Genomic DNA, 62,574 nt, shown 5'->3' with positions numbered 1-62,574 from the left:
TAGAATATCTGTTCACTTCGTCTCCTAATCGTGTGCACTGAAGGCCTTTCTCCTCATCCCCCAACCCCGCCCACATACTCACATAGTCACACACAAAAAGAATTGTGGGGACAACAAGTGAAATTATATGTGTCTATGTGGTTTTCTAGTTTTCATCTAACTAATCTCATTTCATCAGTCCTGAATAACTTACCATGGACTATTATACTAATAATAGTAGAAATGAGACCTAATACTTTTTTGTCAATTCTCACCAATTTAAGGTGTTTTGGAAACAAAAATTAAAGGGTGTTCTTTTTCACTTAACTAAAAAAATGCCATCTTCTGAGTCCTCATTGGCTACATTTTAAATGTCTGCTGGTACTATTTGTCAGTGAGTTAGAGTATGTAGGGGTCCCAGCTCTCAGCTCTAACATAAAGCATATCAGTGTCACGTGTTAATTCCAAATCCCAGCCCAGAGTTATGAGCTGAAATCAAGTGTTGCTGGGTTCGTGTACAATAAACTATACCAGAGGAATTTTTTTAATAGAAAGACAAAACATCTGGTATGGGATTTGTTCATTTTGAAGAAAACAGAGGGAAACAAACACAAAAACCTCAAAGCAGTGTACAAATAACATTTTGTTCAACTACCTCTTAATGTGGAATTAGCTGCTTTAATAGTTTCCTCACAGTAATGTTAAATAGTAACTGCCAAATTTGTTAGTTTCCCAATCCTCTTAAAAAGGCTTTATGATTATTTTATAGTTTTGAGAACTTTAAAGCCACTTTTTTTTAAACCTTGCATTTGCATAAAAATGTTTAGCTTTTAAGTAGAGAGCAAATTATGATCATATATTTTGATATTCATGACCTATTTGACTATAGCACTTTTTTTTTTTAATGCACTTTGGCTATAAAAGCGTGGATGACTTGATCCGTAAGATTTAAATGTGCCATCACGTTAGCACTCCGAGACATGAGCTTGGTGAATGGTGTTCTGTAATTATCCTGTGCCACACATTACTGTGTCTTAATTGCCCTTTGCCTGAATTTTAACGATCAATTTGTTATTGTTACAGCTGTGAATATTGTGCATAAACTTACTACATTTATGTAAAATTATATAAAATAGAGTTGGAAGTAGCTAAGTTCTTTCTGTGTCGGAGTAATAAATTTATTGTACCACGAGGCAGTTATGTATATGACATTCTATACTTCTTTGAACTGGATCATATATTCATATCTTCTGTAGATATTTTTGCATGAATATTTTCTCATTTAGTTTTTGGATTCGTTATTTGTATTGTGTTTACTACTTGTGATCATGTAGTTGTGCCTTATTTTGTGAGAGAGTTTAGCTCAGTAAATACTGTAATTTCTAAACTCAGTGATTGGAAGGTTATTGATTATAAATGTAACTGATAAACTACATGACAGCATTTAAATCTGTATAAAGAACAATGGAAGGATCCTTATTGAATTGTTGCTTTTTTAATATGTTAAAGATGATATTAAAAACCATTTCTTTCTAATAGACGTATTCTGTGACTATAAATTATTTTGTCTATTTAAAAAAGAGCAAGGTATTAACCATCTTGCATTAATTTATTACAGCATGTTAGACGTTGCACTTGGATATAGACAGTGAGTATGCTTTAATATTCAGCTTAGAATAATAATTAAGTTCATAATTTCAAGAGAAATTACTAATGCCATTTTGCTTGAGACATTCCCTTTTCATTCCGTTCATTATTGTGGAGAATTAACACCAGTAAAAAGAAATATTAAACAATATTAAATTAATCCCTTCTTTTTTTGTATATCTAAGTTTAATACCCAGGTGACCATTTAAAGATACATTTGTGAAGACTCAATGTACCATTGTTTTTACCCCTGCCAGCCCCCACCCTGGAACCAAAGTTTCAGAAGTGCTATTTAATTTTATTCTAATGTGCTTCCTTCTGAAGAGTTTATTGTGCATATTCTCAAGCACTTAATATATTCCATATTAGACATGTTCTTTTGTGAGTTTTATAGAATTCCAGTTTATATACATAGCATATTCTTTTTTAAAATTTTATTTTGCTGTGGTGAGAACACCCACCATGAGATGAGATGTACCCTTGTGACATCCCTTTAAGTGTACAGGACAGCACTTCTCTAGAGCTTACTCTCGCCTAACTGAAACTTTATGCCCATTGATTACAGTAACTCCTCATTTCCCTCTCTCCTCAGTCTTTGGCAACCACCATTTCGCACTTTCATTCTATGAATTTGATGTTATTAGGTATGTCATATAAGTGGAATAACATAGTATTTGTCTTTCTGTGACTGGCTTATTTCCTTTAGCATAACGTCCTCAAGGTTCATCCATGTTGCATATTGCAGAATTTCTTTCTTTTAAGGCTGAGTAGTATTCGATTCTATACGTGTATATACCATATTTTCTTTACCCATTCATCTGCCGATGGACATGAAGGTTTTTCCCACGTCTTGTCTATTGTAAATAGTGCTGCAATGAACAGAGGAGTGCTAATATTTCTTTGTATATAGCATATTCTGAAGCTATTTTACATTCTGGATGTTAATTTAGTCAGTCTTTCTCTCCCTTTAATGACATTTTAGAACACACACGTACCAAAAAAATATATACAAGTGGACACTTTGGTCAACGTTGCTCAAACAGTAGTTCGCCATAATCAGAAATGGACGCTGATGGTAACCACTTAGAGCACCTCTTGTGATTGCAGAAGTCAAACATGACTTGTATTTATCTTTTGTTATCGGTATATATTGAGTATTACAATTTTAATACAGTTTTCTGTTCTTAAAATATGTATAAACTTTTTGGTGTGTGTGTGTGTGTGTGTGTGTGTGTGTGTGTGTGTGTTGTGTGTGTGTGTGTGTGTGTGTGTGTGTGTTATTTTTTGACCAGAATTTTTTCCCTGAATCTTGCTTTGCATAAGTTTATTTGTCTTCTCCTGGACATAAATTGCTTTCAATCTCATCCAAGTTCCATCTCTAAGAACTCACTTGAAGTCTATTCTCCCTTTCTTTGTCTTTTTTCCCAATTATTTTTAGATATTAAAAGTAGTTACTGCTTTCCAGATTTCCCTTTTATTTTCACTTACTCCTATAAGTGTCTGACATTATTACACAGAGACTCGGCCTTTGCATAAGAGCCTTTGTGCTGCACTCATCTGTACTGCCCATTTGCATAGTGAAATTTGTGTTTTCCTCAAAGAATTAACTGTACACATGACTTGCCCAAGCTTCCTCTTCACTATCCCCTTCTTCAACTGAAAGAGATCAGTTCAGGTATTTGTCTTTGCAGCCCAAGTTGATATATTTACTCCAAGGTACCATGGCTGAAATTGAAATATGTGAATTTCCATTTGATATAATCTGACCATAAAAACTAGTGCCTTAAATGTAGTTAATAGTGCATTCCATCATGATAATATAATACTTCAAGCTGCCTTTCTTAATAAAAATTCTAATGAAGTTTCAAGTCCTGCCAAATTAAGTGGCTGCACTATGTTAAAACATACACACACAAACACACACTGGAAACCAGAAGGTAGTTTTATGCCAAACTCCATCATTCTTCAAAAAGTGAGGTATAGAGAAAGATATCTTACTATTCCTAATAAAATATCCCATGTATAAGTATTAACTTGTGAAACTGGAACAGATATTTGCTTTTTCTTTCTTAAAATAATGGAATTTAGTCGTTGGGATTTTCTACTTCCGCGTTAGAGTATTATGAAGTATACCTGAGGTTAGTAAACTGTTGGAGAATAGGAATTTCCAAACTGCTATTAAATGTAGACCTTATTTATTGCTTAATGTATTAAAATAGCAATCAAACTTTGTATCAAAAGAATTATCATTGTGTGTGACGTAGGACTGCAAAGCAGTCAGACCGATTTACAGCCATGTAGGAAAGTCGAGTTCATTATAGATATACACAGAGTAAGATGCCGTAATTTATATGGGACACACTCAGCGTTTCCCTCCTCTACTCCCATTCATCTGGCCACTCACCCTTTACAAATGATAGTAGCACCACCCTTCATTCCTCTGGGAAGCCTGATCGAAACATTTTAATGCAGTCTGGATATCAGTACATACTTGTCAAGAAATTCCTCCAAGTTCAAATTTCTTCCTCTAGACGATTTTCCTAGCTCAAATTCTCAAATTCTGGAACTTCTTTATAATGCACATTTCCTTCTAACTCATCACTAACTGTTACAGAAGTTTGAATGAAAGACTACCTTAATCTCTCGTGTCTAAAAAGATTGTTTTAGGTCCCTAAATTTCAGAGGATTCTACAGGCGATGTGAATAAAGACATGTTCTTGATTTCCTGATTCTTGGTGAAGCAAGAGATTGCTGCTGTTATTTGTGTAATCCATGTTTTCTGTAAAATAAATAAATAGATAGATAAATACACACACACACACACACACACACACAGCGGGAGGGGAGAATGTTAACCTGGCAATTTCTCCCATATTTGGATTAATATTTTCTTTTGTATTTATTGACTTGCCCTTTAAAAGAGATGACTAATGAAACATTTGCATGTTTGTCGTTTTCTTTCTTACATCTAATATAAATATCTTTAATCATATATGAAAATGCAAATGGATTAAATGAGTATGATATGTAAGAGGGATAAACAGTCATGAGTAATCAAAGAACCATAATAATCAGTGATGACTAATTAGAAAAATGAGCACTGAGAATATAAGTAGTTTGAATGTTGAATTTCTGTTTTGTGTGGAAGTATAAATTCTTAACCGATGGTATAATTTGAAAAACAGATTGAGGGAGGTAACCCAGGAAACTTGAGTCCTCAACACGAATGCAATATTGCATGTATTGCCTGGCCACCTCGTTGCTATGATGAAAGCCTACCAGAGGAAAGATTAAAGTGGAAACTTCTAAGAAAAATGAGTCAGAAAGGCAGCCGCTCCTCAATTCTTTCGCTGTAAAAACAGTGGCAGCATTTTCAAAGGTTGAAGAGCAGATTTGATGTGGTTCATTATTGCAGCAGCCCTTCACTTAAGTGGACATCACATTATTTGCATACTGGCCTTTGGAAATGGATTGCAGCATCTTAAAAGTCAATCATGCAACCCAAAGCAGTCCTTCCCCCATTTCCTACAGAAACTGTAGAACTCAGAAGCCGCTCTTGAGTTTCTGCCGCAGGAGAGAACAAGGGAGGCTGTGTCAACTCTGCCAGCGTCACCTTGGAAATTGTCACCTTGAGGTTTCTGAGCATATGGACTAGATGTCCATATCCCTCTCCTCCACCCAACGTCTGCCCTTCCCAAAGCTGGCAAGGGAAATAAGCAAAACCTTCCACTCACTTTTACTTAAGTTTGGGGTGAGATTTTTCCTTAGGTCAAGTCTAAAGAATGAAAACCTACAAAATTGAGATACATACTTTGATGTTTTCCGTTTGGGCCTGTAGTAAGAACGCTGCTATGCACTGTCGATATCTGTTTTCATGTTGAATAAGGAAAGCATGTCTCAGGCCAACGACTAGAAAGAGATTCCAAAGACAAAAAGCCAAATCATTTCATATGAAATCCAAACAGTTGCTCAGTTCTTCTCAAAGAACCTGGAGTTTTTGTTTCTTTTTAATGAAGGTAGGAGCTTTATGTAGATTACAAAAAAAGGTCTGATTCCAAGACCAAGATGTTTCTACTATGTCCAAATAGAGCCCACTTAAACATGAAAACCCTTTCTCCCCAAAATAACAACTTCCGGCCTTGATGAAATGCAGTTATGGCTTAAGTGATGAAAAATAGGCCCCTGCTCAAGGAAGAAGCTGAGTTATGTGAGGCGGATTTGGTATGTATAAAATATAGGTAATAAAAATATAGAAAATAGTGGAAGTGCTGTTTTTTTTACCCCGCCTCTCCTTTTTAAAATGTTTTAATTTTTGTATTTAAAGGGAAGTCACATCAAAACAAGGATTATAAGCAAATTAAGATGTGGCAAAAATGCAAAACCACCTGAATGCTTCACAACAGGCCAAGAAAAGCCAAAAATTTGACTCAAATGAAATCCAGCTTCCACCAAAATATGTGAAATGTAAAACAAAACAGAAAGAAACATTGGCCTGGTTTCTGTGTCTGCAAAAGAAACATTCTGTCCTGTTATTTCCTAGATGGTCTCTTAAAGAAATGACAGGAGACACTGGGAGAGCAGACTCCTTCCTTCTTCATATACCAGGAGCTCTTAAAATGAAAGCTTTTTCCTTGAATTATTAATTCAACACAGGGAATAAAATTCTGCAGCCTATACATTCTTTCTATAGTTGATTTATGTTGAGGAACAAACCAAGAAACCAAACCAGGCTTGTCTCCTGGTCATGTCAACTACTTCACAGAGGATAAAGGTGATCTTTTTTCCTGGCTTCTCATTAAGCTGATGCTTGTCCACTGTCATTATTTCTGTTTGTTAGAGTTTGTGGGTTTAACTCAGACTCATTGAGGCAGGTTGGGCCTCATTTCAAAATCGAATTTCATCTAAGACTTTTATTTTCTTAAACTGCAAGGACTATTCCAGTATCACCAATTATACTTATAACGGTCTAAACCTCATAATTCCTAAATCCTACCACAACAAAGTCGGTTGTTAAGGTCATGAAATTATGTCCAGCTTCTTTGAGGTGAATCCTCTCATTTTAAACCTATTAAAATGACTCTCTGGAAAAAAAGATCTTGTTGTGTTTATTTTACTCCCTGATTTTCCTTCTTATAAATTCCCTGTAGCAAGTGAGGCTTTAAAGATCAAGTTGTTCTTGGCTGGATTTTGGAATCCGTTTTCCTCAAAAATTGTAACCATGGTTCTCAGTTATTCAAGATGTCCATCATTTGTTTGGTTTGTAATATGGGTACAAGAGGCTTTACAAGCAAAAGGACCAGGCGGGCCTAGGCTTGTATAACAAAATAAGGAGATAATATGTGACCAGGAATTGCTCTTTTCCCCCCTGACATTCTAATATAATAATTGACACCATTTATTAAGCACTTACTATGTGTTGGGCTCTGCACTATGTTTTTGTTTGTTTGTTTTGTGTCATTTTAACCACACAACAACAGTGTAAGATAGGTCAGCTAATTCCCGATTACAAATGAAACAAACTTAGATTAATTTTTCTAAGATCACACAGTACATAATAAACCAAGTCTCTGTCACTCTGAGCTCAACTTCTTTTTCTGCCTTTTATTCTTTCTTACTCTACAGCTACTCTGCCTTGTGCACTGTATCTTAACAGTCAAAATAACAGAGCAGAGGAATAGGAAAAATGTTAAAAAAAAAAAAGAAGAGATGGTAGTGAAAAACAACAAAAATGTGGAAGTATAGTTTTAAAAGGCATTGTTCTTATTTTTTTAAAAAAAGGAATAAAGGAAAAAAATATATATATACATTTTCCAAGGTAATCCAGTGATGTCAGATTTCCCTCAAAAGTCCATTTCTTAAAGCTGGCAGGACTGTGGGTAAACTGAGCCCAAGCTCCTGCCAGTCTGCCACATGGGGTCCTGACAGCTTCCTCCCTTCAAGTTCAATTATCATGCCAGAATCTTCTAACTATGGCCACTATAGTAAGAGAATAAATTCCTCTGCTATGACATTTTCCCCCGTGAAAAAGTAAACTAAACCAACAAAAGGAAGTGATTTCTGGGCCTCACATACTGAGTCTCTGCCCTCTGCACTGCTCTGCCCTTCACTGAGTCCGTGGGGGTGGAGGGTGCCCTCCCAGGCAAAGGCTTCGCTCCCCTGAGATGCCACTTTTAGGGTTTGCTACTTAAATGCAAACTACTTTAATATTTTTATTAAAATAAGAAGTGATCACCATGATACATCCAGCAACCACCTGGCTGATGCAGACTTTGATCTATATAAACCATGATTGGTTCCAGCCAAATCAGGCCTTAGGGCTTGCCCAGGTCACTTTTCCGTGAATCCTAGTGGAAGTAGAAAGAATGGACCAAAAAGACAGAAGGCCCTGGTTCTGGATGCAGGATTCCCCTTAGTAGGCTCCTTCTGCTCTTGGGGAGGGAGTTTGTATGCATTCATACATCAACATATGTAAAACATTTAAATATGTAACTTAGTTATGTAGCATAACAACGTAAATGTCTTCTATTAATATTATTATTATTATTGTTTGTGTATTCATTTATTCATTCATTCACTGTGTAATGTTGCTCTGTTATGCATAGGTCAGTCCTATGCAAAACTGGCAGTCACTGGTGCTCTGGGCTGCTGGGGTGGAGCTGAGGGGAGCACGTAGTGCTCCCTCTTTTCCTGCTCCCCCTTTGGGACAAAAAGGCGCTCCCTTCCTGCTGGCTTCAGCAGGTCTCCAAGGAGCAGAATGACCCTCTGCTTCCTTCTGAACACTGCCACCACCCACCCAGCACTGAGGAGACCAAAATGTCCTTTAAGTCCCTTGAGTGCCAGGGCTTTCATGACAGCATTTACTCATTTTTAAAAAAATTTTTATTAAAATATAGCTCACATATAACATTATATTAGTGTCAGGTAGAAACCATAGTTATTTGATAATTATATATCTGAAGAAGTGATCACCATGATACATCCAGAAACCGTACCACATTATCACAATATTATTGACTATATTCCCCATGTTGTACATTACATCTTCATGATTTATTTGTTTTATAGCTGGAAATTTGGATCTCTTATTCCCCTTCGCCTTTTTCCCTCCTTTAAAAATTTTTCAATTACAATTGACATTCAATATTATTTTATATTAATTTCATGTGTACAACATAGTGGTTAGACATTTGTATAATTTAATAAATGTTCCCCCTGACTAGTACCCACCTGGCACTATATACACGTATTACCATATTATTAACCATATTCCCTGTGGTTTACTTTACATCCCCATAACTATTTTGTAACTATCAGTTTTTACTTCTTACTCCCTTCACCTTTTACACCCAGCCCCCATCCCCCTCCCATCTATCACTCCAACAGATCTAGTACCCATCTGACACCATACATAGTTATTACAATATTATTGACTATATTACTTATGAGATACCCTGCATCCCCATGACTACTGTGTAACAACCAATTTGTACTTCTTAATCCTTTCCCCTTTTTCACTCACCCTCAACCCCCCTCCCATCTGGCAACCATCAGTATGTCCTCTGTATCTATGAGTTTGTTTCTGTTTTGTTTGCTTATTTTGTTCTTTAGATTCCACATATAAGCGAAATCACATTACATCTGTCTTTCTCTGTCTCACATACTCCACTCAACACAACACCCTCCAGGTCCATCCACACCGCCGCAGATGTCAAGAACCCATTCCCTTCCCTGGCTGAGCACTACTCCATTGTACATATGTACCACCTCCTCTTTATCCATTCATCCATTGGTGGACACCCAGGCCGCCTCCACTTCTTGGCCATTGTAAACAATGCTGCAATGGACATATGGATGCACTCGGCCCTAGAAGTAGCATTTGGGTTTCTTCAGATAAATACCCTGAAGTGAGATTACTGTGTCCTTCATTGTCTCTTGTTATAGCCTTTGTTTTAAAGTCTATTTTGTCTGGTATAAGTATTCCTTGTTTGTTTTTTTCATTTCCATTTTCATGAAATATCTTTTTTCCATCCCTTTACACACCATCTGCATATGTTTTACCATCTGAAGTGAGTTTCTTGTGGGCAGCATATGTAAGGGTTTTGTTTTCTTATACATTTAGCTCTCCTATGTCTTTTGATTGGAGTATTGAATCCATTTACGTTGAAACTAATTGTTGATAGATGTGTAGCTATTGCCATTCTATTCATAATTTTGATTTTTTTTTTCTATCTTAAATAAATCCCTCTAACATTCCTTGTAATACTGGTTTGGTGATGATGAACCCCTTTAGCTTTTTCTTGTCTGGGAAGCTCTTTATCTGTCCTTCAATTCTAAATAATAGCTTTGCTGGGTAGAGTAATCCTTACTTTTCATCATGTTGAATATTTTATGCCAATCCCTCTGGCCTGCAAAGTTCCTGTTGAGAAATCAGCCGATAATCTTATGGAAGCTCCCTTATAAATTACTAGTTGCCTTTCTCTTGCTGCTTTTAAGATTCTCTCTTTGTCTTTAACCTTTGCCATTCTAATTTTAGTGTGTCTTGGTGTGGGCCTGTTTGGGTTCATCTTATTTGGGACTCTCTGCATTTCCTGGACTTGTATGTCTATTTCCTTCACCAGGTTAGGAAAGTTTCCAGTTATTATTTCTTCAAATAGGTTCTCAATCCCTTGCTCTCTCTTCTCCCTTGGTACCCCTATGATGCGAATGTTGCTATGCTTGATGTTGTCCCAGAGGTCTCTTGAACTATCCTCATTTTTTTTTTTTTTGGATTCTTTTTTCGTTTTCAGTTTTATTTGAGTGTTTTCTGCTACCTTGTCTTCCAAATCACTAATTTTATCCTCTGCTTCATCTAGTCTGCTGGTGATGATCCTTCTAGTGCATTCTTCATTTCAGTTATTGTAGTCTTCATTTCTGACTGGTTCTCTTTTTAAAGTTCCTTCTTTTATGCTTGCTATCTCTTTGTTGAAGTTCTCACTAAGTTCCTTGAGCATCCTTATAACCAGTGTTTTGAACTTGGTATCTAACAGGTTGCCTGCCTTTATTTCATTTAGTTCTTTTTCTGGAGGTTCCTCCTGTTCTTTCATTTGGGATGCATTTCTTTGTTTCCTCATTTTGCTGCCTCTCTGTCTGTTTCTATGTATTAGGTTGATCTGCTATGTCCCACAGTCTTGGCCAGGTGGCTTTTTGTAGTAAGTACCCTGTTGGGCCCAGTGGCACAGTCTCCCTGGTCACCTGCACTGGGTGCTTCAGGAGTTTCTCTTGTGTGGGTTGTATGTACCCTCCTATCATAGTCGAGCCTTGGTTGCTATTAGCACATCAGTGAGTGGAACTGAACCTCAGGCTGACTGGATGTGGAATTTGGCCACATCCACACCTTACAGGCTGCTGTGCAGGGGGCTTACCCCACTGAGTAGCATTTGTTGCAGGAGGCTGTGGTGCCTATTAAGACCGTCCTGTGAGTGTGCAGCTTGTGGGGCTAATTGGGCAGTGCTCTGCTGTGGTCTGAAGCCAATTTCCAGGTATGTTTGTCCCTCTTGGGAGGGACTCTGGTGCAGGCCCATATTACCCACTGCTTGTGACCAGCTGGGGACTACCTGGTAAGAGCTACAAAGTGATCCATGGTTTTTTGTTGCCTGTGCTAACCCTGGAGGCATGTGGGACAGTGCATGCTGAGAACTGAGAACATCTGCCACCAGTACTGGGCCTGGGGTAGCTCTGAAAAATTCCAGGACACCCCAAGGCCGGCTGCAACCTGCCAGCTCCCTTAAGGTTCAGCCACTGATAAAGCCTCATGTGTTATACACTTTAGGTGAAGTACGGTCTTAGGGAGTCACTAGAGTGGGAAGAGTTGTGGTCACGAGGTTTATGAAGACTCTGGTACAAGTGCTGAGACTGAAACGATTCAATGAAAGTCTCAGAGTACATCAAGGACAGTTGCCACCTGCCTGGGGTCTGTCGGACTCTGATAGTTTTCTAAGAAAGAGTGCAGTTTGGGTGGGGGTGGCTGCTCTTGGAGAAAGTGCCTCCAGCATTGGGGGAGTTCATTGGGGCGGGGTCCCAGTGAGTCAGCAGGGTGGAGCAGCAGAGCTCAGCAGGCCAATCAGATTCAGATTCGGCTGTAAGCATAAAGGGCGGGCTCAACATGTTAAAGATGGCCGCTGCCGCCTGACAGCTGCATGGGAGGAGCACCTCCTCACAAGGAAATGGCAACTGTCCTGCAGCCCTCAGCCTGAGGCCACACACCTCAGTCTGCCGCCCATATGTTTCTGACATCCCGCTAGTTACTGTCCCTCCGCTGGAGCCCAAGGTGAGTGCCTACGAGTGAGAGAGTCTGTGCACAGGCCCTTTAAGAGGATGTATGGGTTTCCCGAAGCCTTCCATCTAACCCAGATGGTCAGAATCCCACTGTTTTTCACAGCCAGATGTTGTGGGGACTTCTCTTCCTGGCACCAGTATTCTGGGCTGGGGAGGCTGGTGTGGGGCTGGGGCCCCTTGCTCCTTTGGGGGAAACCTCCATGGCTGAGATACCCCTCCCAGTTCTCAACAGCCACATGGAGGTTTGGGGTTAGTCACTTCCGCATCTCCTCCTTTCCTACCACCAGTCTTGACTTTTTCTTTATATCCTTAGTTATAAAGCTTCTGTTCAGCCAGATTGGAGATGGTTATTCAGGTTGACTGTATATAATTTAGTTGTAATTTTAATTTGTTCATCAAAGGAAGCAGGCTCAGTGTTTATCTACTCTGCAATCTTGGATCTCCCATAGCATTTACTGATCTTCCATTGTTCTGAGAGTTCCTCCAAAACAAGGGCTATTTCATAGGCATCTTTGCAATTCTGGGGCATCCACAGAGTGCCTGGTTCTAATTAGACATTCAGGAAATGCTTAAAAAATGAATAAAAATGATGTATATTTCTGACCTGTACATATGATGTGTATGTAAATATATATACATCGTATATTTATAGATATTTTTGGCATTTTTGTTTCTATAGAACTATCATAATAAAATATCTTAGGCTTGCATAGCACATTGTGGTGTACTAGTGATTTATCAACAGCAATAGTATTAATAACTATAATATAATATAATATAATATAAATACTAAAAATAGCTATATTTTATTGAGTGCTTTACATGCATTATTTCATTTAATTCTCATGATAATTCACTGATGGAGATATTATTATCTATATTTTTCCAAGAGGAATCTGTGGTGTAGAAAATTTAAGTGCCTTACCTTTGGTCACATAGCTAGCAAGTGGCAGATCTGGGTCATCCAAGCACTGGAAACCAAGTCCAACACTTTTTTCATAGCTAATTCGTGGAGTGAGTGATATATAGCCACACAGGAACTCGGTATTGTCTTTCATGAAAACTTAAATTGGATTCATGTGCTGTTACCAAAAAAGGCCAATATAAAACTCTGTGATGGCAAACAGATAAACTGAATGATGAAAATTGCCACATACCTGACACATGGAGTGGATCGATACTTTTGACTACCAATCTATCGAGTGGAATGGGCTGATCGAGAACCGTACATGAACCACCCTCTTTTATTACTGTTTGCAGCTCAGCAGTAAGTGAAGGACACATATAAGTGGTGTCTGAACCTCCACCTTTCTGAAATTAAGCAGGAAAACAATGCAATAAATAGGAAATCAGTATTGTTGCACATACCTAAAGTGCATCCTTAAGCAAATTGATTTTTAGAAACAATTGCTTGAAATCCAGCTTACTACTCTTTCTGGATCTTGAAAGGTATTTTCCCAAAGTACATAGTGATTTAAAGCACAGGGTTTCTGATATCCAAGTTTAATTACCTGAATAAATAACGTGTGACATCTATAACTGGGAAACATTTTAATCACCATCATATCAATTGGAAGCTGTTCATTTCCAGTATCTCTTTATAGTACTGATGTGAGATGAATGAGAAAGGGGAGTCTTGTTTTGGCCAACTCTGTCCATGGGATTGAATACTAAACTCTAAATATTCCATGCTGTATAATTTATAAGTAATTGAAATTGTTTTGAATATATAAAATGTTGAATTTTTAAAAACAGGTGTTGAAGATTGTGATTTGCATGACATATATTGTGCATTAAATTGCAAAGAGGGATTTTTTCCCCCCAAAAATAAGTGAAACCTAATGTTTTCTCTCAGTGGTTATTTTTGAGCTTATGAAGTCAATAAAACTCTCGAGATTTATTAGACAGAGGAAATTAAAGAGTACTTTAAAACATAACATTCCTTATTTTGGGATCAAGTTGTGAAGCAAGAAACTAGAATATTACCTTATAATACAGTGAATGGAAACCAGAATATTACCTTTTAATACAGTGGATATGGGCTGCCATTAATTCATGTACTCAGATTTGAGCCATGTTTGAAATGAAGTTGGCTGTGCTTAGCATCAGGATTTTTAAAGGGGATATTTTTTAGAGCTTGACTTGTTCAGATATGTTAGTCTTGGTAGCTTAAGAGGAGGTCATCCAAGTTTCAAAACCATGATTCTTAATATTCTCCAATATCCACTCCCTCCCCAATGAGCATTTGACTATTCATGGATTGATTAATGGTGTCTATTTTATTGCTTAAAAGTCCTTAAATTATTTTCCTCAATTAACCAACATGCCATCTAGAAGCCTAGGTTATTAAAAGATTTGAGATATTTACTATCATGATCTTGCTTCTGTGTATGGCTAATCAGCTGGCTTGGTAAGTAACAACAACAATAATAGTAACCACTGATACTTAAGTAATGGAAAAAGTTCCTGTTTTCCTAAGATTTTTTTGGCTTTAAGCCCTAGTTGGCTCATTTTGTCTGTGATGCTAGCTATACTTTGTTTGGCTTCTGTTGTTCTATACAGGTGGACCCTGAGAGATCAGGGCCCCCTCTTACCTGTACCCCCAGCTCATTATTTTCCAGGAATGATGTGAGCTTTCAAATCAGAATGAAGGATGGATATCACCTCCGCACATAGTAGCAGACAGTTTAGAGAGGGCCCCATCCCCCACCCCGGCAGGATTCATTGTGGTGGACAATTTGGATGATGAAAGGGCCAATATGGACAAAAGCATTTTGGTTTCATTTGTTAGGCAGGTCAGGAATAAAATCCTGTGGCTTTTGGGACTTACCTCCAAAGTATACAGACTGTTATTCTAAAAAATGCACACATCCTTTGACATCCTTAAGAAATGTAACTTGCTTTTGTTGTTTTTTTAGTTCAGAACCATATGACTGAAAAAGCCAACATTTTATGATGTGTCCATTTTTCAGAGGGTAAATCCCAATTTGACATATAAGAATCTTTCATATTTTTAACACAACTTATTTAGAAATACGTATTTAGAAATAGCAGCATTTTACCTTTTTGTTGCGCTTAGTTTTCGTAACTAAGAGGAAATCATCAAAGAGGAACAGATAAACATCCAGGAATCTTGTACTTTCTGAGGAAAGAAAGAAGGTGAAATTGGGGCTGGAAATAATAAGCAGAAGGTTTTTTGTTTTTTAGACCAAAGAATCCCAAAACAGGCCAGGCACCCTGGCACCCCATTGGAGCTCAGGACGCTCCGATCACGTGGGTCAGAACGCTGCATTACTGTTGGGTGATTTCTTCCTAAAGCAGAGACTTGAGGTGAGCCTGAGCTCACGACTTTAAAGACATTGTATTTGTGATGCATTTCATGTGGATCTAAGAAACTTGGATCATATTTATAAAGGTTTCAACTAAGCCTAAGACATTGAACACATAGCATTTTTGCCTCTTGACTCATTAGAAATACAGGGCACGCTGTGGACTAAATCATGCCCCACCTCCCGCTCCCCAACACACACACAACGCATGTGTTGAAGTCCTAACCTCCCAGTGTAGCTGTATTTGGAATAAGGAAGTAAATAAGAATAAATGAAGACATAAGGGTGGATCCCTGATACACTAGAATTAATGTCATCATAAGAGGAGACATCAGAGAGACAACCCTGTGTGCACACTGAGAAGGAGACCACCTGCAAGCCAGAAAGAGAGCTCTCACCAGAAATCAAACTGGCGAGAAACTTGATCTTGGACTCTCGGCCTCCAGAACTGCGAGATATAAATTTTGTTGTTTAAGCCACCAAGTCTGTGGCATTTTGTTACGGTGGCCGTAGCTGACGATGACAGTGATTAAAACTACTGGTTTCTCAAGTTTTACAGTGTGTTCATAATGTTTAAATATTCTTAATGTAGCTTTACATTTACACTGTTGATACTACTTTTGATAGTCACTTAATGCAAATAGGCTTTTCTGCTTTTCTCTACAAAGGGTTTAGTAGTAGAAGAGAAATCAAATATTAGAATAAGGTATCGCCCTCTCTAACTTTATCCCTTAGAAGCTAGAAGTGCTTAAATTTAAGTGATTTCAGAGGAAAAGGCAGTCTGTTCAGAGGAGAATGTGACATGTGATTAAAATAAATATAAGAAAACTCAGTAAATATATATTTTTTATTATTCTATATATTTTATTTATTTATATTATTCTAGAAGTTCTTTCTTGTATACTTTGACCTTTGAAAAGTAGGTGGCTAAAGTGAACTTAATAGATAAAATATTTAGGGTTCACGTCTATTTCCTCCCTTTCTTTAAGTTTAGAGGAAAGATTCTTTCTGTATTTGCATAGAAGAGAAATTAGGTATACTATTCCATCTTGAATTGTCCTTGAATTTTTTTTTTAATAAAAACTATATTCCATCAATATTAGAAACTTTTTTTTTTGCAAGTCAATTGTGCAAAACCTATTAATTGTCCCTCAAAAAACATTCATCCCTTCTTTTGTACTAAGGATATTTCTGAGTTTTAGTGTATACATGTTCACTACAAATAAATACTACATCTCCCAGCTTTCCTTGTCACTAAATATGACCAAGTGACTAAATTCTGACCAATGGAATATAGGCAAAAGTGTGCAACTTCTGAGTCATATCCTGAAACAGCAGGGCTTTGCTCTCCTGTTTCCTTCTTCCCTTCCCAAGAGCTAGACACACTGGTGACTCATTCTGGGCCTCAAGGAAGAAGGCAACACCCCAGGGATGGCAGAACTAAAAGGCGGAAGAAACCTGGGCCCCTACTCACTCCACGGAGAAGAGCTGTCACAAAGCTCAGCATTTTACAAGAGAGAAAAATAAACTCCTGTCCTTTTAAGCGATTGTTCTCTCTCTCTGTCTCCAATGGCTGAACCAATATCCTAACACACACACAGCGCTAAGAATGGAATATTCGCACAACGATAGACCTTCGGGACCTGTTAAATGTTTTCCCCAACCTCTGCCACTCATAATACATCAGGGGGATGATCATGGTCAAAAATGAAAGTTTTGTTCTCTCCTGCTAATTTTAAGTCTTTTGTTTTAACAAACAGGCAATGAGCACCTTCTGTGTCTTTGACTTTATTATAGAAAATACTGATAATTTTAGCTATCATTTAGTGAAGCCCTGTCCCATCAAGCAGTCAACAGAGAGTGAACACCTGCTATGCATCGGTGATTAAGACAGAATCTCCGCCTTGAAGGAGCTTTAATTCTACGAGAGTGGACACATAATAAACACGCAAGCAAGATTTGAAATAAGATAAATTCAGGAACTGATAGTGCTAAAAAGTAGATATGATCATCTGAAAGAAGATGATTATGGAAGAAGGTTGAAAGCATGAAGTCAGGCTGTTCGCATTTATTCTCCCAGGAGTTTGAAGCTATTACAGCCCAGTGAGAAACTTGAACCGAATGATTTTATTAGACTTAACCAACGAACATTGTGGGTCTGCAATTCCACTCAGCTAAGTGCAAAGTTGGTTGTGCTCCAGAAGTTATGAAAACTTGTACTTTCTGGGAATGAGAAAATACACATTTTTGTTTACAATAGTACAGTTTTTAAAGCTGGAAGAAATTTTGAAACAAAGTATATATATATGTGTTAGGTCTCATCGTCATCACCACCATCATCACCATCAACATCTACAGAAGAGATGAAGGGAATTTAAACAATTTTTCCAAAGTCTACAATTGGTGCTAGATCCCGATTCTTGGTGCAATGATTTTTCCATTTAAAACGATGTCCTCTTTCTTTTAACACTATTACCTCCACCCCACCACACCTCCATGCCAACTCTGAGTCAAAGTTCCAGCGACTTTAAATTTGCCTCCATAGTCCTATATGGCGCCTCCTCTCTGATGGAATTTGAGGAACTATGGGCCTGGTGTTAGTGACCTTTCTGTGGCTCATCCCATCCTACCACATGTGACTCCACAAGAAACTTTTTTCTGAACATTGGGTCTATGGACTCCTTCTTAGGTCAGTCTCCCACTCCCACTTCCATGACAAGCACCCCCGTGCTATGTGACGTGTGAAAAGCCATCGGACATGGCTTTTCACCGAGAGATGGTCATTGTCATATTCATCCAACACCCACGTGACTTCTCATCACACCCACACCTGAACCCTAAAATTGACTCTCTGACCCACTCTCTCCACCACCCTTAGTGTGGTCAACCAACCTTTCAGGCACATGGATTAGAACAGTTGGAGACATTGACTCCTTTCCTCTTTAACCATTTTGTCAATCATAAAGTCCTCTTACTTTTGCCTTTCAAAGACCTTTCACATTTATCCTTTTCTATCCATGCCCATTTCTAACATTTTAAGACAGACCAGTGTAGCTCACAGTGTTGGACAGTTGATAGATAGAGGGAAGGGGTGAATCAAAATCTCTGATATTTCCAGGTGGAAGCCAATTTTGGAGGAAAAGGCATGTGTTTGAGCACAGAGCTGTGTTTTGCTTCATCAGTTTGATTTGGTTTGTCACAATGTATAATTATTTTTGAAATTATAAATAACATCCAAGAGAATGTAACATTGTTATCTTTTCAAATGAAAGGGGTGGGGGTGGTGTACAGGTTAAGAATGATTGAGAAACAGACCCAGGCTCTTCTCACCTCACCCAGCTTCACTGTGGAGCTTCTGGTCTCTGTGTTGGTCTCCTCCTCTACTCTATTATGTGCATTACTTCTAATGAATCTTTCTTCACTGCACTTTTAAGCCTACCACTGGTTGCTGGCTTAAAAGCAACCAGTCATGGGCTTAAAAGTGCACTGAAGAAAGATTTCCTGGCTGCGTCCCTCTGTTTGGCTTCCAAAGCAATTACTGCGATTCTGGAAGCCTACTAGGCTGAGACAGCCTGGCTAGTGTTCTCCTTGAGCATGATACAGAAGCTCCTTGAGCCTCAGATTTCTCACCTATGACATGGGATTAAATGTAACTTCTCTGCATAATTCACTGGAAAGACAAAATGCATGAAAATGCCCTTCGATGTAAAATGCTGGGTATTTGTATCTTCTCTAGCTGGCAGTTGCCAATTGGAGTGTGTCCCCACCTGATGTGTAATGCTATATGGAAAGCAGAGCAGATTCTCAACAAATGTGTATCAAATAAGGAGTTTTTGCCTGGCACTCCCCAGCAGATCTCACACTCCCATAAATAGGCACCCTCACACCTCACAGGGCTTCACACAAAATAGGTACCCAATCAAGATTTTGTGCAGACATGAACAAATGAATGGGTGCAAATCTAATTTCGTCAGGCAGCCCTTTCTAATCGTATTTATTCAGCACAGATTCTGTGCCAACCATTTTCTTCAAGTGCTTGTACACCCTTTAGCTCATTTAATCCTCACAACAAACGGGAGATGGCTGTAAGTGGCCCAAGATTACACCTCCTCAGGCCCGAGGAGGCCGAGCTGGGAAGGCTCCTGGCAGCCAGCCTCCAGGGTCATGCCCCCTAACCACTCTACCAGAGCCTATTCTCTCAGGTGGCTTCTGCCTCCCAGACTTTTCTCCTGCTATGCTCTTTTTTCTGGGATGTCTGCCCACCTTCCTTCCACTGACCTCCATCTTCTTATTCCTCCAAGCCCACTGCAAGTCCCATGGACCACAGAAAGCCTTTCCTGGGTACTCCAGCTTCACAGACCGTACCTTCCTTTCTGAACTTATCCTGCAGTTCTGCTTATAATGGCAGAGCTTTCCAACTAGAGGGAAAGGATTATACAGAATAATGATTCTCTATCCTCCAGTAGTATACCCACTTAGCACGACACGTGTTACATAACTGGCTCTCAGGTAACACTGATAGGATTCTTGCCCAGCTCACTGGAGGAGTAAAATGATGACAACAGCTGACATGGACCGCTCATTATGTTCCAGACCTTGAGCTAAGCTCTCTGGGTATATTATTTCAACAACAATTTTGTGAGATAGATAGAGTTATCCCATTTTTCAGAGAGAAAAGGGAGGGCACATAGCTAGTTATGTTGTGAAATCTTTGATCAAGCCAGCATCTGCCTGACTCCTTAGGATGTTCTCTGATTCACATCTTCCATCACCTTATCCACAGGCAAATACAATTTGCCCCCACCCTTCAATTAGCAACAATTGAACAATTACAAGGTAGCAAAGATGTGGAGTTTTTAAAGGAAGCAGTTGCTTACCTGCAAGAGTTAATTTTCCCTCATAGAGAAGGTGTCTGTTGCTTGGTGACAGGATGTTTTCTGCCATGTGTTCTTTAAAAACATGTTTCAGGCACTTGCAAAACAAGGGAGAAAATCAAAGAGCAGTTGTCAGTAATTGGCAGAGAACGTGTTTCAGAAGCTGGGGTAATGCACTCTGCCTATCAAGGTCAAGACATTTAGAAACGCCAGTAGGTGGACGTGGGAATGGGGAAGTATGGGTAAACCTCTCAGAAAGACCACCCAAAGATGTGAGCCTCCCCATATACCATGCCACATGGAAGAAGGCTTTACTTTTTGCTCATAAACTTAGATTTTTTTTTTTTCCCAAGCAGACAGCTGGGGACTTTGAAAGATTAGTGTATTTCCACCTGAATGCCAAACTCCTGGAAAGGGACATAAGTTTTAATTGATCCTTTTTGTACCTCTGGAATGAAAAACCTTTTATCTCTATCCCAAAGTGGAGGCCACACTATGATCTCCTGTAGATGTCTAAACTTTTGGAAATTATCCAGCCACTTCACTTTTCCTTCAAGATCCCCTGAAAGACAAGACACATTCAATATATTGGTAAATTCAGGTGACATTACAGCATAAATTTTAACCAAGATGCACAGTAGTCATTTAGAGAAACTACCCCTGGAGTCAAACCATATTTTATGTTCATTTAACATACTGCTTGCAGTTTAAATGTCTTACAAAAACTCACTAATTTCAAATCAGCCTCTTGCAGAGAAAAATGAAGCGTAAATAATTTAATTCAGCAAGTTGGAAGTGTATTGTGCATTTTTATTTAAATAATATCAGTATAGTTCTTGGTAGCTTTCTCTTATTCCCTACACTACATAGCCTGTAACTATAAGAAGAAAAGAAAATTACACCATGAAGGACAAACATATTTTTTGTCCTAACCGTAAAACATACATTCCCTTCATGATAGGGATAATTAGTTCTTTTGGGATAAAAACTTGTTTTCTTTTCTGAAGGTCTGTATTAATTTTCCAGCATTTTCTAATAACATATCACTATTGAGGTTTTTAAATGATTTCTGGGAACATGGAGGGCAAGTCATAAACCCATAGAATTACATAGTTAGAGGAATCCTTGAGAATTTACCATCTTTAAGCTCAAAGACTTAAAGGAAGGCCACAGGGATCTCTTCCCCCAACAATGAAAATCCATATTTTATTGAGAAATCTCCAGACGAGATGCTATTATCTTTCTTACAAGCTTTTCAAAATGAGTAATAATCTTCAAAATTACTTTAAAACCTTTTAAAAGTCTGTTTTTAATTGAATTTTTGTCTTATTCAGTTGATAAGCTTAATTCTAGTTCATTGGGTCATTTTAGAATTTGAACAAAAAATTTCAAAAGAGAAAAGAAACTCCCAACTGAATGAATGGTCATTTTACGTTTTTTTCTTCTTTAACATTTCTTTTTTTCTTAAGATTTTTATTAAAAATATAGCTGGCATACAATATTATAGTAGTTTCAGGGGCACTCCGTAGTTATTCAACATTTATATACCTAAAGAAGTGATCACTATGATAAGTCCAGCAACCATCTGACACCATACTATGCTATCACAATATAATTGACTATATTTCTTTGGTGTCTGTTGAGACCACCCTTTGGGCATGCCACATGCGGGGCTAATTGGGTGGTGCTCTGCTATAATTTGGAGCCAGCATCTAAGTATGTAGGTTCTGGGGTTTCTTGGGAGGGGCTCTGGTGCAGGCCCAGGTCAGCCACTGCCTGTGACTGTTGGGTCTACCTTGGTAGGAACTTCAAAGTGATCCAGTTATTTGCTGCCCATGCTAACCCTGGAGGCACAAGGGAGAGGGCACGCTGTGAACTGAGGACAGCTGCTACCAGTACCAGGTCTGGGGTAGTTCTGCAAAAAGGCAGGACACCCTGAGGTCTGCTGCCACCTGCTAGATCCCTTAAGGTTCAGCCACTGATAAAGCCATGTGCAGTATGCAATTTGGGTGAGGCAGGGTCTCAGGGGGTCACTAGAGTGGGAAGAGTTGTGGTCATTAAGTTAATGTAGACTCTGGTTTGGTGCCAGTGCTGAGCCTGGAGCAACTCAGCAAAAGTCTCAGAGCATACCAAGCTCAGTCACCCCCTGCCTGGAGACTGTGGACTCCAGTAGTTTTCCAAGAAAGAGTGTAATGTGGGTTGGGCTGGCTGCTCTTGGAAAAAGTGCCTCAGGTGGTGTGTGAGTTGGGTAGAGAGGGGTTCCACCTGAGTCATCAGGGTGGAGCAGCTGAACTCACCAGGCCAATCAGATTCAGGTTTGGCCTGTGGGGGCGGGTTCAACATAGGAAAGATGGCGGCCTGCCTGCCTACTACACGGGAGAAGGCCCCCTCACTGGGAAAATGCCGACTGTCCTCCAGTCCTCTCACTGAAGCCACACACCTCAGTCTGCCCCCCATATGTCTCCAAGGTCCATCAAGTCACCATCCTTTCCCCTCCGCTGGAACCCAAGGTGAGTGCCTGTGAGTGAGTGAGTCTGTGCGTGGGCTGTTTAAAAGGACACCTGGGTTTCTCTCAGTCTTCCGTCCCACTGGAATGGTCAGAATTCCTACTGTTTTTCACACCCAGATGTTGTGGGGGCTCTTCTTTCTGGCATCAGTACTCCAGGCTGGGGAGGCCAGTGAGGGGAGCAGGGGGGAGCTTCTGCGACCGAGATATCCCTCCTGACTCCCAACCACCACAGGGAGGTTTGGGGCCTGTTCTGCATCTCCACCCATTGAGAAGCCAGTCTCAATGTGGCTTCTTCTTTATATTTGTAGTTATAGGACTTCTGTTTGGCTAGATTTCAGATGGCCCAGGTTGATTATTCTAAAATTTAGTTGTAATTTTAATGTGTTCATGGAAGGAGGCAGGCACAGTGTTTATCTACTCTGCCATTTTGACTCACATTTTTCTTTTAAGCTTGCAAAAGAACAATGTATCATATCTGTACAGCTGATAATTATAAATTTGAATTCTTCCCTTTTGGCATACTCATGAAAGCCTGGTTTATGGGCATATATCATGTACCTCTTTATTTTAATTTAATTATATAGAACTACCAAATAAACTTAAGTCATCATAGGGCTTGTTCTGTTCCCATTCCCAAATATCAGTTCTAAAGATTGCAGTTGGCATTATTTTTAGATTGACCCTGGATTTCAATGACCTTAAAAAGTGATGAATAGGAATTTATCCTCCGGAAAGGCTTCCCATGATGTTTATTCCCATTTGCTTTGTGTTTGGGCTCAGTATGGATGTTAAAAACAAAGTGCCTTCAATCATCTGGGAAGTAGAACTTTTCCTGCCTGAACTCACATCTGAAAACCTTGGAGGCAGCCACGTCCTGCATACACTTGGTGGTAGAGTTTTCATAGGTTTCACCAGGATGTGACTGGAGCCTATTGTTTTGTGATTTACAATGCACTCAAAGTCAAATCCACATTTCCCAGAGCCATGACGTCAAGTCAACGGAATTACCTTCTAGGATGGAAGTCCAGATTGTTCCCAGGAGCCAGAGGGCCACCCACCTTTGTGTAATCTTCCCTTGGAGCTCTGGGTTACTTATCTCAGGGACTTACGGATTGACTTTTCCACCTTTTCTTTCATGGAGTAGATCATGATTTTCTCAGTAGAGTCTGTACTCCTTTTCCAGATATTCTTCAGCAACAAGGGATATCGAGTCAGCCTGTGTAGTGGGGCCACTAGCAGCTCAGGCAGGTGAAGGCGTCTGCACTTTTCATTTTTCTCACACCACTGGGGAAAGCAAAAGCAGACATATCAGAATGTCACTTCTCCTACCAAGGCCCTGAGAAGCCTGGACATGAGAAACTTAGAGATTTTACTCAATAATGATATGACACAACTGTGAGCTTGCTGGGAAAGTTTATATGCCACAGACTAGATTTTGATTTTGAAAATTTCACATTAAACTGTCTTTAGCAAGCATCTATCTACCAGTGCCAAATTCAGGGTCTGAAATGAGGTTCTTAGATGTAGCTAAGAAGTATTATTGAATATTACTGACTAACATTGTTCTTGCCAATGAAAGAAATGAGAGAAAGTATTTTTTCAGATGTCTTGCCTTCCCAGTAATGGGATGAAACAGCAGTCAGCGTCACCTGTAATATCACCACTCAATCCTCCTAAACGGGGAAAATTTTCAAGATGTAGAATCACAGGAACAATTTAAAATTTGTTAAATACCCTAGAGAATGCACGTTCCATCAGTGGCAGTGATAAGATGTGTTAATATATGTGTTCCAGCCTTGTTTAGCCTTCTCACTTAAAAGTTTAGTTTGCTCATTGGCTTCTTCTCCCTGGCCCTCAGGGGAGATTTCTGGTTTTGCCATCTCTGTTGCCATCCTTATGGTACAGTTAAGAGAATTTTTGCTTGTTGAATCCGGTCCTTGACTCTGCTTTGTTGGAGGGAATCAGAGTAATATAAGAAAATGAAAATAAAAGTTGAAGAGGCTAAATTGATCCACATTCTATAGAGCAGAGAAAGGAGAGGACAAGGATAAAGACACAGACAATGTTCAACGAGGATCGTTTGGAAAAATAGGCAGTTGCAAGGTGTGCAAGCATGGGGAAGACAGGAAATGGGATTCTAGTAAGTATTGCTATGGGGTATACATTGGATTTCCATAAATGGTATTTGAGAAACACAAGTAAACATGAGAATAGTTCAACAATTTGTTTCATCTGCTGAACTGTTTCTTTGAATTTGACATTGTCTAGAACCTGAGAATCCCTGGATTTTGTGCAGGTGACACATGACTCAGGGAGACAGGTCTCTGGCTACTATTCACACATGTACATCAAGAAATATTAAATGCTGTGTTCTCTTCCTCTTCTTCTCTTCTCTTCTCTTCTCTTCTCTTCTCTTCTCTTCTCTTCTCTTCTCTTCTCTTCTCTTCTCTTCTCTTCTCTTCTCCTACCTACTCACACTGAGTTCACCTGTAATGAGGTCCTGCCCCTACACTGAATATTTTTCTTGGTACAGGCTATCGTCTCTTTTCTGTCTTTCATTCTCAATCCAGGCCCAGGTTATCTCCTCTGCCTCGTGACCCAGAACCTTCAGGACCAGCCTTAGCTAGGTCAATGTACATTGTGGAAGGCTCTCTCTGCTTCCCCAGATAGTTTCATATGTCTTTATGCCCAGGTGTCAGCCCTTGCATTTCAGAGATCTAGATACAATTGGCTCCAACCCCCACCAAGCCCAAAGCCCTCCCTTAGATAATTACAAACTCACTGAGAGACTGAGGTTTGCATGGCTTCCTCTGGCCTTTGCATTCCTGCTTGCACACACACTGGTTCTTCCCTGAACAGCATGGGCCAAATGCCAAACTTAACCCCTTGGTTGGTTTCCTATGTTGGTTTCCACTGTAATCACACTTGTGCCAAATGTTTTATGAGTATGTTTATTTCATTGAAAATTTTGGTTGTGGGTGGCGTTAAGTACACAGTCCATCCACAGCACCCCCCCTTTTTATGGCTCCATTCTCTTCCTTTTAAATTATTTTTTATTATTAAATGTATTGGAGGGTAACATTGGTTAATAACATTATAAAAATTTGAGGTGTACAACTTTATAATATAGCATCTGTATAATCTATTGTGTGCTCTCCTCCTGAAGTCTAGTCTCCATTCTCTTCTTTGAAAAAAGGGCTTTTACTCTCTCTTCCTCCCTCTAACTCCTCCCCACTTCTCTTCTAGCCTCATGCTTAGCAATTGGCATTTGTTTTTCCTAGGTGGACCATGTCCTTGTGGTTTTCACCCTCCTCCACTAGGAACTTTATCAAAGTAGTTCTTCTGAAAACACCCAGGGCTCTTCCTCACAGGAATGCTGTTGGACATGATCCTTTCCACTTCCCTACATACAGAAGGCAGGTCATGAAAGTGAGCACAGGAGTGCATGGTGGATGCAGCTCTAGGAGCCATCCCCTCCCTTCTCCGTACTTCAGATTCCTCTTGGAGGAAGGTACTACTGGTACATTACCTCCAAGTTCTCATCCAGTTCAAAATGGCTGGAATTCTCATCAGGTTGGAAGGGATGGAGAAGGAAGCAGAGACTGCAGATGTAGAGAGGCGGGGAGGGGTAATGAGTGGAAAGATGCGGTATGGAGAGACCCTAGTCTGTGGTCTTTGTGGTTGATTTCCATGCTGACTCGCTCACTGGCATCAGCATTCCAGCTCAAGTGTCTGGGAGCTCCATAACTGACTTCTCAGCAGCACTTAGGTATCCCCTCAAAACACACACCTGCGGCGCCACTGCCCCAAATTTCCATGCTGTAGAAAAGAGCTCTGGCTGCCAGAACCTACCGGTGTCCGGGGTAAATGTGAGAACAACCAATTTACCCCAGACATCAATCAGGCAAGAAACATCCAGGGTAAATAATTGAGACAAACATCCAGGCCAAGATACGGGAAGCTTTTAATGTTTCAGAAGGCTTCAGAAGAGAGAAAAAAGATATTCATTGATTCTAAAAGTAGCTATAAGTTTTTGTTTCATCTCTCTGTTGGCTTTAGTGTTCAGGTCCGTTGGGGGGAAAAAAGAATATCTCTGTCAAGAAAGACTGGACATAAAAGCCTTTTTTTAATGGATGGGTCTAGATCCATGGAGGCTGCTTTTGATTTATAGTAAATATCCCATGTGTTTAGGGGAACAGTGAAAGGAATTCAGGGGCTCATGTAAAAACGTTCTTCTCATAAATCTGTCTTGGTGGGATGCAACATTGGGCTGGAGCAGCCCACGTTCCCGGAATCTTGGGGAATTTACTTAAGCTCTCTAAACCTCATCTGGTAAATGTGGTTAACAAGAGTAAGTACAGCAGCAGGTTGGTGAGTGGTTTTAATAAGATAATTCATACAACGTGCCCAGAACAGTGTATTGTAGGTAGAGTTCTTAGGGATTGTTCATTGAACCCCACAAAGAGACCGGGTACAAAGTTTCAGTCTCTTTCTCTGCATCATTTTAACTGTCTCTCAAAGAGCAGGGAGATTCTACTCCCATCAAGGTGCACAACACAATGTACAGACATTTACAAAGCCCAGCCCCAGGTGGTGCAGAGGGTAAACTCATCCCGGTGCATTCATAGCCCAATTCCAGGCAGCCCGTAACACCACACAAACGTAAGTTCTCCAACAATGTTGTTTATATCAGAGCATAATAGGGGAATGAACGTCAGCTTCAGACCGGTCTGAATCCGAATCCTGCCCTGCCCCCGAATAACCGTATCTTTCACCAAGTTGCCTACTTTATCTAAGCTCTTCAAAAATGGGGGATGATACCAAATCCCACAGGGTTATTGTGTAGACAAAGAGATCATGGATGACCAGCATACGATGCTGTGCCTGGCCGTAGCAAGAACTTGAGAACCAGTCACCTTTATTATTTATTATATGTTGTAATTATTGTATTTTATGATGTGAGAATTATTATAACCATTACATTTTTATCTATTATATTATTTTTTTTATAAATTATCTGTGATGATGATTTGGTTCTGTACTATAATGCTGTGGAAGGCAGATTCACCTTCAATTCCTTCAGTCTCTCCTTGATCCCTCACCTTTGTTTCATGATGCTAACAGTTCCCAGGCAGTGAGAAACAGCTCTGAGGAGCGGGAAATAGTTCCAGTGTAAAGAGCATTGGGTTATTTTTGCCTGAAGACTTTTATCCAGGTTCCTCTTTGCTACCTATTGGCCATGTGACCTTGCAAACGTCACATAACCTCTCTGAGCCTCCGGAACACATGAGGACAATGTAGTCAACATCATAATTTTGTGCTAGGGATTAAAAGAGATGTTTGAGTGAGTGCTTGGTAAAGCACTATGCATTATAAAAGTATTGTGTGTGATCATGACAACATTGCATCCTCTCTTCCTTTTCCCTAAATATCTTTGGTTGCCATATATATTTCACATATAAATGTAAACCACTTTTCTGTGTCACAGTCGATACAGGATTTTCCACAGTTGTTTGAAAACGGTGGCTGAGCCTTGTTAAATTTGTCTCTGCCCTACCTTGGAAGGGAGAGAAATGGACCTGGATTCTCCCCAGTTTGGGGACCTGGCTGGGAGTCTAATCCATCAGCTTCCAGGGAAAACTTTTGTAACAGGATTATTCATACATTTGGAAATCTAATGAGCTTTCAGTTTTCAGTTTGAGTAGCAAAGAAAACACTGAAAGTTTAAAGCTGAAAAATAAGGCCAAGTCTCTCCTCTAGTTTCATTCCTCCTTTCTCATCCATGCCACACCCAGGCTTCCTGGCACATCTGGGCCATAGGTGCACTGACTCACAGCTACCATTGGGAACTATGGGAGACTTTTCTCCCACGCCTCTGAGGTAATGCTCTGCCAGGGGATTTTTGCAGCTGCAGGGAAGAGCTAGTTTTCTGGAGAGGTTTGAACTATTTTCTCTGCATCATACAAAAGTGCTCTGGTATAATACTGAAGGGTACAGTTAAGACAAAGAAATGTCAAAAGAGGGGTCAAAGGAAGTAGGGAAGTCAAGGAAAATTCTATCCATGTCGGCTTCTTAGCAAATGCTAAGGGTTCTTAGCAAAAATTCCTTGTTCGAACGCTTTGGGACCCATGGCCGCCATGTCTTACAACTCCAGGGGCAACATGTACACGGTGCTCCATGATGTACTCTAGGGGGAGCCATTCACATAGGATACAATGTAAATGGTGTTCCAGGGTTTTGTGCAACAGGATCTTGCTGTGACCAAATCCTCTAAGAGCCAAACTTCTAATCACAAACGAAGCCTCGGTTCTTAGTCTAGTTTTTTCCTTACAATGTACCAGTTTCTTCCACAAACAAACCAAAGAACAAATAAAACAGTTTTAAGCCCCAGCCAAAATGTCAGGCGGGGCAGTAGGTGATATGTTTCCAGGGGTACAAAACTGTAAAGTCTTACATGAGCAGTGGAAGATACATTCATCAGGAGAGCAGCCTCCTAGTTAAATATATTACTGATTATTTTTCTTCTTTCCCATTTAATTTGCGTATAATAATTCCTAGTACCTGTTACACGCAAAGAGTCTCAGGAAAAATATAAAAGGAAACAATGGTACTTTACTTTTAAATAAATTCCAAAGTCCTCTCTCTGCCTCAGGCTCTCGAGATAAAAGACAGCAGCTGAGTAATTCAGGCAGTAGGTCTGGTGGCTCTGACAAAGGCTCCCTCGGAAATACTGCAAGAGGAGAAGAGCAGAAGGAGAATCAGCAGAAGCAAGGAGAACACAGACAGACTTTCTCTTTCTCTTCACTTTTATCATGAAGTAGAACAGGGAAAAGTGAAGGAGTCACCATTATCAAACAGGCTTATCTTCACAATAAACATTCTTTAAAAAAATGGTATTTCCATAGTAAACAGTTAACTTCTCAATAAATGATTTTCTCAATAAATGATCTTCATACGTAAATTCTAGTTAGAACACCTTGATTTAATTCACCCCTTGCTTCTGTTTATGCTTTGTTGGGACCTACAGTCCCTACATGGTACCTGATAACAAATAATGTGTTTGATTCCAATGCATATGTTGGTAGACACTGTGCTTGTGTTGGTGCCGTGTTTCCCTGAAAATCAGACCCAGCTGGACCATCAGCTCTAGGGTGTCTTTTGAGCAAAAATTAATATAAGACCCGGTCTTATTTTACTATAATATAAGACCGGGTCTAATAGAATAGAATAGAATAGAATAGAATACCTGGTCTTATTATATAAGATCCGATCTATAATATAATATAATATAATATAATATAATATAATATAATATATATAGTATAATACCGGGTCTTATATAATATAATATGATATAATATAAGACAGGGTCTTATATTAATTTTTGCTCCAAAAGACACATTAGAGTTGATGGTCTGGCTAGGTCTTATTTTTGGAGAAACACGGTAGTAAGCGATTAAAGTAACAACATTTAACTTTTCATCAAATCTTCCTCAAAAATATCCATAAACTTAATTCACCTGCTGGCTACTAAAACTGTAGAGTCAAATTTGGGACACCTTTAATGAGTGTACTGCGTTTAGTAGCGCACATTTTATTTAGCAATCTTACCCAACCTAACACTTACCTTCCCTTTTCTTCATAATTTCTACTTAATGTCTTAGACTTGCTCTAATGACCACACATTTGTATGTGATCTGAAATTTATTTTAGAATGAAGCAAATGAACAATTTATATGTATACAGAGGTTGCCAAAAAATGTATATACATTTTAAAAAGGAAAAAAAAACAATTAAAATTGTAATACTCAATATATACCGATAACAAAAGATGAATACAAGTCACATTTGACTTCTGCAATTACAAGAGGTGCTCTGAGTGGTTACCATCAGCGTCCAGACACTTCGGATTATGGCGAACTACTGCTTGAGCAACACTGACCAAAGTGTCCACTTGTGTACAGTTTTTTGGCACCCCCGGTATATTCACATATAAAATGATCAAACTGAGCGCACCACACAATGTGCCACCATCTCAGTCAGGTGTCTTTGTTGGCAATGAGTTATTCTTTTCTCTCCATCAATACTTCTGTCTCCTTACTGGCAGACATTCCCTTCAGTGTAGTGCCTCCCAGGTTGCTAAGCCAATGTGCTCCTTGATAGGTTTCTTGATTAACAGAATGAGTAGCGGGTCCCATTAAGGAGTTTCCAATAGTGACATCATGTGGTGGAATGAGAGAAGGAAGACGCACCTTTTGGTAAAGTTAGAACTACAGTGAGTAGAGAAAGCAGACCCAGTCTAAAAGCCACTAAAGGAAGTGACAATGATAAAGGCAGAGACAACAAAAACTAGAAAAATATTTTGTTATAAGACAGAGAAGAAAACACTATGGGGGAAAATGCCAAGTTTTGGCTCCAGCAAGAAGTAATTTGAAAGACAATAATGTGAATTTATTTTTGAGGGAGTGGAGGTTTGTTGATAGCTTGGAGATACAGAGGAGGTCTTTTCACAGGACACTTGAGAAATATCATCACTAGGAGGCAACTGTTAAGACCGTATATGGTCAGGCCTAGAAATCTAGTTCTACAACCCAGTAGCTATGTGATTTTGCCCATGTTAACTAACCTCTCCAAGCCTCAGTGTCTTTCTCAAGGACTTGCTCACATGGCTCATGTGTGAATAACAAAATGTTCCAATCTTCTAGCTGGTGAGCTTCTTGTGAGGCTGTGTCCTGTCCATCTCTTTCCCCTTCCTGGGAAGGATGTTATGTACCCACTCCCTGGAAGTTACGCTTGCCCATGTGACTCTCCTTGGCTGATGAAATGGGAACAGATGTGCCGTGTGTTACTTTAGGCAGAAACTTGGAGTCCATGAGTGCTCTGCCCCAGTCTCTTATGTCTTGCCATGGTGATGGGTAATATTCCAGGCGGTGGCTGCTACCTCAGCATGGGCCCCAGAGTGAGGGCAGTACCAAAGTAAAGGTAGAGCATAAGTGGGACATGAACCAAGCCAGTGACATCTGGGGAATGTCACTCTGGTACAACTGACTGATAAAGAACCTTTGAAATGTAGGAAAAACTTGACTACTCCATCTTTGCACACCTGTAGCATAATATGAAGCATTCATATGTGGGTTGTATTATAGACCTTTAGCATAGAGTCTGTTAGTATCCCATGCTTAAGTGGGCTTTTAGTGCATTACCCTGTGGTGTGAATTCTTGCGTCACCTTCAAATTCAGATGTTGAATCCTAACCCCGCCAATATGATGGTATCAGGAGGTGGAGCCTTCAGGAGATGCTCAGTTCCTGAAGGTGGCGCCCTCATGAGTGAGATTAATGCCCTTATAAGGAGGCTCCAGAGCCGTCTCTAGCCCCTTCCGCCACGTGAAGGATGCAACCAAAAGTCTGTGATCGGAAGAGGGCCCTCCCTTAACCATTCTGGAACACTGATCTCAGACTGTCACCCTCCAGAACTGTGGGAAATAAATTTTGGTTGTTTATAAGCCACCCCGCCTGTAATGTTTTGTTATAGCAGCCTGAGCAGACGAAGACAACTTATGCGTTTTGATGAGAAGTTGGTATTTCTCCAGACTACTTACTTAAAACTAAAAATAAAAATTTTCTGGCTAGAGAGTCCAAGATTTTAGCTATTTCCCAACACTTTTCATTCTTTCTCTTATTTTTCAAATCTGTTTTTAAATTTCACGAAAAAATTCTCCCTCCTAGTTTTCTTATGCAAATCTGTTTTCAAAGTTCACTAAAAAAAAAATCTACCTACTTTATACCTAGTTTTCTTTATACCTCCTTCTTCATATCTCACCTCAAATATCTTTGCCGCAGGAAGAATTTCCAATCTGTAACTACCTCACCATCTGCCCAACCTAGAATATTTCCTGCATAATATCTATGTTCCTCAGCATTAATCTCAACTTGATTATATAATTATTACTGTTATGATTGAATTAATTTCTCCCCACCAGACAGGAAACTCCCCATGAGTAGCAGTGTGTCTGGTTTTGCAGATTTATTGGGTACAGGGTATCACCCCCACACATAAGCATTTAGTAAGCGCTCAATAAATCTCAATCTATGTTTTTTAAATGGATTGTAAAATTCCAATCTTGCTAAATGAGAATACTTAGGGACTGGATTAAAGAGCTCAGGCAAAAAGAGTAAGGAGGAGGCCCAACTATCTACTCAAGAAATAAATAGCATTTATCAAACCAGCACTTCAGGTTTTCCTCTTTTCTTCTTCTTTCACACACAAAAGTCCTATTAAGGATGTTGATGGATTTGAAGGTTTATTTTGTTCCTTTCTGAGAGACTGGCACTTCTGTTAGAAGAACAACTGAACCATGTAATTAGCCTACACAAACTATTGCCATGAATATTGCTTTAAATTGAAGTCATTTAAAAAACAGACTTGGAAAATGCCTTTTCCATGTGTGCAGATTTCTCTGTTAATAAAACCCACACAGGAGAGGTGACAATGGGAAAACAGAATCGGCAAGTTATTTTTGAAAGCACTGATTAGTGCAGGAAGGGATGGTTCCTTTGTGGGAGGGTGCTAGTGGAACTTCCCCAGGGACAACAAAAACAGAAAACCAAGGAGATATTGACAACTATCCTGGGAGGTGGGTGAAATTATTGCATGAAACTGAGATATCCCAGAAGGATTTTTACCTTTGTGAGCACAGAAATGAAATCCATGGATGGTGAAGTCTCAGAAGCATCGATGTAGTCTTTGATGATGGCAAAGAGACTGGTCACAAAATGAAAGCTCGTCTAGGGGCCAGAGAGAAAGCAAGCAAGAGTAGGCACACACCCAGGGGGAAGGGATAAATATTTGATGAACTTCAAATATCATTCTTATAGATGTTTGCCATTTTCAATTTATATCCTGGCAAAATTCAGATTTATTGTTTTTTCCAATAGATATTTTCTCATAAGATTTTTTTAATGAATAAATTCCTTTTGAATCTCTCCTTACATTTTGGAGGAAAGATATTTATTTATAATATATGTGAGAAAAGGACATTCATTTGAGAATAAACATTTATGAAGATGATGGAGATCTTAGGAATATGTTTACTTTCTTAAACAGCCAAGGAAAAATGAAAAATGTTACTGAAGGCTGATATCTGCAATCTATTGGGAGATGTCAATGAATGTTTAGGTTTCTTTCTGATGAAGCCAACCTCCTGACCATATAATTATATGGCTGAATAAACCATATTCCATATTCTAGTATGGAATACAAGCCACAGAACTAGAACAAGTATGATTTTCATGATCCTCTGGTGAATTTTAAAACATGTCTCCTGGCATCTTCCTACTTTGGCTCACCTGACTTAACTCCTCCAGGTTTGCAAAAAGTCTCCATAAATCCACATCCAGGAGATATTCATGAGTCTGTAGATATTTTAGTGTATTCATGAAGATCTTTAAAAAACAAAAAAAAACAAATGCAAAATAAATGCACATTACTTTCTGTTTTTAGATTTTGAAACTTGCCCTTCTCAAGAACATATAGCATAAATCTCCTGAGTGTAACTTTACAAAACGGTTTAGAAATTAGTGTTTTCAAAGTTTAAGAATTTTCCTAAATACAAACAATGACACTTAAAGTCCATAGAACATATGGGAAATGTGCTCTTCTGTATGAAGTTGTTGTTCCTTGTATGTACCCTAATAACATTCCTGCTGAACATAATCCATTTAAATGGGCTTTCTCTGCCTTCCGGGGTCAAAGAAATCTCACAGGTTCTCGTCTTGCCAATAGCACTCACGAGATGAAAACAACATTCACGCTGACATCTCCTTTAGTTTTTTCTCTGCGAAAGATCCAAATGTCTTTTACTTTCAGAGAAATCATGAGTTAATATCTGATAACTGGTAAGATGTTTAGATTTGGATAAAGGTGTTAAATATTAATGAAAACATTAAGGACATCTTTGTGTTGTTATTACTTGGTTTGACGCTTTCATACAGCAGGAGAACCACTCTAGAGCAAGTGAAGAAAGAACCACAATCCTCACAGATAATCATCCCCTCATCCTATAAACTAAAGAGAAATCAATATGTTGAAATCGGAATACTTTGCGTAAATATGATGAAACATTTAAATGAAACAATTATCTCAAGAATTTTAGATGTGAAAAGACTGCACTGTAGTTTGCCAACTTTCCAATTCCCATTTCCATATTACTTAATTTATGCAGTGAATGGTTCTCCACTTGCTTCAGAATCACGTAAAGGTCCTGTTAAACCAGAAATTACTGAGCTCTCAGGGTTTCTAATTCTACAAATCTCTGGTGGGGTCTGAGAATTTGCATTTCTAACAAGTCCGCAGCGATTCTGATGCTGTTGGTCTAGGGAGCACACTTTGAGAACCACTGACTTAGCGCTTCCCCAAATCCATATCGAATACTATACGGGTTGTTTGGAAATCTGTCAATAACCAAGCATTTAAGACATAGAATTATAAGATACAGAAGTCATTACTACAGATCAATTGGGAGAATGTAGGGGGAAAAAGTCTTTTTTTTTTTTTCCCCTAAAAAAGAAGCTATAAGATTCTGTGCTTTACTGAAAATTTTGCCATTGTTAAAAAATATAGAGTCCTTCAGTATATTTTACTATTTGAATTTACTCATTGTGAATTCCAATTTATAAGCAAGTTTGGGAAACTCATATTGATTGTGTAAAGGGAGAAACATGTATACTCTAAAAACACTAGGACATTAGGAAACAAACACAAATTGGTCTGTTTTATTTTCTTTTAAGCAGAAAATGCTAATTTGAAAAACTTGTGCAGCTGAAGTGGGCCAGAAAGATCTGCATTACTTATTAGGGCAGGGTGGTAATATGGCAGCTCAGGGGGTTTGTGCTCTGCGTTCAACAGCTATTGGGTACCACCCAGCCTCAATGCTCCCTCCCCTAGCATGGTCCTGGTTTTCACCGCAGTATCCCCTCTTCCCAGTCCTCGATGTGCCATGTGGCAAGCCCACCTTACTCCCAAGGAGTGAGCCTTGATTGCCTCCAGCCAATTAGCACATTCTTTCCTTATCAGAGTGGTTGGTTCACAAGTGGGTATGTGACGTAAGCCAGTGCAATCAGAATCATATTTAAGACTTTTGTTATGAATACTGAAAAGAGATCCTCTCTCCCTCTCTCTGTCTCTTTCCTTCTCTTTCTCTCTCCTTCCATGGGCTAAAGGACAGCAGCCATTCCATGACTACAGCAGGAGGCAGCCAGAAGGTGAGGTCGATGCCATGGAAGGAAGGAATGAGAGATGGAAAACAAATTGTCCTTGGTATTGAGCCCCTTTATCAAACCAACCTTGAAATGTCTCCTAACTCTGGGCTTTATAGTCACCTGGGCCAATAAAATTCTTTATTATTTAAGCTAGTTTTCTGTATCCTAATGACACACTTTCTGAGTTTCCATTTTCTCAGAGTGTCTTTGTGGTTTAAATTTTGCTGGTAAAATACTTTGTGCCGTGACAATAAATATTACTTACAGAAAATAATAACTGTCATTTGTATGTCACTTGATAGGTTTCAAACAAAACTAATCTGATCATTACAATGCTCAGGTTTTATGAGACAGCCAGAGATGGTATTGTCATCCCTCTTTTATAGCTTAGGACAGGGGTTGTCAAACGATAGCCTATGGGATAAATCAGGCTTGCTACCTGTTTCCGTAAATTATGTTTTATTGTAACACAGCTATGCACGTTTATTTATAAATTATCCATGGCTTCTTTTGCACTGCAGTGGAAGAGCTGAGTAGTTGTATTAAAGACCACATAGCCTGTAAAGTCTAAAATATTTACTGCCTGGGCTTTTACAAAAAATGTGTGTCAACCCCTGGTTTAGGAAATAGAGGACTGGACTTTTTTAAGGTCATGTGGCACGTCAGAGGCAGATGCAGGACTTGAATTCAGGTCTCCCAACATGGGGCTTTTTCCTGTGTAAGAGAGGCCAGGATTCAAAAGTGCTTGTGGGCAGAGGTAACCTTGGGAAAAAAGTAGCTCTTCCTTCCCTGTGGTCTTGGGAGGCAGTTGCTCCCTTGCCATCCCTTGCCCTGTGGTTCTCCTGTGAGGAATTCTCTGCTGAGAGCCTCACCAGATCGGGGCTGCAGCACTGCACAGCCTCAGGGGCACCATTTATATGGCAGGCATCAGGAATAAGCTGTGTAAGACAACCCCACTGCGTTACATGGGGATGGCTGCCTGGAAACCTGTAACTGGCTCCGCTCTGCTGATAAAAAGCTTCTGCCTGGCACTGCTCGTGAGGGAGCAAGAGTTCCAACAGAGGAAGGTGATGAGCATGGAATGGTGCCTTGAGGGTGGTTGCAAACTTGCTGACTCCAGGAGGGTGTAAACACGGGGTGAGAATAGGCAGAAGAGACTGAGACCTCAGACGGGGATCTCATCCAATCTTGAGAGGCTATATTTAAGAAAAGAAATGAAGAAACAACCACGTAGCAGATAAACAATAGATAAAATTTTCTTAAGATGTCCTGAAAGTGAGGAACTCCAACCCCCTAACTTTCTTTTTTCAGCATGGAAGAGGAAAACAAATCAAATTAATATTTTCCATCTATGACAAAAATTAAGCCCAGCATATTTTTTTTTTTAATAAAAATCTTAAAAAAAAAAAGTCCTGGAAGGGGTGTCAAGGGCAAATTATATGCAATAAGGTATTAAAACAAACAAACAAAAAAATGAAGCCCAGCCTTACCATCTTAAGAACTAATAAATGGTCCAAGAAATAAGTGCATTCACTCGTGAAAAGTTCCCACAAGGCCTCTTGCTGCTTTCTCAAGTCTAATTGATCAGTAGGAAGTTTTTGATGTGTTTCCATGACTTCATTCCAGGTCTTATCCTGCGTGGGAGAAAAGAGAGAACACAGAATTTCTACCGTGATGGGTGGACCTGTTCACCAATTGCTTTCACTTGGCGTACAGCAAAAACAAGCATTCCTGAAATCATGGTTTCCTGCTGCAGGCCCCTGGCGGGCATGCTTCCTTGTAGGGGCTCCTGGAGCTGCCCGAACCTCAGTTCTCTCTGCGTGGCTTTGGGATGCATGACATTCGTCATTTTTAGTTTAAATGGAAAGGAATTCGAAACGATGTTTTGTATTACGCTTGAGAATTTCATGAACCTTTTTCAGTTGATTGCAAAAAACCTCAAAGAAGCGTGAACCCAGAACTGGGAAGTCTGATCCAGGTTCCCCAGGCAAAGCTTGTTGAAATGAACCTCTGAAGGATCATAAAATGAGAGTTTTAAAATTTAGAGAGACCGTTAAAAAATCATCTTATCAAAACCAATTTATTTTTCAAATAAGGAAACTGAGTCCCTGAAGTGAAGAAGAGGAACAACTGTCAACATTTGTACAAGGCCTCTCGGGTCCATTATTTAGTTAAGATGAAATGGCTTTCACAAGGTTTCAGTGTGCATTAAAGAGAGCAGTACTCATTCCAGCCAGCTCTGGGCTCCTCTCCTGCCCTTTGCTGTTATATGAACAAAGGCAATAAAATAATGACTAAAACAAGAAAAGTGAACATTTTGTGCGATACCTTAAGGCTGTGGAACTCATAGCGGCTGAAGTCTGTAACCTTCACAGAGGAAAGGCAATTTTCCAGATCAGATATATGCTTGTGTTTGTCTTTGCCCTGCTGAAAGATGGTTAGAAACAGGATTTTCAAACATGGATTCTTTAACGACATGACTTTGGCAGCCTCAGCATCTTTTGTACTTTCATTCTGCAACACGCCTGAGAACTGACTGCACATTTTGTCTATAAGCCGAAAAGCCATTTCCCAACCACAGCCTGGCCACAGAACTTCAGATTGGGGGGACAGAGGCTGTGAGGACGTCTGAACCAAACCTCTCATTTTACCAATGAAAAAAAAAATTTCAAGGCTTGGAACAGTTACGTAGTAAATAGATGGACTCCAGGACTCGCATCGCCCTGTGTGGGGTGACATAACATCCTTCACAGTTCTAACTTTTCCAAACATAGGATTATAGGAGGTTAGCATCAGAAGGTACCTGGGATATCTTTGCTCCACCCATTGTTTAGCAGGTGACTGAGTAAAACCCAGTGTTGAAGGAACTGCCGGACACAATAATTCTCTGCTAAAGAAAGCTGGAATGTGCTAGAAACTCTAGTTGACTGGAACCACCCGTTTATTTTTTTTATCAGTCTTATTTTTAATAATATTAGTTTAAAAAATTCTGATTACAAAGGTAACATGTGGTTATTGCAGAAAATTTGAGAAACAAAAACACAAAGAAAATCAAAGCTATCTGTTATCTCCACCCCTGGATAACTACTGGAAAACTTTTTGTCTGATCATATTTATAATTAATTTTTACTGGTGTCATCTTTGAACAACGTTTTGTAACTTGCCTTTTAAACTTAATATGTTGTGACTTTTTTGTGTGTGACTCATTCAGTATTCTGTTGCAACACCACGAATTACCCACTTAAAGAGTTCATTTTACCACCTAAACCAGGAAGAAGTTATTAAATAACTACATGTAAGGCTTTCTAAAGTCAACTTGGCTGCATTTCAAATGAAAGTTTATTACAAATAATTTTTTTAACTTGTTCTAGTGCCTCAGGGTGCATGAAGCTGGCACAGATCTAAGCGGTTTGGTGGAAGTTATTCAACTTTATGTTAATAAGCAAGAGAAGGCAGGGGGTTGTTTATCTGCTGTTGTGGGTAGGCAGCAGCCTGTGTGTCTGAAAGGAGACCCTCTAGTAGTTTCAGAATGTGCTGCAATCTACAAGAGATTCTTTAACTTCCACAGCAGAAAAGAAATCTTGGAGGCAGTTGGGGACTGCCTATAGCAACTGGGACATATGCCTTTTGTTGATGTCTGAAACCACAGTAACTGCACGTTGTGGAAATTAAAAAAGAAGAAAAAAAAACAAGATCAGCAACCAGTTGAAGAATAGAGAAGCTGAGACAATGAAAGCAGCATCGGAGCTGTGAGAAAGTGAGCACCAGCCCTCTGTCTTGAAGGGCACTCACTATGGCTTTCCATGGTCTGACCAACCTGCTGACCGCACTGGGTGGATATGCCAGTGAGAAGGGAGGGGACAGTTCTCTCTGAGGTCACATGAACCCTTTAGAGTAACAGACCCATTGTTGGAAGCTTTGTTGCTTCCACTGTGGTGGCATTGGCAAGGAGAGGCAATGAGAAGAATTTGAAGGGCATTTGAGAGGATACAGAGAATGAAGAAGAGTAAAAACCCGAGGTTAATTCTGGGGTCTCAAAGTTGGTAACTAACAGGTGAGTGGAATGGAAATTTACAGCAGGCACTGGTGACGTGGAACTGGGTAAAATGGACATAAGTGGTAAGTGAGTGTGAATATGCACATTTTAGAGTGGTCGACTATGGAATGGCATAGACTCTGTGAGAACAGAAAAGATCTTTGAGACCTCTGGTGAGATAAAGGAGGAGAAGTGTCCAGGTCTGGTTATGGAGCCCTGCAGATTCAATGTCAGGGCTAAAACAGACTCAGAGCCAAACAGCCTGGGACTGCTGAGGACAAATCCCCACTCTGACACTTATAAGCTGTGTGACCGCAGGCAAGCTATTCAATCTCTCCAAACTTCAGTTTTCCCATTTGCATAGTGGGGATAGTAACATTACCTGCCTTGTTGGATTGTGGTGAGAATTAATGAGTTAACATATGTAAACTATGACATGCATAAACGGGAACACATGTAAACAGAAAGAGTGTCTGATAGTGTGATAATCATTGTATCTGCGTTTGCTTTTATTACTAATATTGTTGATGGTTGGGAAGAAAGGAAGGAGAGAGGGAAGGAAGGCAAGAATAGAAAAAAATTACCTGTAATAGATTGGGAAAATACATTACTACAACCTAGTAGTGTGTTTGTTATATTTATATGGGTTATCATTTATATAGACATGAATTACATGATAAATAAGGCTAAAAGGATGAGGGAACAAAGTAGACATATCAATTTTAAGTCCTTGTGAAAGTGAACCTTTGAGAAATGATTTTCCCTTCATTACAGAGAACATTGGCTGAAACATTTTGTCATTCCATTCATTATTCTGTATGTGTATCTCTACCACTGCCTACTCTCCTCCAACATTAGGCAAGCCATTTATCACAATTTCTTTTTTCCAATTAACATGTCAGTCTGACCTTCTCAAGTGTGAGCTGATAATGGGCACCTTGGCTTCTTAGATTTCTAGCCCAGTGTTCGGCACATTCCTTGGAGGTTCTGTTGGACGAAGCCCTCTGAGGTTCTAATCCCAGCCGCTCCACTTACTGCTCTGTGACCTTGGCCAAATGAATTAACCTCCCTCAGCTTCATGTCCTTCCCTATAAAAGGTTGGTGATAGTGCCAGCCTCATAGGGTGGTTGTGATGAGTAAATCAACGGAACAGCTGAGATTAGAACCTCAGAGAGCTTTTAATTTAGCTATGATATTGACAAATTATCAGTATGTGTGTATCCAACAGAACCTCTGAGGTAGGTGTCAATAATTGAGGACAAACTGATCGGAGAGCCCATATGTGGGCAGATTCTTGACAGAATGAGCTGCAGGAACTACCCATAAGGCCCTACTACTGTCGCGGGTTGCTGTCTGTGGGTGTTGCTGTTGGTATTTACTGTTGGGAGAACACAGAGTCAGTCCTTCCTCTTTCTCCAGAAAAGGAGAGTGAGGATGTGGGCAGGGCTCTCCTTCAGGCTCCCCGCAGCACCCCTGGAGGACAGGCTGCACCGTGGCCAACTGTTGTCCCAGGCAGTAAAAATCAGGGACCGTTGATGTCGATTTATGACTCTTGAATAATTGATGGTACCAAAAATAAGTTAGAAAGAGAAAAAGCCCACAAGGACTAATCCAACTGGCTTTCCCAGAAATAGAAGTGTATTTGTGGAATCTGTTTCTGTAATAGCTCATTAATTTTTCAGCATTCCTTATATGCACAGCACTGCCTGCAAACTGGGGCCTAGGCTTATGCAAGTATACTTTATTGAATGAGCTGTTTCTTAAGCTGTACCAAGCTATAAATTTGGAGTTGTAAAGCATCACAGTATTAGGATTGCTTTGTTTTTTGCAGAGCTCATTAACCACTGGCAATTAGCATTGTTTTGCTGCACAAAATGGGCTCATTTGGCATGTTCTGTAGCCACTACTATGAATGTGATGATATAATTTAAACTTCACGTGCCATCTGCCGTCACGCAAAGATAAAATGGCTCTTCAGCCATTTCTTACTTTCTTAGCTACAGGAGGCTTAATTAAAACAAAAATGACAAGACATAACACTCACCACTCCTCTCTTGGAGAAAGGCCATCTTGACTTTTTGGATTCTGGTGGGTGAAATTAAAGAAAATACATTAGGACTTTGAGCAACTAGTGATAGATTATTGCAGTGCTTTAGAAAACCTGCTTTTTCAAATGAACCAAACCAAATTCATCCTGCTTTAATTCTCCTTCTCTTGAGAATGCCCAAAATGAATATTTATATTTATGCAAATAAGTGAATGAAGTTATGTTGCAACCTAAAAGTTGGTGTTCCTTTGCTCCCTGAAGGTGATACTGTCCTGTTTCTTTACTGGAGTATTGTTCGGCTTCCTTTTCCCCATCACTCAGGGAAAAACTTATAAAATGTAATAAAGATGCTGAGTAATTTATTTAAGGCAGAGAGTCATAGGACTTTGAGGCTGGAAGGACTTCGTTTTTATACTGTTCTATCAGAACCCATCCCAGCATATGTAACTTGGATAGATTTGCAGACTGCATCAACGCGATAGAGAACACCCAGATGTGGTTAAATGCAGATTCTTGAAATAGGGGAACATCAACATGTCACCAATCTTTATGTTGGGGGTTTATTGTCTCTATCAGCCACCATCCAAGCAGTCCTCAGGAGTGGCTTTGAGTTGAGAAAGACGTCATTATTCAATAAGACATTGTTTTGATGACCAGGAAGTAAAGAGATGAGATTCTGGACTCTTGATTTTTATGTCATTTATATCTGTTTGTAATATTACCCAGAAAAAGCTGGGAACCATCTCTTAGGTTTAGGTGCGATGTTCCAATGACTTGATATACAAAATAGATATCTTATAGGTCTAGGCCTCTTTCTGTTAAATACATCAGGAGACTGCATAATGCTTTAATCAGATGGAAGCAATTACCCAAGCAGCATTTACCGCAAAGGATATGCTTGAGGGACTTTTCCTACTGGAACCCTGGAAAGCACCTATCCAACTGATTATTTCGTTCACTCTGACACCTTATCCATCTTTTTTAAAGGGGAGATTAAGTGGAATCTCCTTTAGAGACAAACCGGTTTCACTACCCTTAGCCCTCAAATACCTGGTGGTAAATTATTACGTCCAATTTGAAGTGCAATAATTGGGGTCTCTGGTCTTAACAAATTTCTCTCCTCTGCTTTGGGGATAAACTTTGGGGATAATTTTAGGGTCTTGGGAATGCTTCACAAATAATCAGAAGAAGATTTAAATGGGCCTTTATTGAATCCACCATCTTTTATTATCTGTATTAAATGTTAAGTTTTGTTGAGTCAGAATCTCCATTTCAACCACACGTCTAGGTGACTCATGCACATCAAAGCGTGAGCAGCACTGCACTAGACCATGATTTGGGCACATGAGAGCTCCCTTCTAAATTCCTGGAAAAGAGAACATGGAGGGATATGGTGGAGAATGTTGCACAACTTTTAGTATGTGGTATCTACTCTGATGCTAGGCATACACCTTAATGAAGAACTCGGTGATTAGAAGCACCATGCAGCGGTTACTTATGATCTGTTCTTTAGCTGGTGGTTCTCAAACATTAGCTGGTAGCAGAATCACCTGGAAGGCTTGTTTAGAAACAGATTACTGGGCCCACCCCCAGAGTTTCTCATTCAGAAGGTCTGGGGTGGGGCCCCAGAAACTGTATTTCTGACAATTTCCCAAGTAATGTTGAAGCTGCTGGTCTAGGACAAGCATTTGGGAAACACATCTTAGCTAACCAGCGTAGAGCTTTTGCAAAGCATCATGGAACATGTACTAACGTCTGTTAAGGTTATGCTGTGTTTAGAATTAGCTCTAATTTCTAGGGGCCTGTCACTGAGCAGATCACTTCACCCCTCTTGGTTTGTTCATTTGGGTGATGTATGATACGAGATAGATCTCGTTTAGATCCTTGTGTCATCTAAGACAGTAGATGTGAAAGGGTTCTATAAAGAGTGAAAAACTACAGAAATGTTAGCTATGATTTATTTACTGGTAACTTCTGCATTCCACCTGCATTCCACCTCCACCTACAGCTGCTGATATAAGCAGGCTGGTGGTTGATGCAGGCTGGTGGAGAGTACACAGGACCAGCAGTCACGGGCCTAGGTTCCATTCCACTGACACAAACCAGCTGACACCATCGCTAGTCACTTCTCTCTGGGTCTCACTTTGCATGTGTGTGGATGAGGAAGGAGGTGGGTGGTTTTCCCACTGTGTCGCCAGGTGTCCTGGGTTTCTGGGGATGCCTGGGAGGTGAGGCTCTGGAATCCACCACGTTTTAAAGCATTGCAACTCCACCTGGATCTGTTTTATATGCTGGCTTCCCAAGTAAGGATTCTTTTGTAAAAAAGGGCTCTGCTAAGAACAAAACCCATTTAAAAACTACGAAGATGGATAATCTTTAAATGTCTGTTTTGCTCGCAAAGGCTTCCCTCAGAATCGTGGGGAATGGGGAACGTACTCTGAACACCACAGCTGTTCTTCTCTTTTACAACTGAGTACGAAACGCAGAATTACCCCTAAGGCTGCCTCTCTCTAATCCGCTGTCACAGCATTCTGTTGTCACCAGGACCTCTGTCCCCACACGGTACCACCCTGGTTGGAAGAGACCAGTGTGAGGCTGAGGGCCAGGAGCGGGGTCGGGGTGTGGCATCACAACAATGACAGGGACGCTGCCTACCAGGCAGAGAGAGTGTTTAGCTCCAAGATAGCGGCCGGCACTGTTCCAGGTCCTGGTGCTGGGGCAAATTATTAGACAAGAGGACCTTTCAAGGGAAAGCCCATATCTGATGCATCTCTGTAAGTGGAATGACCAGTACCAGAGTGGTATTCAGCTGGCTCCAATAATTCATGGATGATGCCTGTCCTTATTGGGAGGCATTTATTTTAAGTTGTCAGTGCAACATGTTGTACTAGTCAGTAAATATTTTGAACCCCTCCTTATTACGTGTTGAACCCCCCCTTATTATATTACACGCCTGCTATTTTGACCCCCTCCCTTATTATAATACATGCATGCTATTACTTGTAGCAGGCATGTAATATATGTATGCTGAATGAACGGGACCTGAATTCAGCAGCAGAAGTGGGTGGCACAGGTAATCGGCAGCTCCAGCTGACACCAGAAGGTCCCCTGGGAATACCTCAAGTCCAGGCAAGTTGAGCACCACAGAACTCCGTCTGTGCTCGTAGAACCTGTGCCCGAGACAGGAGAGAAAGCTTAGAGCTGGCATGCAGGCAGTCATCATTCAGACCCCCTCTGGGCATTTGAAGGTGACTTCTAGAAGCCTGATTAATTCCTGTTTTTTTCTTTTTAGGAAGAATTTGCAGGCCACCTCAGGCTCCAGGCACAGGAAGGCTATGATGATATATACCCCTCACATGTCACTTGCCACCTTTTTAAGCTTTATTGAGCATTCTGACTAATCCAAAGCAGAACAGGTCCCTTGAAAATGTCAACAAAAACATACCAGACATAGTCTGATTCAGAAGGACACCAGGAGAAAACCCTCATGCACAAGAGTCTGCAAATGATGCACGCAGTGTCAGAGGGGCAGGATGTGTGGGTACTTGTATGCCACCAGCCTCCCTACAGATCCGGGCTGGTTGTTTAAAGTCGGTACTTTTTTTTTTCCCAGAGAAAAAGGAGAATTCTTGTTGGAAAAGCTTAGCAAAGAGACCTGTCTACTGTCTTCTTTCCTCTACCCCATTTCATGAAACTTCCTGTCTGTTGGATGTTCACAAAATAAATGGTTTACATATCAGATACAGTGCGGGGGAGGGCAGCTCCAAAACCACAAGGCACATACACGAAGCAGCAAAAGGGTAAGAGATCTGCCTCCCTGGGAATCTGCCTGATAGTATCGAATTGTAGGGATTTTCATAGCTTCCCCATCAGAGCTGTTCAGATATCTCTTTGGTCTATTCAGAGGGACGAGAGATTCCTTCTACTTATTGACCAACGTAATCTCTAAATTCTCTTTGTATCAACAAATAGCAAATTTAGGTTACTTCATATACAGAGGAATTTTATTTCAATTTACCGACCAAGGCATAGCTCTGGAATTGTCTTGAAAGTTGCGAGTCTGGGTCTGTTAGACGTTGGGTGTTGTGATGTGGTCCGTTGCCATACAGCTCCCCGTGCCCCCCACAGAGGCCTGGAGCCTTGTTAGTCTCACTAGCCCTGTCCTTCCCCTGCCACTTCCATTTCCCACCTGCACACAGCTTAAGCGCTCCAGGCTTTGTAGCCGAGTTCTGTGCTTTTACCTTCTGCACAAGGGATGGCCTTCCTACCAGGTCTTTCATCTGTTGCCTCATAATTGTCCACTCCTCGATCTCTTTCTTGTCAATATGTCTAATGCTCGGGTCCTGGTCATGCCCTGTCAGGTCTGTCATGCCGTTGAGCAAAGCTGGGTGTGCATTAGAATACCCTGTGGAATTCATTATTATACCAACCCCAAGTCCTGTCCTCGGGATTCTGACCCAGTGGATCAGAAGGTGGGCCACTGCATCTGTAATTTTACCCAGCTCCCTTGATACTCACTGGAGTTGGAGAAAGACTGACTTTGAGGATACAAGTACCTTGATATAGGCTTTTCCTACCTTAAGATTTTAAAAGTTATCTCAAATTTTCAATGTTTTGCTAAAAGCATGTCCAGATCATTTTACTTACAAACAGTAGGACAAGTCGTTTAGGAATTTCTGTTAATGACTAGACCATAAACTTGTATAAAATATAATGAATGTCCCATAAACTCTTACAAAATATATGAAATAAGGCTGCCTCACACTCTGCAGGTAGATGCTGTAGGCATAAAAGAAAATTAATTTTCAATCATAGAAGTCTGCTTCCTCCAAGAAGTCTACCCTGATACTCAAAGAAGTCTCTTCTCATATTTGTGCACTGCTCTGCATCCTCATGAGATCAGGCCCTCAGCACCTTCCACCTGGCTCACACAGGGCTGAAGCTGTGACCTTGGCTTTCTTGGTGTTCGAAACCTAAGATGCTCATTCTGGAAAGGAGGGCACGTCCCTGGGAGGGTATAAGAGAACATCTGTAGACCTGACATTTTTATGTTCATCAGAAGAGGGCACGGGTTAAGAAAAATATCAAGAATTACAGTTGGAACCACATGGAGACCGAAGAAAACAAGAAAGAAACTCTGCACATAGTAACAGGAGAAGAGACTTGGATTGGTGCAGAAAACTGGCCCCTGCATCATCATCTGTGGCAGGGGACTAGATTTCTGGGGACTCTGAAAAGGACCCCATGTCTGTGTTGCTTTGATTGTTGGATTAATGATATGAATGAAACAAGTTGCAGTGAATTCAGAATGACTTTGCATTTAGGTCTCGTGGCAGGAAGGGCATCAGTGATTCCAAATTGGTATCTGATTTTTGCCATTCCAAATATTAGAATTGGTTATTATAAAAAGTGGCATGCATGCCGGATCATCGTGTCCAGTTCTGGATTGAATAGCTACTGGAAGCAATCACTGCAATAAATTCATAATTTTTATATACCTCCTCCAAAACAAAATAGAGTATACCTGTGGTAGTGGCATTCTGTGTGATCAGGGTGGGGAAGAGAATTTTTTGATACCTAATTTCCTCACAGGGAGATTAATGTAGGAAGTTAACGAATAATAACTACAAAATGTGTGGGGTGTGGCTGGCAACCCATTGTCACTGTAAGTACAGTATAACTTCATGTTGTCCTTTATTTGTCTGGGAAAGCACAACTAAAAAAACATCCCTGAGAAGTGCTTTGTTTGTTTGTTTGATGTTTGGCTATTCTGGTTCTTTGCTTCAGGAGAAAACTCTGGACAAAAAGTTTGTATAACTGGATGCCTGACACAAGCTTGCCGGCTGCCTCCCCCCAACACCCCTCCCCCACACTCAGAAACCCAAACACAGCCAAACTTTCACTGACCCTGAGTTGCGTTGCCCCAGGCTGGTCAGATCCGAAGGGACTAGTCCCATGGTTGCTGGAATAATCTTTTCTCCCTTCTGGTGGAACATCTCCTTATTTTGTCCTCTGCTGAAGATCCGAAGGTCCATGGTGTGGGCTGGGATAGCAACAATTCAGAGAATCCAGAGAATTCTCTCCCACTGCAGAGCAGGCCTCACACCCATGCGACGACTCGCAACAATGAGCCTGCTCTCTCGTCAGTGCTGGAAAAATTTCTGGCTGGTGGAAACGTGTCCCCAGTGGACCTCAAATGCGTATGCTTTGAATAGTTGGTCTCGGTGAATATTACTCTAATTTAAAATCAGCTGGTACTTACTGAACCCCCACTTTTACTAGATTCCCTGTTAAGTGCTTTACATGCGTTAAAATGATTTTCACAAGCACCCTATGATGCGGAAATTACTATCCTTATTATAGAGTGGAAGAAACTGAGGCTTAATGAAATAGCTAAGGAATTCACCTAAGGTTACATTGTTAATGAAAGGCAGAGCCAGAATTCAAAATTCAAACACACAAGTCGGACTCCAAAAAGACTTTTACATAGGAAGAAGAGAAAGGATAGTACAAACCATTTTAAAGCACAAAGTGCTTTTTAAAATTGATATAATAATGGTTACCATAATACTTTAGGTAAAAGAGGGGGTGTAGTGGGTTAGATAGAGGACCCCCAAATGATATGACCACATCTTAACCCCTGGAATCTGTGAATGTGATTTTATTTGTAAAAAGGCTCTTTGCAGATGTGATTAAATGAAAGATCCCGAGATAAGATTGTTCTGGATTATCTGGGTGGACCCTGAATCCAATGACATTGTATTCATTAGACACCTAGAGAAAGGACAGAGAGAAGACAGAAACCATGTGAAGATGGAGGCAGAGATAAAAGGGATGCAGGGAACCACGACCTGGACGAAGAAGTAAGGGAAGGTCCTCCCCTAGAACCTCCAAAGGAAGTGTAGCTCTGCCAACATCTTGATTTGGGACTCTTGGCTTCTAGAACAATGAGAGCACACATGTCTGTTGTTTTAAGCCACCCAGCTGGTGGTCGTCATTTATAGCAGGCACAGGAAACTAATACAGGGGCGAGAGTACTCAGTTTATGATCCCTGATTCCCAACTTGGACCTTCATTATGTGGGATCTCAGTGTGGCCCTTTCCCAGGCCTGTTTCCTTATGTGGAAGACAACTGTGAGTGGGGCCTTTCCGTCCCTTACAATCCATGGATCAAGGATTTAAGAGCAGCACTTTCATTTTCCCCGCCAGTGGGCAGGGGGTGGAGGAGGCAGTAATTAGATGGTGCCCTTGGCAGAAATGTTTGAAGACAAATAATGAAAGCCTCTCCTTTAGAAATATGACTAATACATTATTTGCATTTTTAAAAAGATTCCGTCCGTACAGTGGGCTTAAACCAAGGACTATGAGCCTTTGATTCCCAGGTGCAAATTTTAAGGGAAAATAATTTAAAAAATGCTAGCGGATATGAGGGTAGCAACCGTCCTATAATGATAAAGGTATTTTAATGGAATAAAATCTTCTTAAAGGTACTACAGTTTCGATGAGGCACAGTCTTATTCTTTCTCCTGTTATGAATGTTGCCCAAATTTTTTTTCCTTTTTATTTTTTATCAGGCACGCTTATCAGGCCTCATTCCTCAGACGCTATAGTCCTTGTCTGAAAGTAAAATTAATGCTAAATGGACCTTTTTCAGCAGGTGGTATCCCAGCAGTGGTGTGTGACAAGAAAAGTTAGGTGTTCTATTTTAAGACTCATAATGTTTTGCCATATGCAAGAAATATAGTACAATTTGGAATGCTTGCTTAGAGCTATGGGTTGATTACACAGGAAGAACACATTAAGAATTAGTCACAATCTCTTTTTAAAAACCTCTTTTTAAAATAATCAACAGAGACATGACAACTTGACTGCCAATTGTGGAAATGTAGTTCTCATGGTTAAAACTGGGATATATTTTTCCATTATGAGACTCAGAAGATTGTTGGGAACTTTCCTTTGCATCTTTGACTATACTTTCCAGTTCAATTTTCTACCAAATTGTTGCACTTGCTAGAAATCCAACTGAGAAAGCAGAAAGGAAGGGGAGCCTCTAGCTCACTGCCCAGAGCCTGGCACATAGTGGGCATTGCGTGGGTGTGGAGTGAACAAATGGAAGACTCCCCTTGGCATATTGGTTTTGTTTTATTTTGTTTTGTTTTGTTTTGGTTATTGTATCATATCGAAAGCTTTAGTAGATGGGTACTATTTGTATCTCCACTTCATGGATGAAGACGTTGAGGTTTTGAATTGTTAAAGAACTTGCCCAAGGTCACATTGCCGGAGAGAAGTAGAGGTAGGACTCAAACTCAGAGTTTGATTCCAATAGCTCTTAACACCAAGTTATACTGCCCCGCTAAGGGGGTAACGCCAGATGGCTTGGGGGTGTGGGGGCGTTCTACTGGCATTCAATGTTTTTGTCTGGTTTCTTCCTTGAGATAGACTTTCAAATACCTTGTCATTTGGTTTCCATGCTAATGTTGTACCTGTTGCTAATTTGGACATATTTTTTCTTTTTCTTATTTCCTATTGACCACTGGAAGGTTAGTCTTTGTTCCCATAGACGTAGTGAGTATGTTTCCCTTCTTGGCTTCAGGGCTCACCAGAAAGTAAAGTGAGACTGAAAACTTTCTATGAATATGATTTTAAAGAGTGCCAGGAAGGTCTCCCTACCCCCCATGTCTCCCCCACTTGCTTCCTGATGTTTAAAAGCCCACCAACACAGCTTCATTGTTTGGCTTCAACTCATGTTCTCTGTCAAGATGCAAATTCATCTGGGAGAGATGAGTACCACGGTAAGCCAAGAGTCTAGTCTGACTGTCTTCCTTCTTCCCTCCATCTTTTCCTTTAATAAATATTTGCGGAGAGGGATTCTAGCTGGGTCCTGGGTGCTAGAGGTTTAAAGATAAATATGTGGTCTCTGGCCAAAGGAAGGTCTTGATTCTGGAAGCAGATGAATATAAAAGAAATGCAGTACAGTGTTTTTATGCTATGATGGTGGCAAAGGGAGGAATACATTGCTGTACTTGGAAAGATGAGTGTAGGTATCCTTTCAGCTTACAGTCCTTCACACTTTAATACGAATGAATTCTAAATATTCTTTTCCAGGAGGTATATTTTGGTGATAGAAGAAGATTTGGTGTAAGTGTGAGTTTACTGAAATATTATAGAGGGAGAGGGAATGACAGTGAGAAAAAAGAATTCACAGAGAATAACCTGGAATCAAAGTCGTAACACAGCTGATTTTAGAACTGAGTAGAGTGGGCCCTTCTTATTCATATGAGTTTTCCCAATTGTCAGGCCATGTGTTCAAATACTATAATAAAAGAAGAATCAGTACTTCTGAGAAAGGGTTTTATATCTATTCTATTCTACAAGGCACAATGATTGTTGTGATTGACAGCTACAGAGGTAAGCAGTTCTTAATTGAACATATTAGAGTTCAGCAAACTTTTTCTGTAAAGGACCAAGCAGTAAATATTTAAGCTTTCTGGGCGAGTCTCTGTAGTGACTACTCAACTCACCTGTTGCACAGCCATAAAAGCAGCCATGGACAGTATTTAAATGAATGGGTGTACCAATAAAACTTTATTTACAAAAACAAGTGGTGGGCTGAATTTGGGCCATAGACCATAGTTTTCTAGCCCCTGATTTATATACCATTTAATAGGTACATTAAAGTCCTAACTTAACTAAGTTCAAATAAGTTTTTTGAAGTGGCGCCCCAGCTCCTAGGTGGACAATAGAGCTCAGATGGAGCTCTTCTTGACATTCTATGGCTAAGCCCGGTAAGCAGCTATCTGAAGGAAGTAACCCTTGGAACCAAAGGCTGCTGTGGACAAGACTTCAGAGACATGACAACGAAGAGAAGGAGGGAGCACAGACAGATAAATAGAGGATCTTTGTGCTATACACGGTGGGCTGTTTACCAAAGACTCATGCATAAGGTAAACTTTTTGATTAAAAAAGTGTAGGTTGAGAAGTCTACGGCTGATGAAAAAATTACTTCTAGTAGTAATATGTAAATGTTTAGTGTACTAATTCATAGATTGTAGTTACTTAGTCTGTCATTATTCATTCAACAAACCTTGCTTTCTACATGCCAAGTATTGTACTAAGTCCTGGAGAAACAATATCGAATAATTCAGTCTCATCACTAGATACCAAATGTCCATTCTAATTCCCTGTTGTGATTTTCTGTAACCGTCCACTACTTTGTAGTATGATTGTGACATATTGAGCTTTTTAATGCCTCAAGTGCTTTAACCAAGATGTTGCTTTGAATTTACTAAAACCATTTCTGTTATTGCTTCCCAAAGATTCTGCATGTCAAAAAAAATTACCTCCAGTCATCTTTTGCAAATGGCTTGCTCTGTCCCATCACTTAGCCTTCATGTCTGCTAACTCCACTTTATAATCAAAACTGGACCCAGACTTTCCCCTGCTCTGGAAAGCATTCCTTGATTAAAGACCTTCAGATGTACACCTCCGTCCCTGATGCCTCCTCTAATCAAGTATCTCCTCAAAATCTCCACTCAGATGTTCCATAAGTCCTCAAACTCAACATGTCCAAACTTGAAATCAAGACCTACACCCCACCCACCCTTAGCCCTCTCCCCCACCCAGGGTTACCCAGATCAGCAGATGGAACCATTTGCCACCCGGTGGTACAAGCCAGAAGCTCGAGAGCTCATTCTTGACGTCTTTCTTCTCAGCCTTTATGGTCTACTATTCACAAGTCTAGGTGATTGCGGCTCCTAAGTAGCTCTTGAACTGAGGTACTTCTTTCTAATGCCACTGCCTTTATCAGAGCCTAACCTACCAACTTCTCATACCTGAACATACTGATTGTTCTGCTGGAGTCCACTCCCATCTAAATCTCACATCTACCCTATACCCATCTGATCGTATTGATCCATTCAATGGATCCATTTGCACTGAGTGCTCTTTGGGTAAGGAACAAAATGCCAAATATCCTTCTAGACTATGCATGATCGACTCTATTCAACATCATCATCTTTCTCTCAGACTATTCTTTTTCACTTTCCCTGACACATTTGAATTAGGTTTGTTTTTAGAGCTTTATTCTGGTTTGCACCTGTGGAAGATTTGCATTGATAGCCCCATTCTTCACCAACCCATGTATCTATACTATTTACCATGTAAAATTTCAATGCTCTCCCACTGTTGGTGACACACAATTGACTGCCCGAGTTTAGTCATGTGACTTGGTTTGGCCAATAGAATTAGGCAAGATACAGAGCCCAGGCTCCAAGTGGCCTTGCATGTTCCTGCTTGTCCTGTTGGACGTCTCCCTTCACCATAAGACGAACAAACATGCCTGAGGTAGACTGTTGGTCCCATGAAAAGAATGAGGGACGTGTGGAGTGGAACTACCAGTTGGGTGCAGCCTAGATCAACTCTCAGCATATGGTTAGATTGATAAGAAACAATAACTGGTTGTTATTTTAAGCCATTGATGTTTGGGATGGTTTGTTATTTAGCAATAGGTAACCGACACACTAACATAATAATGCACGTTTTCCTGTGGCTTTGTAAATATCCTCTACCTTTGTTCATACATTTCGGTCAACTAGAGTTCAAATCGACAAAGATTACATAGATGGGCCTCATCTTCCTGGTATGAACCCAGACTGTTGCTTGAAGATTGAGGCCCAATAATAAAACAGTGGCTAATTTCGTGAGGATTCCTCTGTGACTTTCCAAATGAAGTGAGGGCTTTCCTGCCAATTCTACAAATTGGGCGGATGAAATTGGGCATGGGTCTTTCCCTTGAAGCCAGAGAAACTCTTCATCCCTGGGAGGGATGACAAACCTGTTGCCACAACCTGAGGACCATTCTGAAAGCTCAGAGCTGGTTTCTGAAGTGACACAATGCACATGCGTTCTGGATAAAGGCAGTCTGTCATAATAGACATTTTGAAGGTTGTCCTAGATTTAAACAGCACATCTTGTTTCTTTTATCCTTGTCCCCTGAATTTCTCTTTGAAAAGCTGTCAAATGTTTCTGTCCTTCTCATGTTCTCCACCTGACAAAAGCTATTACTAAGCGATGTTAATTAAGCCACAGGGCCAATTCATTGACAACTCAAAAATGAAAACCATGACCGCATGTGGCTGTCAAACTCTGCCCCCCAAAGCCACTGCCAAATGCTGTGCCATTAAAGGAGACTCTTGACATTAAGACTTTTTCACTTATAAATGTGAGGAGTCACTTGGGGGGCTGTCAAACAAATGCCCCGATTAATAAGCCATCAGGTTTGCTATGTTGGAACAGAAAAATAGATGTAAAAGTACAGCCACAGATTTCATAGCACTGGAGAAAATAAATACATACACACCTGGATTGATGAAATTCTTCTCCCTGAAATAAATTTTAAAAGCATATGTTTTAGTTTTGCTGAAATCTACCCCAAATTCCAAAGCAGGCATCTTGAAAGGAGAGGTAATTAATTTCCCTAGCTAAAATGTTTTACACTTGGGGGAAGAGGGAAAGATTAGAAATTTGAATAATTTGCTCTTTCTCTCCTTTTAAACCAGCCAAATGTCTTCAAATTGTGTGCATTTGCAAGAGGGCTACCTTTACTATCCAATGCCCGACAGACTATCTCTCGCCTGACCTTGATGGGCCCTTTCTAAAATAGCCTTTTAAGGATAGAGAAGATGCAAGTGGACAAGAGCTTCACTCTCCTTCCTCAAACTGTTGCACTCCTTTAACGTGAAAGTCAGCCTGTCCTAAAGAGTGTGTGTCCCCTCAGCTGTGACTTCCCGTACCGTCTCCCATCACAGGAGCTCCTGGCCTTTGGGGTAATGTGGAAACCCTGGGGCCATTTTGCTTTTCAGTCCATTGAATGAGAGGCAGGAGGCTTTGAGCTGTTTTACCTGAGACCTCGGGGGCCGTGCAGTGGGGCTGGGCAACGAGTGGCCAACTCTCTCTGGAAGACAGGCCTGGGGAAGGGACCCCTCATCAAGGGGCTGAAGGACAGGAAGGGTATCCTCATCTGTGGGTCCTGTCTGGGGCTCCAATGAATCAGCTGCCTTGAGGGTCCTTTTGGGGTCTGGAGGCAATCTTGAGTGGAGTTCCCAGGGCCATAAGGAGTGCGAAGAATCCTTTGGGCTTCCAGGTAGACTCTTGGAAAGATAACACGGGCAGCCTGCAGGCTCCTTCCAGCTGCCCCCCGTGGGCCCTTCCAGGGTTTCTTGCTGAGGCAGGGAGTGCGATGTTCCACAGCCCCGACCCCGCAGTCTCCTCAAAGTGGGAGAGGTGGAAATTCGGCCTGGGGCTTGCCGATCAAAGTGGAGAAGATTCCCCTGGTTCTCACAGGACTGCTTTGACAGGCTCCTTAGGGGGCCTCGAGGAGATGCCCTGAGGCTCTGGGGCTCCACCTCTGGGCTGGATGACTCCGGCTCCCTCATGCAGCTCAGAGGCCCCGGGCCTGGATGTTTCCAGGGGACACCGGCAGAGTTGCTGTTCTCTCGACCACACTGGGGTTGCTCAGTTTCCTCACCCAAGTACCACTCTTCCTCTGGTAGGTCTTTATCCTTTTCCAGAGGATAATTACTGGCAGGTTGTTGCATCTTTAGTGAAGCAGAGCAGAATGCGGAATATGCCACGAATGAGGGAGACTGAGGTGAGGAAAAAAAGGCGTCTGGAATTTCACATAAAACTTCTAATTCATCCTAGGAGACAGGTAGAGAGAGCTCAGTTAACATTAATATCCTTTACCCTTGGAACATAATTAACATAAGTGCATCCAGCCGTCTCATCTAAATAGTCTGTGTGTTGAAATTTGCTTACTGTTTCCTTGATATCCCTTCCAGATTCAAAACAAAAAAGGTTTTAAAACTTTAATGACCTAAGAGACTTCTTGGAAGCCACCTAGCTCATCATCTTTTGATTATTCCATTTTAAGAGAATCAAATATACATTAAATTTTCCTCACTGTATGCATATACTTTGGTGTATGTATTTCAGGGATGTAAAGATGTAAGAACAATAAAAATAAAGCCCCTTCCCTCAAGATTTAAATTACAGAGCGAGAAATGCCTGCAAACATATTAATGTAAAGTATTTGGTAAAAAACATTCTAGATTTTATCCATCCCCATGTTTTGGAAAAACTAGTTGGGGGTTTGAATAGAAAAACCCAGACGTCACACAGACACACTACTTCTCGTGATTAGAGGGGTTTTCCAGGACTTGAACGTACCTCCCAGTTAAGCTCTTCTCATGTTCAAGTAAAGCTGATTATACCATTTAACAACTTGATTCATGGTGACATGGAAATGACACATTGCTGTTCCATTATTTAATAGCTTCCCATAGGAAGAAAGTAGTTATGTGTGGGAAGGCAACTATTGCATAAGAGTCAACCTTTGATAATTTACTGACCGGTATCCTCTATGAAACACATCGTACAACCATCTTCCCTCATCACAGGCTGTGTGGAAAGTGGTTTCCGACTGTGCATAGCCTGTTTATGGACTGAACATCAATAGCTGACCACATATTCTGCGATCTCCAACAATATAATTTTAGCGAGTCTATAAATTCAAAAGTGAAACTCGGCAATCTGGAACCCTTCAAGAATGAACACAGTTAGAGAACCCAATTTTAAGGATTGCTAATAATTTACCTTTTTAGTGATATAGAATTTTAATTACATCAACAACACCTTTTAGTACAGTTTTTTTCTACCGTGTATTATTTACTTCCTGAAATTGGCAACAGAGAACACTGAACACCGATAAACCTTGCCTTGATGACCTGGCCTTCTTATGTTGATTATCACGCATAGTACTAGCTGAAATACAGTGGTTATTGCTACGTTTAATGTAGTTGTATGAGGAATGCAATACTTGTTAGAGGTTTTTATAGCGTATGATTATTTACCCCATACTAAATTTACCTCACACTGATGTACTCTCTAATTTTTATTCATTACTTCTCCTTATAGTTTGTGTATTTGACTATGGCAGCCACGCTCCCCTTTAATTTATTTGTTTCTAATCTGTCTCAGGCACAGGAGTCCAAAAAGCCTGTGTTGAGAAAAGTAATAGGCTCTTAGATTTAAAAACCTTATCGGCAAGCAGGAGGAGCCTAATGTTATGACCTTGTCATGACAATGCTCAGACATTGATTTGAGGGACTTCTCTTATATTTACTCCCTGGTTCTCATCTGGTTTAAGGCCAGATGAAACTAACAGATACTGAATTTTAGATTGGAGAGCTGTTGGAGGAACTACATATATATCAACTAAAGTCATTCAACTCTTATCTACAAAAGAGATTTGCAATTCTTAATGCTGAGTTTGCTTTAATATTTTGAGCTGAGGCCTCAAGTATTACAGAGCTTTGTGTGGGGGACAAAAATGCACGAGGTGCCCTTACTTTGGGGGGCAAGGGGAGTGTATGTAATACCAGTTAAGAAACTTACATTTTAGTGAAGGTGGGGTTGAGCTGGTTTTGTTTTTAGATTGATAATTTGTGGCTGCTGCTTTAAAGGCTGATACCGCTTCCCTGGAGAAGAATGAAAAGACCCATTCTGAGCATTTGTGAAAACAGATACGTGAGATCTCTTTTCAGGGTCTGAACCGGAGAGGCCAGTTCCTCATTCTCCCAACAAACAGGTGGCTGAGCTGAGGACAGGAGTTACAGGTACTTTCACACACCGTCACGCCCAGGGGACTTCCTTATTTCTCCCTTAAAGTGATGTCCAAGTCCCAGGCAGCCACACCCTTCCGGGAACTCAGTGTGTTTCCATAGGCACTTGCATAATTGTTGGATCAGAATTCCTAGTCCTTGGGTTTCCTCTCGGTCTTCGTGCCTTCCTTCTCCTCCTTTGAGGGGTTAGGACACTGCTTTGGATTTCCTTTCCAGTAGTCCTGACTCAAGGGTGTGGTGGCTGGTAGGAGGTTAAGACGTCCGCTAGGACTTAAGGGTTATTAAGTATTATTTATTGACCAGTGTCTCAAATACTGGAAGCAAGGTAATACGTAGTAACTGCTGACACCACTCACCATAGAACTGGAGAAACTTTAAATAACAGCAGGGCGGTTTGCGGGGAGAAGAACACCCAGGCTCTGGACAACCCTCAGCTCTCCCTACCTCACCGCCAGCTAGCCTGTGACTTAGGACAAGACACTCCACCTCCATCAGCCTCCAAGCTGCATTTTTGAAAAGGTATCAAAGTACTTCCTTCACAGGCTCTTTGCAAGAGTTAAATGAGATAATGGCAGAGGCTCCTGGGAGACCCTCCCTAAATAACTACCCCTGTGGATATGATAAAGAGTCAAAAGTTACCAGAAGAATTCAGGCTACCTCTTACCTTTTCTGTCTTCTAAAAGACTAACTCAATAAATGACCATTATGAAGAAAATTCACCAGTCTTTGGCCTGTCAAGCTGTAAAAACCCAGCAAACACCACCCACACTACGGAGAAGCAATCTCAGTGTACTGGAAATTAAACCATACAGGTTAATGATTCACCATTCTTTTAGTGGTGGAGAACCCAGCAAGGCAGGACCGAGAGAAGCTGATAGCAACAGGATCCAAACAAATGGAAAGTGCAAAGGAAACCCAGAGAGTAGCTAAAGGTGGCTTCTATTACCTGTGGCATGGTCTGCCTCTGAAGGTGACATTGTCCAGGTGGTTTCTGACAAGGAAATCAGCAGAGCCACGAAGCCAGCTACCAGATGAGGTCTCGGCAGACCAGGTTCCATACCTGTAACAATGGACCCTTCTGGGCTGTGTGCAGGCAATCTTGATGCAAGTTGAAATGAGGAACCGGCCTATCCCCTCCTTAGAGACTTTTCTAGTTATTTGTTTATGAAAAAGCCTAAAGGGAAGCAAGTTCAGAGTCACCACCTAAGAAAAAGGTGATTTGTTTCTACGGAACAATGGCAGATCCAATAAGAAATGATGCAAACGAGGCTTTTTACTTCTCTTTCAGGTATTCAGTAATCACCATTGATAGTTCAGTGAGGCAGCTCTAGGTTTCTATTCTGTTTATTTTCTCAAAGGTTGTTTGAGAATCATTCCTTTTGACCTTACTTTGCTCACATCTTAAAACATTTTGTGTAGATCTATTTAATTAGTGGAATGTTTTGATAAGCATTGAATAATAGAGAAAATGATCATTGTTACTTGGAACACGTTTGTGAGCATTAATTTCAAATAATTAAAATGCAAATGGAAGGCATTTGTATTCACCCGCATTCTCATTAGAGGAACACCCTGAAGAACCTTCATTTGGTATGTAGGTGGAGATATTGCATACGTTCCCAAGAATGCATGCAGTATTAAAAAATATTTCAACAGACTCTTTATAAAAACAAATTCAAATGAATTCTAACTAAGTCTAATTTACTGAAGTTTTCATTGCTTAGAATCATTACGTACTTGCTGGGAAGGCTTCTTTAGGTCAATGGTTCTCAAAGTGGGGTCCCGGGACCAGCAGCATCAGCATCACTTGGGAACTTGTTTGAAGGGCAAATTATCGCCCCTCCCACCACCTGAATCTGAAACCCTGGGGATGGGGCCAGAAGTCTGCTTTAACAAGCCCTGCAGGTGATTCTTAGCTGTGTTAAAAATTTGAGAACTGCTGCCTTAGGGGAAAAAATAAAAGGACTATTTTATAGACCTCAGCCTTGTGATACCCTTTGTATTAGTCTTTAATTCTCTCACATTAGCCTTATTAGAACATTATTTACCTAGAACATTGAAAAATGACAATCTGTTCCTTTCACACTGTGTCCACCATCAATGTGACCAAACCAAAAACACAATATCAAGGGCATTTCTCTATTTTGCCAGCATGGAGCCAGCATAAAATAGTCTGAGCTCCTGCCAAGGCTGTCTAGAAATGAATTGTTTCACTTTAGGGGAAAAAAAAAGTATTTTAGCTTTTGGTTTGTGGAACGAAGGTCATACTTTATCTTCCAGTCCCCTCATGCATGCACGATTGTAAAACTGTCTCTCCTGGGGAATAATGATAATGGGATATTTGAATCCCATCCAAAAATTTCCAACCTCTGGTTCTAACTTAAATAAGAAAATTAAGAGTCTACAGAGGTCACAAAGGATTATCAGGGAAAAAAAATATAGTGCAATCTGTAAGGACAAGAGGGACAGGGAGGCCTTTTGCATGGGGAAGGGACACTCTAGAGGAAAGGCAATTCCTAGGTTCAGTGTCTTCTTTAAGACCCTGAGGCAACCTCACTGAAACCCCACGTGGTCTTTCCCCTCTCAGTTTGACTCTCAAATGTTCTCTCCAATACTGCAGAGGGGGCAGCTTTCCTCATGCTTTTTACTTCCTGCCTGGGTTACTGCATTAGAAAGATTGGCTGGTGAGAAAGCCGCCTGGGATGAGCCCCATGCAAAGTCTAAAAGCCTGACAAGCTGTTTGTGTGTCATGAATACCCAGATCTCAGGTTGCAAACTGTGGAGCTCTGATTGGCCCTTTAGCTTAAAAAAAAAATAAAATAACCCCACATTAAAAATTAGCAGATCTTTCAGAAAATCTTAGATGGCAAGCTTTCAAAAAAAAAAAAAAAAAAAGAATAACCAATCTGGCAACACTACATTCTTATTCCCACACTTCTATATCTATATCAAAGGACTAGATCTGAGGACAAGCTCCCAGGAGTCTCAGAAGCAGTGCCCTGCTCTCTGCCACATCCTACAGTCTCACTGATGCAGGCTAATGTTGGTTGCTATTATCATTGTCCTGTAGAGTTTTATGTCTTCAAACAGCACCACAAATAATGGCCCCAAACTGTAAACAACCTCGATGCCCGTTTCGACAGGATGTCTATAATCAACAGACAAATACATCCACATATTCAGCTATAAAAATAAAGGAACAATTGCTCTAGTCTCAAACATAATGTTCAGGGGAAAAAGCCAGACTGTACGATTCCATTTATGTGACTAACAAGAATGGGCAAAGTTAATCTATAGTGTTTGAAGTTAGGATGATGGTTTTTATTTTGGGGGAGGGAGTTTTTATGTCTGGGATGCTTATAAGTTCAGTTTCCAGATCTGTGTGCTGGCACCTAGGTTCGCTGTCTTTGTGGAAATTCATTCCCTGGGACACCTGTGGGACACTTATGCTAGGTGCCCTTCTCTGTTTATGTATACATTGCTTGAATAAGAAGTATAATTCAAAAAGTATATCTGTATTGACATTATATCTTGCTTTGCTTGTTTACATGACTTGCTGGCCAATATAGGTCTTTGAATTGACAAATTGAAAAAAAATTATTTACTAGTGTTTGGAAAGAGGCATGATTTTTTAGTTTCCTTTTAGCTTTGAGGGTTATAAAAATCCAATGAAACTATGTGTAAAATGATTAATCTCAATGCCTATCGCTATAGCTCAACATGTTTGAGTTATTTATGCAAGAAAGTTTTCCAGGCCATATATATTTTGAGCCAATTCATATCCAAAAATGTCTTTATTTTGCTATCTCATATGAATGTTGGATATGGAATTTTTGCACCACAGTATTTTCCTCTAAAGGTCTGTAGACATTTTTATACAATTTTCAGTCATTACTTGAAACAGGAGGCCAATAGAATATTTGCTTTTGGTGGGTACTTTACACTTTACTTTTTAAAAAACTTGGTGATGTTATATAGTTTTTTTTGATGTTATATAGGTTTTGTATCTGTAGTCTTTATTTTTTTTAAAAAAATGATTCTTTATATTTGGAGCTGGAAATGTTTAACCAGCATTTGTCAAAGTGGGTTTGGTTTTGCCTACGATCTGAAGTGCACTCTCAATTATTTAAAACATTTGTCCCAAATATGGAATATTTTTTGTATTATTTGAAAATTACCTTTCTTTCATTGGTTCTCCTTCTTTAAGGGAGATCTATTGTCTCTTGACTCTGATATTTCATCTTCTTTCTACATTATTTTCATTGGTTTTAACTTCTCTGTAGTCAGAAATAATTTCTTGATATCATTTACAATTTTACTTGTTCCAGTTTCTGCAGAGTCCAAATTGCTTTTAACTGCTTCTATAATGGCTTTAACATCAATTTTACTTTTAAGATAAATAGGACTATTCCAGTGCAATTCTTTTTTTATTGCAAAATGTTTCCTTTTTATGGTGACAGACTCTAGGTTCTGGAATCATCCAGAAATATAAATTATTTAGTGTGTTATGAACTGAGGCACATGAAGAACTTAACTGTACACTTGTGGTTTAAAAATTAAAGTCAAAGACACATGAATCAGATAACTTCTAATTTTTCTATTTCTTGAAATATCTGTATTTCAAAGAAATGTAGCTCTACTGAACCATCTTAAAAGTTTTTACTTTATTCTTATAACCTGTAGACTATTGTACTGGACTCTGTAGTTATTTTATTTGCTATTCATATAGAGAGATATGTTTACTTGCTTGGTGTTGGTTTATGGCCCGCAAAGGGTTGGACTGGGTTCTGACAGTGTGTACCTCAAATACAATTTGTTTTGAAAGAAGAAATGAGGAAAATATAATTGAACCATCAGGTTGCTTGCTCAGTGATTTGGAAGGTTAATGGGCATGGAGAAGG

The 62,574-nt window shown here is 40.2% G+C and overlaps 1 protein-coding gene across 3 annotated transcripts; it reads right to left on the bottom strand.

Annotated features, from left to right (window-relative positions):
* Positions 1–2,913: 2,913 nt before the first annotated feature.
* PLEKHG7 (pleckstrin homology and RhoGEF domain containing G7) lies at positions 2,914–55,426 on the bottom strand. 3 transcript variants are annotated; one of them, XM_033117824.1, is made up of 16 exons: positions 54,893–55,426; positions 54,352–54,374; positions 45,036–45,163; positions 41,991–42,031; positions 38,239–38,334; positions 37,401–37,544; positions 34,000–34,095; positions 33,337–33,438; positions 29,269–29,382; positions 23,762–23,936; positions 20,590–20,705; positions 20,147–20,240; positions 15,003–15,082; positions 13,098–13,251; positions 5,438–5,535; positions 2,914–4,405 (listed from the first exon to the last, which is right to left on the bottom strand). In XM_033117824.1, the coding sequence occupies exons 1-16, from the start codon at positions 55,424–55,426 to the stop codon at positions 4,298–4,300; spliced, it is 2,103 nt and encodes a 700-aa protein (XP_032973715.1). In that variant the 3' UTR covers positions 2,914–4,297. The 3 variants fall into 3 exon arrangements, with proteins under 3 accessions (XP_032973715.1, XP_032973716.1, XP_032973717.1); XM_033117825.1 differs by lacking the exons at positions 54,352–54,374; positions 54,893–55,426 and adding an exon at positions 47,901–48,022 and having other exon boundaries at positions 38,239–38,337; XM_033117826.1 differs by lacking the exons at positions 54,352–54,374; positions 54,893–55,426 and adding an exon at positions 47,901–48,022.
* Between the last annotated feature and the right edge of the window lie 7,148 nt (positions 55,427–62,574).

The sequence above is a fragment of the Rhinolophus ferrumequinum genome, chromosome 10, assembly GCF_004115265.2.
Source record: "Rhinolophus ferrumequinum isolate MPI-CBG mRhiFer1 chromosome 10, mRhiFer1_v1.p, whole genome shotgun sequence".
In the NCBI taxonomy this organism is placed as follows: domain Eukaryota; kingdom Metazoa; phylum Chordata; class Mammalia; order Chiroptera; family Rhinolophidae; genus Rhinolophus; species Rhinolophus ferrumequinum.
Note: the sequence above shows the minus strand (reverse complement) of the source record. Positions and strands in the feature narration are given on the sequence as shown.

Coding starts and splice junctions, on each gene's coding strand:
- PLEKHG7 (XM_033117824.1), bottom strand. CDS start 55,426: ATGAGGGAGCCGGAGTCATCCAGCCCAGAGGTGGAGCCCCAGAGCCTC. Junction 34,096..37,400: donor ATTTATTAGTTCTTAAGATG/GTAAGGCTGGGC, acceptor TGTTTTTTAAAG/ATCTTCATGAATACACTAAA. Junction 4,406..5,437: donor CCCAAACGGAAAACATCAAA/GTATGTATCTCA, acceptor TTTATTTTACAG/AAAACATGGATTACACAAAT.